The sequence below is a fragment of the Chelon labrosus genome (assembly GCF_963514085.1).
Source record: "Chelon labrosus genome assembly, chromosome: 11".
Taxonomy (NCBI): Eukaryota; Metazoa; Chordata; class Actinopteri; order Mugiliformes; family Mugilidae; genus Chelon; species Chelon labrosus.
The window spans coordinates 25,414,658-25,485,936 of NC_140344.1; the positions used below are offsets into that span (position 1 = coordinate 25,414,658).

General features: G+C 43.9%; 4 protein-coding genes across 4 annotated transcripts; 2 read left to right on the plus strand and 2 right to left on the minus strand.

The window, feature by feature from the left end:
• The first annotated feature begins 8,541 nt into the window (after positions 1-8,541).
• Positions 8,542-13,628, plus strand: psme3ip1 (proteasome activator subunit 3 interacting protein 1). Its single transcript, XM_084554669.1, has 7 exons — positions 8,542-8,738; positions 9,757-9,893; positions 9,993-10,091; positions 10,895-11,030; positions 11,929-12,066; positions 12,236-12,327; positions 12,697-13,628. The coding sequence occupies exons 2-7, from the start codon at positions 9,767-9,769 to the stop codon at positions 12,957-12,959; spliced, it is 855 nt and encodes a 284-aa protein (XP_084410795.1). The 5' UTR covers positions 8,542-8,738; positions 9,757-9,766; the 3' UTR covers positions 12,960-13,628.
• Positions 13,629-14,597: 969 nt separating this feature from the next.
• exosc6 (exosome component 6) lies at positions 14,598-17,097 on the minus strand. The gene is made up of 2 exons (XM_084555470.1): positions 16,749-17,097; positions 14,598-16,254 (listed from the first exon to the last, which is right to left on the minus strand). Exons 1-2 carry the CDS (start codon positions 17,024-17,026, stop codon positions 15,708-15,710), a joined length of 825 nt encoding a protein of 274 aa, XP_084411596.1. The 5' UTR covers positions 17,027-17,097; the 3' UTR covers positions 14,598-15,707.
• A 747-nt stretch (positions 17,098-17,844) lies between these two features.
• Positions 17,845-35,169, plus strand: aars1 (alanyl-tRNA synthetase 1). Its single transcript, XM_084555019.1, has 20 exons — positions 17,845-17,987; positions 20,777-20,934; positions 21,039-21,227; positions 21,322-21,467; positions 21,856-22,047; positions 24,381-24,525; positions 25,448-25,593; positions 25,749-25,857; positions 26,032-26,182; positions 26,775-26,899; positions 28,043-28,187; positions 28,342-28,520; positions 29,072-29,185; positions 29,270-29,476; positions 29,557-29,741; positions 32,387-32,495; positions 32,966-33,079; positions 33,173-33,379; positions 33,813-33,926; positions 34,052-35,169. The coding sequence occupies exons 2-20, from the start codon at positions 20,791-20,793 to the stop codon at positions 34,229-34,231; spliced, it is 2,901 nt and encodes a 966-aa protein (XP_084411145.1). The 5' UTR covers positions 17,845-17,987; positions 20,777-20,790; the 3' UTR covers positions 34,232-35,169.
• An 8,512-nt stretch (positions 35,170-43,681) lies between these two features.
• st3gal2 (ST3 beta-galactoside alpha-2,3-sialyltransferase 2) lies at positions 43,682-58,897 on the minus strand (the record flags this gene model as incomplete). Its single annotated transcript, XM_084554685.1, has 7 exons — positions 43,682-44,269; positions 44,378-44,497; positions 45,056-45,101; positions 45,426-45,605; positions 48,260-48,393; positions 48,866-48,925; positions 58,469-58,897. 7 exons carry the CDS (start codon positions 58,895-58,897, stop codon positions 44,096-44,098), a joined length of 1,143 nt encoding a protein of 380 aa, XP_084410811.1. The 3' UTR covers positions 43,682-44,095.
• Between the last annotated feature and the right edge of the window lie 12,382 nt (positions 58,898-71,279).

The following is a 71,279-nucleotide window of genomic DNA, read 5'->3' on the forward strand; positions in this document are numbered from 1 at the left end:
TTTATAGCTCAAAAATAAACAAATAAAGTAGGGCTGCAGCTATCGATTCTTTTTGTAATCGATTAATCTAGCACTTTATCGATCGATTAATCGATTAATCGGATATTTTTTTTATGTTTTTAAACAACCAAAACAAATGATGCATAACGAAAATTATGTGACTGTAAAATGATCAAGCATTTGCCTTTTATTTCTCAAAAAAACAGAGAACTCCAACTCCAACATTTGGCTCCAAAACTAAGCCCATGTATTGCAATTTACCCATTAAAAGTGTCAGTGCCAACAATTACATAACAATACAGTTAAGCAAACTTACTGTAAAACAAAAAGCAATTTAATTTATTAATATGCACAACAAGTTTCATGTTGTAATCTAGCCCTGACATCAAAGTAAATATCCGTTTTATGTAGATTTCTACACCTGCAGCATTTACCATTAGGCTACTAACAAATAATACATAATTTCTGGGGTGAGCCTATTTGCTATGGTAACCTAGCAACCTGTGTGTTTGTTTGTGAACGCGTGCTGTGCGTGAGGAAGAGTGAGAGAGATGAGGGTGCAGAGAATTTAGTAACGTCAATGATTCTGATAAGCTCAGGCCGGTCGCGTTCGCCTCGCGGCCGCTCAATTTGTGATAATAGGGGAGTATATGGGAGTATTTGGCCACTATTCGCGGAGAATTTAGTAACGTCAATGATTCTGATAAGCTCAGGCCGGTCGCGTTCGCCTCGCGGCCGCTCAATTTGTGATCCGCTGCGTAAATCCTTCGGCCGGCCCGGTCGTCCCGATTGCCACTCCGCCCCTGAAGCTAAACATCATATCTAGTCAAACCGCATCATGACATCGCTACATACAGTATGCGATTAAAATCAGCGAACATTAATGTATAGGTTTAGGTTACGTTACCTTGTTTCAGCGACGCTTGGTGAAACAGCATGTGGATGTTTTCTGTTCAGATGCTGGATCATTGAGCTTGTCCTGCTGTGGTACGCCAGGTCTACTTTGCAGTATCTGCACTTTGTTCTCTTCCTTTTTTAGAATGTAATGATCCCAAACTTTAGACATTTTTTGCCGTTTATGGGCATCTTTACTCTCCGCCATCGCGCCAACTAAATTCAAAATGTATCACGCGCTAGTGGTGTGCTTGCATAGGTGCTTCCAAAACAACGGTCCGCGTGGAACAATCAGATCCCTGCGCGTATAGTGCGCGTCATAGGAATTTAACGAGGCTTCGAGGCAGAGTTTTTGCCTCGACCAATTTTTGTAATCGAGTTAATCGAGTAACTCGACGAATCGTTTCAGCCCTAAAATAAAGGCAAGAAGCCTCAGAACACAAGACTCAGCAGCATTCATCAACAAATGCAATTTCTTCATATTGTAGTTACATTTGAACACATCATGAAGTATATTTACCAATACCTAAACATTTATTGTAACATTCAGTTTTGTAACATTGACGGATAAACAACTTATTGGCTAGTTTACTTATATCATGTATCACAGCCAAAAATGAGCCGGATAACCCACATCAGAGACAGCCGCACATCACTTACGCATGCGCGCACACCCAACCAGAGTCTCTCTCTCTCTCTCTCTCTCTCACACACACACACAACTTAATCATTCAACTGCACTGCAACAGTTGCCATATTTTTAAACCGTTTAAAAATGGCAAGTATGATACTACAAGCTCATACAATTACGTTTAAAATGTTCATCAGCAATTTAACAAACATTAAGCTAGCTAACGTCAGTAGGTACTTTACATACCGCGACGTGCTTTTTCAGGTTGGAAGACTAGTTCTTGTAGGCCGTGATATAATTTGTTCAGGGTAAGCACAACAAACATTTAAACTGAAACGAATCAGTTTTTGTGGCAAAAATCTCAAACATGGGTTTGAGATAAGGCCACGGGTGCTCGGTGGGAGTTTCTCCAGGTGTTTCTCCAGTTTCTTCCTCCATTGTATGGCATGACGTAGTACAGGTACGGCAATACGACTAAGATAAACCATATTTCCTCAGAATTTTGAAAAAAAAATAAATAAATAAAATAATCAGCTGACGTAAGCTCAAAAGTAGCGAGTAACGAGAGCATCAACAGAAATGTAGTGGAGTAAAAAGTACAATATTTGTCCTTCAAATGTAGTGGAGTGAAAGTAAAAGTATCCCCCAAAAATAATACTCATGTAAAGTACAGATACTCAAAAACTGTACTTAAGTACAGTACTCAAGGAAATTTACTTCGTTACTGTCCACCACTGTTAGTAGAGACTGTTGTGGACCAAGTGTGTGTGTGTGAGAGTGCGTGTGGGTCCATTATGTTTTTTTTTTGTTTTTTTTTGCTTCATATTATTTGAGGGTTTTGAACATAAGAGACTGAGTAATACCAAAACCAGGTACCATTTCTGTTAATTATTAATACCCAAGTGGTTTATTTCATTTAATTGTATTCATTTTGGAACTTAAATTTAATTATAACTAAAGAAGAGTTTTTACATTTAAAGTTTTGTTGTGTGGTGATTTGTTCAAATAGTTATATTTTATTCAAAAGCATAAAAAAAAGGGAATATCATAAGAGTAACCCAGGCCCCGCCCCCCAATAGGTACATGAGACGGGTGTTACACAAACAATGAAAAATCAATATGGTGCAAAATGAAATAGATCAAAAAAATAGCCTTAAAAAAAAAAAATGAAATGATCATCAGATATGAAACGCAGATGCAAAACAGCTAGAAAGAGTCACAGACTTAGTGCACATGCAAAATCACTATAGACGTTAACGTTTGACCATGACGAGATTGGAAATGGTTACAAAAAATGTTCAGAGAAATATGCAAAACAACCACAAAGAGACACAAAATAAGACTAAATATGACTAAATAAAGAAACCAAAGGGCCACAAAAAAATGCTAACTCATTACAAACAGATGAAAAACGACTGCATAGAGGTTACAAGTGGTGCAAAGAGGTGCAGAATAACCACAGTGACACCAATTATCAGATAATATAAAACGGCTATAGCGACAAAACAATAAGATAGGAATGGAAAAACAACCGCAAAGTGGGTACAGAGAAATGCAAAATGACAAAAACGAAAAACAGAATGACTTAAAAGACGCAACCTGTAAAACACAGACATGCAAAACAGCTACACAGAGACAAAGAGACCACAAAACAAAGTTTTACAAACATCACTGTTTGTAGAGATGAGCAAGTTCCCAACGCCTCCCTCGTATAAGAGAATAAACTGTTGTATAGAATCGGAGTTGTGGGCGGTGAAAACGACACTCACACCAGATCTGTCTTTAACTCCACATGACTCACCCCCGATGAGTTTTCCTGTTGCTTTTACTCGGACTGAGGAGATAATGAATTACAGCCTGCTGCCGCCAGTTAAACAGACAGAGCTGAGGGATTTCAGCTGCACACACAATGTGCACCTCAACAATCGTACCTACAACTGCTGTCAGCGGAGTTCTCAGTCCCGTGCTTTAGTGCTGCCTCGTCTGCCATAAACCAAACTGGCTGCTGGGGACAGATTTTAAACATAAATACTCTTGTTTTGATGCTCAACCACCCGTTTCTGCCTTAATGATGTTGCTGAGCTGACCTCGGACAAACACGACCACGAGATAGAATTATCTTCGAGTCTCATCTTCACAAAAAAGCTATGAGAAAGCCTCATACCTTGAGCTCCACACACACTTAGAGAATCTGACACTGGGTTTATTCACACCGGGAGACTTTTTATTTCCATGCCGTCTCACCTCGACTGCCACCTTGTTAACAGAGCTCAGCTCCAGATGCACAATTCTCCTGCCAAGGTCTTGATGAGGACTGAGTATACATCACAGAATCCAACTGCCCCAATTAGTTTTGATTTTGTCCAGTTTTTTGCACATTCATTTTGTGGCACATGTTGTTCTGGCTCAGAGATGCAGTATTGTGCAGCGGCGGGCACAAGGAACACTCACTCAGCCAAAGAACAACCACCGGCAGCTGCAAGAAGAACAGGGAGCCTCGATCTCAGCATCATGTTTAAGTTATGAAGACATACTTAAACAGACAGAATCCATAAAAGGAATGTGGAAACTTCTCCAACTCATCTGCATGCAAGTGTCCCACGGACACGGAAAACTAGTGCTGTATTAGAGGTAAAGAGTAGTCTGTCTCAGGGCTAACACAGAGAGACAGACAACCATTCACACTCACACCTGCGGCCAATTTAGAATCACCAATGAACCTAACCAGCATGTCTTTGGACGGTGCAAACTCCACACAGAAAGGCCCCAGTCGGCAGATGGTTTAGAATCCAGAACCTTCTTGCTGTGAGGCATCAGTGCTAACCACCACGCCACAGCGCCGCCCTCTAGAGATGACCAGATACCTGCATAAACAAACCATCAAATCCCCCTCCAACTAACGGCTACTGTAACACCAAACCTAGCCAGAGAACATGGTCAACATTAACTCTGCTAATGCTCAGTATGTTCAAGGTGGACACGGTACCACGATACAGCTATGACTCTGGCTCACTGCCAGCCGGACCTCGCATCCTCACTTGCACCACAGTGAGAGACTGGTCCCCCAAACCTCCTCGTTGTATCCGGACTGATGTTCACCATAAGATAAAAAAGACACTCTCAAAGCTGTGTCTGAAATGGCCAACCACTCACAACCACTAAACTGAAGTACTCTTGACCCTTAGACATTTCACCGCCCTTGATTCAGAAACTTAAGTTACTTCCTGTCCAAGATCCATCCAAGTGATCATAACATGCACGTGCTAAAGATTTCATCAAATGAAACTCACTAAACAGAAACAATTCCTGAGGAAATTACGAGGTATTTGCTGGTGTCTAATGGGCCAGCAGCAGAAAGAGCTTTCAGAATCGCAGGTGGGTCATTTATGTTACGTTTCAGACCCAAACGAGCTGTTTCTTCTGCAAACCTGTGCCAAGTTTCCCAAAATATCAACGTTTTTCTTTAAAGAGGAAAGTACACTAGTGCTTTTTACTTCTGAGGGATTGGCAGACAACCTGAGGTAGCTTCAGCTGACCTGAACCGGGTTGAATCCCTGGGTGAGCGGATAAAGTGTTATGGGATCAAATTATGGAGCCTTTCAGTTCATTGCTTTGGTTTTACTTCTAAATCTTCCAGCGTTGCGGTTCCATCACTAATGGACGCAGTTAGCAGTGAAGGATTTAGCAGCTAATATCACTCAATGGTGGCATGGTGGTTAGCACTGATGCCTCACAGCGAGAAAGTTCTGGTTTGTAATCCGCTGGCAGAGGTTGCATGTTCTCCTTGTGTCTGCGTGTGTTCTCTCCGAGTACTCTAGCTTCCCCCACTGTCTGAAGACATGCTAAACAGATTGAGGAGTCTAAACAGATTGTGTTCAGGATGTGAGGGGTCTGTGGAGATTTTACCAGCCCGCTTCCTGACCCTGGACCGGTACAGGTCCTGGATGGAGGGAAGACCAGTACTAATAATCTTCTCTGCAGACCTGATTGTTGTCTGCAGTCTGTCCCTGTCACGTCTGGTGGCAGACACAAACCAGACCGTGACGGACGTAGTCAGGACAGACTGGATTGTCGCAGGAAGTACAACTTCTGCTAGGCCTTCTTTCGAAAGAGAGTACAATACCAAGGCAACCGTCCGTGGCACCATCTTGGTCTGAATCCAAGAAGAAGATGAGGTGATGACTCAACAGCTAATACCGTAGAAAAATTGAACAATAAAGAAAATTAACATTGTCTTCAGTGCTCTATGGTTTGGTAAGTAACCATCCTGCTCCCAAGTTACTTCAAAAATGAAAGAAAAAAGGCTTTTTAAAGAGAAATAAATTGGCCTGAGACATGTGTTGGTGTTCCCTTGGTGGCTTTCTGTGGATGCTTGCTTCACTGGAGCGCTGTGACAACACAGACCTCAGGTGAGTAAACTGTAATGGAGCCCTGGAGAGAAAAACAAGGAGCGGGGGCTGTTGGGCAGGTAGGACAGCAGCAGTCCGTTCATTACATCTCTCCATCAGTGAGCTGGGAAAAAAAAAAGTGACACAGTTCTGAGGGGCTAAGAAAAGAAAAGCTCTCAGGCTGAGAGGAAGAGAAGAGTGAGGGAAAGAGGGTGACACAGATGAGGAGCCTAAAACAAGAACAGGAGACGGACAGAGCTCAGGAGAGAAGGAATAAGGTCGAGCTGCAGAGATGGAGGCGGAGAGTTTCACAGTAATGCTCACGGTGAGAGACAATGTGGACACAATGACCATAGGAAACACAAGAAGCTGAACATTATGTGCTCTTTACTGAGGCCTGTGTGTTTCGCGTGTGTGCTTTGTGTTCCCGGCACCGAGTGACTGTATTAAATTGTCACCGTAGCTACCAGCCTATGATACAGTTTCCACGACAACACATTCTGTTCTTCATCCACAGAAAAAAAAAAAAAAAAAAAGCTGTCTGTTAGAAACCTGTTTGTCTGCAAAAAGAGTGACAGAGAGGAGCAGATTAGAAGAAAAACGCAGATCGTAACCGGAAAGTATTTCCAAGACGGATCTTTTAATTTGGTTGCAGACCTCTAAATTGTCATTAGCATCTTATATGAATTACTGAGGGAGTGCACGGGCATTGAAAGCTCCACTTGGAGAAACAAGCAGCCAATCAGGGTTTACTAGCCTTGTTCCGAGAGAGTTATTGACTAGAGTTAGACCAATAAATCAAAGATCTCTGCTTATTTTATCTCACTGCTGATTTATCACTGTCAGTGTATGCCAAACTGAATAATAGCTTGATGAAATTATATTGTTTTTACAGCGGAAAAATGTGTATCTTGGTGACAGAAATCATTTATATCATGTTTGAATGGGAAATAAGAAAAGGCACACAGCTGCAAGTTTTAATAAACCAGAAGTAAGCTGTGTTTCGCCTTAATCTATGTGTAAAGACTATTGGCCGCCGTGCTGGACTCAAGAGAGTGAAACCGCTTTGTCCTTCAGAGAAAACTGCAACAACAAAGAGGCACCGTTACCGTTTGTAGACACACACACCAGCTTGTGTGCTTGCGTGGTGTTGGCATCGAGGCATAAGGTGAGCGTTTAATGTATGCATGGTGCAGGCCCAGCAGGGGCTCGGCTGTGCTGGGGACGTGGCTGCTGCTGCTGCTGCTGCATCTGCCAAAAGACACAAAGCTGCTTATCATACATGAACCAAAAGATTAGCAGCGTCTCACAGTTGTACTGTGGTTTAGAGGAGTAAACATGTCGTCCGTTTAAAAGGTAGCTCTGCAGCGGGATTCTCAGATGCACAGCCGAACACATATTCGTTACATATTTATTTAAAGGACATTTGTAGGTTGTAAATCTAATTCACAAAAGTTGATATTGTAATACTGTAAGGGAGAGTTAATTACTAAGTAAAATGCTTGGTTTCAACATGTTTATTTATAGTATCATAAAGCACATTTAACAAACGAGCAGTCCACATATACTTTTGAATCTTAAACTGAGAGATAATGTCTCATAAATGCATTTGATGCAATACATTTAGATGCTTTAAATATATTTCTGCTAAATTCAATCAAATCCAGCTTTATTTTGCCTTGTGTGCAGTATATATGCACCCATACAAGGAAGCTGTCCTCTGCGTTTAATCCATCCAAGTGAGCACATTTGGAAACGCCTGGGGAGAAGTTTGGGGGGTTTTAGGTTTTTTGCTCAAGGCTCCTCGGCCGTGGATTGAACCTCAAAGTCCAGAAGCTGTTTCTCTAAGCGCTAGAGCTGGATTGATCGCCTTTCTCCTCTTGACAAGAAAGTGATACAAGGAATTTTAAGAAAAATGTTGAACTGTTCCTTTAAATGTTTTTTTGTTGTTGTTTTTGCTTTTTTTTGTGGTGGATTGAAAATGGGAAATAGCCTTAACAGCCAAAGGAAAGTAGACGTAAGGCCTAAAAAGACCCTTTGGCCAGTTATATGTGCATAAGACCTATGAATTTTGTCCCCAGTCACTTACTGTTGCACAATAGGCTTTTAATTAAAGTTCAGTATGCACACCACTGTTCACTGTCCGCAACAGATAATAAAATGTTGTTGAATGGAGTTTTTATTTCTTTAATGACTGGAGCTCTCCCAGAATTTCCTAGAATTCGGGCGCCATCTACAGATCAATTAAATGATCATCAGCTTGATTTTTGCGCTTTATTCAAAATACACATTGCACATGCGCAGTTATTCAGTTGTCGTGGCCGAGTGGTTAAGGCGATGGACTAGAAATCCATTGGGGTCTCCCCGCGCAGGTTCGAATCCTGCCGACAACGTGCTTTTTTTTTTTTTTTTTTTTTTTTGTTGGGCCGCTTGAGAAAGCACCCAACGACTGGATGGGTCAAAGAGTAGGAACATAATTTCCCTGTCGGGGATCAGTACAATATCAATTCATTATTATTATTATTAGATTTAATAATAAATACTCAGTGACGATTATTTGCTGCTTTTAGAGCTAGCTTTCTGTTACTTTTCAATCTGATCGGTTGGAATAAAGTTTAAAAAACTATTATTTGCTGCTTTTAGAGCTAGCTTTCTTTTCTATGTTTAACATGTATCGATATTAACTATAACGTGTGTTTTAAAAGGACGCCGTGAAACATGTCGGAACCCTCGGAACTAAAGTTGCAGGTCGAGTATCCTGACGATTCATTTTTACCGTGACACAAAACGTCATTATATATCAATCTCGACTAGCCTTGAGCTTGGTAAGTTTAAGCTGCACTAAAGTCAATTTTTATCTCTTTAAAATAGTCCCAGTCTGAAAGTCTGCTCGTTTGCGCATCTAAGAGTGTTTGTTTTGCGACATGACACGATATTGTGTGGCCGACAGCGGCGATAGTCGTTTTCTTCAAGCTAAAGAAGCTAACGTTAGCCGGAGGCTCTGCTGCAACAACACAAGGCATCTGCGAGTCCACAGCTTTACAGCAAGACTATCTAAACTAAAACTATAGCGAGATAGCGACTTTGATTGTTAGACTTCACATTAATTGCTCTATTTTTGTTTTAACCTTTCGATATGCATGTGAAATTTCTTAGAATGCTAACTTACCTTAGCGGCTAATGTTACTACGGTTGCCCTGGATAACGGCGTTTGTTGAATCAACAGGGCCGATACAGACTAATATCTTAAGCTCTTAAATTGCAAATCATTTCAAAAAGTTTTGGTATTTTTATAAAAAAAAAAAAATTAAATATATTTTTCAGTTTATTTATAACATTGGTTCATCATATATAACACTAATTCTGTTATTAAAACGTGTATTTTACTTAGTGGTGATATGGTCTTGTCTCTTAATTAGTAAAACATAAAAACCTGTTAACCTGCTGCCATAGAAAATATCTTTACATATATATTATCAAAGTGATAAGCTACTACATTTATCCTGTGTCCCTCAAGACACCCTTTTTTTGCATGACATGAGCAAGAGCCATGAATTCATGATGCAAAATTTGCATCGCTTAGCTTGTTTCAATGAACCACATTTCTCTAGCTTTCCAACAGATATTGAATTTAATTCTTACAGAAAACATTGTGTGTCAAACCTTACGCCAGTACTGCTTTCATGTGCTGAAATAAATTTAAATGTATTCATTCACTGCAGGGACCCTGTTATAAAGACTAATTAATGGTAGAAATAGTCTGTGTCCAGCCTTGAGAGAGCCAGTCGCCTTTTTGTTGGAGTGATACTCGGAGGTAAAGCGTCTCCGCTCGTCTCTGTGCAGGGCAGCTGTAATGGCGGGTGAAGGAGAAGCAGGCGTTGACCTCAGCAGGAAGTTTGTGTCGGAATCAGAGCTCGATGAGAGGAGAAAGAAGAGGCAGGAGGAATGGGAGAAAGTCAGGAAACCAGATGATCCAGAGGGTAAGCACGTATACGCCGCTTCAAAACGCACAAACTCTGAAACATGTACGGCCATGCATGCTTGTATCTACTGTAAATGTTTGTTTGTGTACTCCTCAGAGGTTCCAGAGGAAGAGTATGACCCACGTTCCCTTTTTGAGCGACTGAAGGAGCAGAAAGACAAGAAACAAGAAGAATTTGAGGAGCAACTTAAATTCAGTGGGTCTTCTTTTCCTCCATTTGTCATAAAGATTTGGATGAACTCTTTTCCTCTGCTAAGAATGTGTTATCCCTTGTAGCTATCAGTACAAGAGTCGGCCCTGACACTTTTGCTTTATAGCGAAGGTATTTTGTACTCACAGCTTTAAAGAAGAAGAACGGCTAATGCTTGCAAGGAGTGCTCATAATGTCTTATTCAGTAATTATCTTACACATCAAGGTCAGGTTACTCATTACGGTTAGTCCTGCTCAGCCTGTAAAGATCATCTAAAAAGCTCTCTTAAGTCTGCAGAGATAGGTCAGGGTGAGCTTGTAAATCTTTAACAGAAAACTTGGACTTCGAAGTGTTGGCACTGAGTTTCACGAGGCTGTGACAGTCATTCAAAAATAGTGCACGATTCCTTATTGTGAAAACTGCTCAGTGGATATGATGTGATGAAAAGAAGGACTTCCTCCCTGCACAAACAAATTCAATAAGATAAACCATACACTTATTCTGGTCAAGTGAAGGATTTGAATATGTCCTTCACTCGTGAAAGTAGCACTAAAGCAAAATGTAGAAACTGCGTGTGTCTCTTCTCCTGCTCTGATTTTCAACCAATGCTTTTAAAAGTGCCTGTGAGATTTTATTTTATCAGATTTTTGGGACAAACCCGAATTCTTTCAGTTCAAGCGTTCATGATTCAGTGTTCAGCATCATTGATGTGCTGAGGCGCGGTTTGAAAAACTGTCTGTTGTGGTTTGTTTTGTTTTGGATTAAAATGCTGCTGCCATGTGTTGAGAGCATGTTTCCATGGTGACAGGGAACATGGTGAGGGGGTTGGACGAAGACGAGAGCAGTTTCCTGGACGAGGTCTCCCGGCAACAGTGCCTGGTTGAGAAGCAACGCAGGGATGAAGAGAAACTGGAGCTGTTGGAATATAGAATATCCTTTATCAAGTGTTTTTTTCTGGAAAAAAAAAAAGGAACTATTTCTATTTATACACTGATCAGCCGCAACATTAAAACCACTGACAGGAGAAGTGAATAACAATGACCATCTTGTGACAATTCAATGTTCTGCTGAGAAACTTTTGGACCTGGCATTCATTCATGTGGATGTTACTTAGACATGTAGCACCCACCTAGACCAGACCAGGCACCCCCACCCCATAGCAATGACACTCCTTGATTGCAGCAGCCATCCCCAGCAAGATGTAGTTTAGGAAAAAGTCAAAAAAAACATGAAGAACAGCATAAGGTGTTGACCTGGCCTCCAAATTCACTAGATCCCAAACTGATCAAGTATCTGTGGGATGATCCACAGAGGCCCCTCTCCTTAAAAGCTCCCACTAGCTACATTGTGTTGCCAGACACCATAGGACACCCTCAGAAAGCCCATGTCCATAAAGAATGTGATTAGGGTCTGATTTATTTGAGTTAACTGTCTCCTCGTTGGTCTAAAGTTCAGAAGGCAAACATACCAAAATCTCACTGCAACTGATGCACATTGAAAATCCAGGACTTTCATTTATACCTCATGCCCATCTTTGTGTCTGCAGGTCAAATTGTTCCCTTTGAGTCTTTTTTTGTGCATCTCTCTGTCCATGTTCCTCCATCTCTGAATCTCAAACCTATTTAAGTGCCATCCATCTCCTGTGTTTGCTGTGCTCTTGATCCCTGTCATCGTCTTTCCGTTACTCTGCCCCTCTGCCCTGAGAGGATTTCTTAGCCTCTCAGAACTGTCACTTTTTTACCAGAACGCTGACAGAGAGAAGCCATGCCCATCATCGCCGCTCTTTGCGCCCTCTCTAGGGATCCATTACATTCTATTCGCCTTAACTCTGTACTCTCACAGCGCTCTAGTGAAGCAAGCTTCCACAGAGACCCGCCGAGAGCCTGAAAAGAAACCGGCACCGAAACATTCAGGGACGGAGCAAAGGACCAGCCACCTCTCTCAAGCACATTTATTAGCTGGAGCTGTCAAGAGACGCAAGTACGAGCGCAGACACGCGTCCTCTACAGCCGGTTGATGCATTTCTGGATTATCTGCATTCGTGGCCCTCTCAGATTGCCCTCAGTCATTTGACCAGTTGCTCATGTAAAAAAAAAACATATCGATTGGACCAGCTTTGAATTTTCATTGTCCTCGTTCTCTCCCCCAGTTCCTCGCAGTCATCAGACAGCAGTAAGAAACAGAAGGTGGAAATCACGACAGCGGCGGCGGCAACGACGGGAAATGGAGCCAGACACACAGGTGGGCTGCAGTCTGAGGCTCAGCAGACCAGAGAAACACGCACACACGCAGCTCACTCCTAGACTCAATGATGCATAGGTGGGGCGGGTTTACATTCTACCTGCACAGCTTTTATAAATGGAAAGAAAACGGAGGCGATTCAAGTCAGAAAACCTGGGTCTGGATTTAACATTACAGATGCAGTAGTCTGATAACTGCATTTGTCTTGTGCAGGCTCGGATTTTTACCTCCATGTAAATGAGTTAACGGAAATTTGGTAATCATCAGAGCAATCTGAGAAACGTCTGCATAAGAAAAGAGAAGCTTAGACAAAGTAATATTCGCTTCTTGCGTGAATCTCTGAATCTTACACTGTGCGTTGTTGTTCAGAACAGGAGGGCGGCGCAGGAGGAGGGGCGGGGGGAGCTGAAGATCAACAGGCGGTCCCTGGCCTGACGGCAAAGACGCCCTCCGCTCCCCTGAGCTCCGGTGAAGGCGTGCTGCACCTGCCGTCGGCGGCCGTGTGCGTCGGCGTTTTACCGGGACTCTGGGTTTACTCCGGCAGCAGCGACTCCGACAGCAGCTCGGACAGCGAAGGTAGCGTGGACGCAATTATGTCGCCGTACCCTCGGCACAGCAGGGCCTACAGATAGACACACAGCAGCACTGACACACACACACGGAGCCTTCAGCCTTCAGAACGGCTTGTTGCAGTTAGAAACACTAACCTCATAAAGGATAAACACACACATAGGCAGACTAATAACTCGTTTCCACGCATCTTTGTTTGGCGACTGTGCTCCCGAGTTTTAAGGGAGGATGGAAACATTACTGCAGTCCTGTGTCTACATGTGTAGTGACTCAAAACGACAAAAAAAAGAACAGAACTTTAGGAGTTTTTGTCTTTCTTATTCTCTAATTGAATTTAATACTAGTCTGGATGTTCCTATAGGAATGAATGGACTTGCATATGTACACAAAGCTGTGTGGAAATGAGGTTATACATGCAGTGCGTACGTTGATAAAGGGGTACACACATATACGACATAAGTATACTTGCAGTACTCACCCCATATCATGTCACTTTAGTCAAATATTGGCGAACGCACACACACAGACGTAGCAAACATGTTTCAGTATTCCTGTTGTTTTCACAGCTGTGAGTTAAACTGTTGCTCTTTGTCATCAGACAAAGTTCAGCCCAGTAATTTCATTCTAGTAGCTCAAATTTCAACTCTATTCTAAACTAAATCTGTGAATCTTATTTGTGTTTTCTTGCTATTGTGGCGCTCAAACGTGACACCTCCACCCTTCCTTCCCTCAATCGCATCTCACGCAGTTTAAGCCGAGCAACCAATCCCGCACTGCCTACCCCGACGACATCCTGCCCCCCTCCCTACACTCCCCTCCCAACCCAAGCCACAGCGACTGCAAGCTGTGCTATTGGCTGAGGGAACAGTGATTGACAGCTGTGGAGCAAGGAAGAGACTGCTTTAGACTGTCACACGGGTCGCAGCTTTTAGCTATCGGCTGCAGAGGAGTGAGAGCGGGGCCGGGGACATGTTTTGTCTCTCTCTCTCTTCCCCCGTTTTGGGTTAAATGCAGAGTGTGAATGGTTTAAAGAAAAGAGGAAAAAAAAAAAAAAAAAATCCTGTTTTTATTTGTGTGATGTATTGTGTTCATTTCAAAGTCACATCACTCTGGAAAGATGCTGGACTGTTTGCTGCTGACTCAGGCGTTGGAGTACTGCCTGAGAAATAAACAGCTTTCCCGTGTTCTGTGTGTTTACTGTGGGAGTAAACTAGTATATTTACAGGTAGTTTGTAAGTAGGTACCAGTGCCAGCCGTGACAGTGTGAGTGTGATCATACTGTCACGGCTGACTTTGAGCCTTGATGATTTTTTCATCCCTCTGCAGTAAGGCAGAGATACAGCGATCAGCCACAACGTTAAAACCACTGACAGAAAAGTAAATAACATTGACCATTTTTTTGCTGGGAAACTTTTAGATCTGGCATTCATTGGTGTGGATGTTACTTAGACATGTAGCACCCACCTACACCAGACCAGGCACCCCCACCCCATAGCAATGACACTCCTTGATGGCAGCAGCCATCCCCAGCAGGATGCAGCCTGACACAGTCACACACACAAAAACGCTTTAGGAACAACTCAAAAAATAAATCATGAAGAACAGAACAAGGTGTTGACCTGGCCTCCAAATTCACTAGATCCCAAACTGATCAAGTATCTGTGGGATGATCCACAGAGGCCCCTCCCCTCAAAGGCTAACAACATCCCATAGCCAGACACCACAGGACACCCTCAGCAGGCCCATGTCCATTCTCTGATGAGTCCCGGCTGTTTTGGAGGCACAAGGGAGACCCACACAATATTAGGAAGGTGGTCATAATGTTATGCCTGATCTGTGTTTGATCCTATTACCTCATTAAACCTCATATTTTTTTTTTCCAAGAGCAAACAGAAGACACTGATAACACTTGCAAATACCAGTTCAATTAAGACATACCCAGGAGTTACTTAATGTGTCACGGTGCTTGGAATAAATTAATCTCCTGCAAAGTGTCAAGTGCTCATTAAGCACCAGCAAACACCACTTCCTCAGCTCGGCGGTGGGCGTCTTTGTGAACTGTGATAATGGGTACTTCAGACCAGCCTCAGTGGACGTGAGTGGAATAACGAATGAGTAGAAAAGGTTTCAGGTTGTTTTATTTCAAGTGTTTAAGCCTTGCAAGGTAAGAAAAATAAAACCTCAGATGTTATAATCGCTTATTCTGGGGAGTCACTCAGACGGGAACCATTGGACAATACATTTAAAATGGTCAGTGAGTACTACAAACTGGAATTGGTGCAGAATATACTGTGTGGTAGAGCTCGTTGTATTGTAGAAGCTATGAGTGTGAATTAAAACCTTAGCTAGAGTGACCTCTAGTGGTGGTGGAGTTAATGACAGGACATGCGAGTTGAGGCTTTGGAAACCCTGCAGGCTCAAGACACAACAACAGTTGCAAAGGTCATTAGGTCATTATATTCCAGATAACATAGACTTAAACCAGACCGATAAGGACCAGTGTTCAGCAATGAGAGGCCACGGTGTTGGAAATGGTTTTGGATATCAGTATAATGTATCTCATTTCTCACTTTGTATGAGAAAACATTCAAGATTTATTACGAATGGAAAATCTTGCTTATATTCCCTTTCCAATGTCTGGCAAAAAGATTCAAGCCCCAAATGGAGACCATTGTTTCCACCATTTATGTGCATTGTAAAATAGTTTAATAAGAAAACGGTCTGGAATCACAAAAACAACTATTTTCATTTCAGGATTATAACAAACATAGAAAAATAGTCTTCAGAGTCAGGACTGTAACTTGTGTCTCTCAGCTCTCCGATGGTGGGGGAGCAGACCTGCGCACAGACTTGGTCAGGGCTTGTTGGATGACCGGGTACAGTTTATAGCATCCCTCAATGCAGGTCCGAACCCCAGCTGTCAGAGTCTCCTCGGGCATTTCTCCGTCCGACTGCAGCCCGGAAATCTGGTTCAGGCTCGGGAGGAATGCAACGGTCAGGCCGCCCTGGTTCTCGCCGCTGTCAGAGCTGCAGTAGTTTTCCTCGGCGTATGAAGGGTCAACCACATAGGAGGCGCCGTCCTGGCGGATGGAGCAGCCGAGGACCAGGTCGTACATTTCAATCCCTGCATCCGCGAGGGCGAGAGACGCGCACGTGACGGCGTGCGCCAGGACTGAGCCGCTGTTCTCGAGAACCATCACGTTGACCTCGATCTGAGAGCGTGGGTATTTGTGTAGGCACACGGCCGGCTGCAGGCTCTCGTGTAGCATCAGGGAGAAGTCCTTGTCCTGGCTCCCCTGGATCCAGGAGCCCCTCTCCGGGCAGGAGAACGGAGCGTAACGCATGTCTGTGGTCAACCTGGACAATCAGAGGAAGACAGTAAGGTTGTTTTCTTAAACTCTCCAAGCAGAAGATAGCACAAACATCAGAGTTGACTTCCAAGTAATAATGATTGTGAATCTTGAAGTTAAACACAGCTGAGATCAGGTAGGTAATATCCAGCAGTATATGTATACATGTTTTCCCTGGAAGCAACCTCGTAAATACAGTTGCTCATGCAAGACCAAGTAGGTTACAGTTATATTTATTGCTTATAAATTCATATTTAAGATAAAACAACCCTTTATTTATCCCACAGGAGGGAAATTTGCAGAGTTGCACTAGCAGAAATTTTAAAGACAGTGAACACAGGAGATTAAAAAAAGAATAAAAACTTTACGCAAGTACAAAATTCAGTACAATGCAAATTGTAGGTACGTAAAAGTATCAGTCTGACATGAATTTGAAAGTATCATATCCCTTCAAAATACGTTTATAGATTCAATAAATATAATATAAAAGTGAGTGAATACCTTCCACATTTCATATCTGTCTCATCTTTCCGCTCTGTTTCTCTGGGTCCGTAAACGCAGCACATCAACTTTGTGTTTCCAGCCTCTATGTACGCGGACCCCTTAGCTTGGCTCACCAGGCCGCACCGGACAAAAACGGGCCGGACGTCCACCTGATCCCGCTGCCGACCGTCCGCCCTGGGGCCCTGCGAGGGGACAACGGCGGCCGGTTTGCCGAGAAGCAGAGACGGGCTCTGGGACACTTCTGGCCCGCGTACGCGTTTCGTGTCCGTCGGCATGGTGCAGCAGCGATGTCAAGTAAACTCAGCAGCATGCGAACCGGTCCCACACGAAATGTGTTCCCCCGAGAAACAGCAAGCAGAGAAACGTTTCCGGAGGAAGTGACATCAAATGTGGACAGATGCAGTAATATTTCATCATTATTACTTTTCACGTTATTAATACGAAATTGACGATACCGCGCATATTGAATGACCTAAAAAGCTAAACCTTAGCAATTAGATTATTATTATTTTATTATTTACTTATTTTATTTTTATTTTATACATTTGAGACAAGATTATGATGCAAATCAAACTTTATTTTTCCCCTTTGTATTTTCAAATGACTTTAAAAATATATTTTTTACCAAACAATATATATATATATAACAAATAAACAGGGAGCATAATTATTAGCAAAAGAAGGCAAAACATATATGTAATATATAACAAACAAAGCAAACAATAATACAATTGCAGTGATATTTTAATAATAAAAAATGACTGTTATAAATAATGACTTATCTGATTTAACAACCTTTTTTTTAAAAAAAAAAAAACGTAAAAAAACCCCCCACATTTAATAACCAGCATTTGAGGAAAATTAAATAAGTAAAAATACATGTTCTGCTTAATTTTAGATCGACAATGGATTCATTGAATTTGCATTTATGTATATAATTCAGCTTTATTTTAGCAAAAAGGGCAAAAATAAACCGTTGACACCTGTGTCTTTTCCATTGCATCAGCCGAAGAAGGGAAGTTTGTGCCACTGATGTGGCGGGCTCGGCGCAGATTGACAGCACGTTTGTCCAATGAGAATCGACGCTTTCTGACGTAGCGTTGCGACCGGACCAATGGGCGGCTGCCATGGGCGTGTCCTCTTAGCACTGCGCTTTCCTTCTGGTCGAGCAGCGTGGAGTGAAAGGTGTGTGTTTGGGATCAGCGACTGATTCATTCTGCGAGAACAGCGACTACTGTGAGTACTGCCGTTTGCCCGACTATTGTTGAATTAAATAACGTTTACTGTGTCATTCGGCAAAGTAGGTTTTCTGCCAGAGTTGTGTGCCGAAATGTTTAATTGAGAGCAGTAGCCTTGCTCGCTAACATATTAGCTTGCTAACGTCAGCTCAAGCTAGTGCCTCTGGCTGGCACAGCGGTTAACAATCAGCTGACGATGTAATAACGCCAAATACTGGTTAATAGAGGCAGTTTGGTGAGGAATCATGTTCTCTAACACGACTGTCACTATTTTATGACACCGGTTTCCGTGCACTTGTTTACTGCAGAGGTGCAAAGGTGGCTTGGGAGAGCAGATTTAGACACATGAGAAAGGGAAATTAACCCTCTGAGACTATTTGTAAGGCCTGCGGGTATAACTCAAATTAAAGTGTGTATATATTAGTAACAAACAGATCCCCAATGGTGGAAACACCTTGTCAAGTTCTGGCATATAAAACAGGACAGGACTGCTCCACTAATCCTAACTTGAAATTTGACTTGAAGATGTTTGAAGAGTATTTTCTACCCATCCACAACAAATTCTCCTGATACTCATTTTGCGTCCTCAAATTGCACATTTTGTTCTGTAGTCTGTGGTTACAGTTATATGTCCTTTTGTGAGGTTTCATCTGCCTTTATAACAACACTCTGGGCTGAACTTTCCATGCCCATCACCCCCAAAGTGTCTGCCATCTCTGGTTGCCAACTGAGTGGTTTTGTTGTCAGGATGGGGACAGCTTCTGTTTACCGTCCGCTTGGTACCCCCAGAGAGCCGAAGGTACCGGCTGTGCAGTTTCCTTTGACACTTCGTTTGCTTCAGTGTCCACTCGTGGGAGTTCAACTCTGCTGCCTTTTAATTATGTACAGTTTTTTTTGTGTGTCCTTCAGGGACAAGAAAGAAATCGGTGCTATTAGAAACGCTTCCATTTAGTGTATAAATGTAACTAAAGACATTATTCAAAGAGCAGAAAAGTGGAATTGATGGTCCATATTGAGGTCAAAGGAAAAACACCTGCTTTTATAAAAATGTGACAAAATAAATTACACATACACCAAGTTTGTTGGTTTGCTGGGTTTCTATTTGTTGTTAAGATAGCACATTTTTACTGAAGAGAGGCCTGCAGCTAACAATGATCCGTGTCATCTTTTTTTTTATTGATTCCTCAGTGTTTTGGTCAACAGTGAAGATTTAAAAATGCACAGTTACTCAATTGGGAAGGCAATGATCTGGGAAGGCAATAATTAGTGAAGCTGAGACCAGCGTTGTTGTTGTTAATTTTGCCTGGTAAATTGGTCATTGTTAAATTGTTAATTGTTTTTTGTTGTTCAGTTTGGTCTTGTGTGGAAAATGCCTAAATTGCAAGTCATCTTGGCTATTGTCTGTAACCTTGCAAACATGATGTTTGGATACTTCCTGTCTTCAAAAGATGATTCAGAGAACAAATATTTCATAAGTCAAGGAATTCAGCGATGACATACTGCAGTGATATGATTTTGTCCCGCATTCAGACCCAAAACCTCTTTGAGTTTGCTAGCAGTTTACTGGAGTATGAAAAACCTCGCCTGCCTTGCAGGATTCCTGAGCTCCTGTTGGTTTATGAGAAGATCCACTTTGCTGGAGGCAAATTACAGAGTAGACGTAAAAAAAAAACGCATGTCAAGACACACACCTTACAAACGGACCTTGCTACAAGCTTGGGGTGGAGATGAGAAAATATCCCCATGACAAAAAATAATTTTGATTACCTTTTCTGTTTTATGTAATTCTGACATCTTTGGGATTTGAACACATGAAGATTTCTACTCTGGTGTTGGGAGGTTATTATCACGTCACTATAGATTAAACAGATGACTTCATTTTTTTTTATGAAGTGGGTCATCCAGAAAATTAAACACCTGATGTGTCGGTGTTCTTGCTGATGCAACGTTGTTCAAAATGGCCGAATACAAAGAGAAGTATTGAAACTACCACAGTCTGAGTGTGTCATATCACCTCTCAATAAGCTTAGACGGCAGTCATTCCTACCTCATTCACACACTGTGTAAAACCTATAGTGATCATACGAATAAAAAACCAAATGGCGTTCTCTCACCTGGACTTCTCCCTTATTTCATTTCTGTGTGTCCGGTCAGAAGGAATGAGCTGAAAAGGCAACCCTGAAGGCAAATGTCTGACTTGGAGGAAAAGCTAAGCTGGTTTAGCTGGTGTCAATATGGTGGACAAAATACCTTGACACAAGTGAAATTACAGGCTGTACTTAATGTGGAGCTCAACGTAGTTGTTGCCATTATCACGCTGAGAAAGTTCAACCTGGTTTGTCCACATATGATCAGAACAATAACAAATAGGACAAAAGGTTTAGCCTCTCTACTCTTTCCTCTGCAGACACCCTCATAACTGCCACGTTAGCTCTGGTTAAACTCTGGTTAGCCCTCCCTAAAAATGACTACTGCCTTCGGGCCTTTTTTTCTAGTTGTAAATGAGCAGGAAGAGCTTTGCTTTAACTTGCTTTTCCACTCCTTAGCCATAAACGCATTGCTTATGTGTTTATGGCTAAGTAATTATACTATAGCTGGGAGATAAATCATGTCATGTTGCATTGTCATGTCGTGTTATGACCATAATACAGTTTCAACTGGACTAATTTCCTCCCTCTGTGATAAATAAAGCATTATTTTATAAAGGATTATTTTATTTTAACTTAAAAGTGGCTGCTAGTTGATTGATGGTTGATTTCTTCCGTATTTGCGTCTGTTTTTGTTCAGAGAGCTGATTCAGAATGGACTCCTCCTTGAGTGCAGCTCAAATCCGCGAGAAGTTCATCGACTTCTTCCGTCGCTATGAGCACCAGTACGTCCACTCGTCATCCACCATCCCGCTGGACGACCCCACGCTGCTTTTCGCCAATGCTGGCATGAACCAGGTACACACCGTGGTTTTTATATATACATGCTCAGTGATTAACAATGCTTTGAGTCAGTTACACATTACATTTATTTTTTTTCTACCTCTTCTTCTGCTTCTTAGTTCAAGCCCATCTTCCTCAACACCATCGACCCGTCCCACCCTATGGCCAGGCTGCGCCGCGCCGCCAACACCCAGAAGTGTATCCGTGCAGGAGGCAAACACAACGACCTGGACGATGTGGGTAAAGATGTCTACCATCACACCTTCTTCGAGATGCTGGGGTCCTGGTCCTTCGGGGACTACTTCAAGGTATTATATTGTCAAACTTTTCGTCACTTTATAATTAAACTGATATCAATAATTGAGAAAAATAAACAAAAATCTCTCCTTCTTCCCTCTGCAGCAACTGGCCTGTAAGATGGCCCTGGAGCTACTGACTCAGGAGTTTGGTATTTCCATTGACCGTCTGTACGTCACCTACTTTGGAGGTAACGACGACGCTGGTCTGGAGCCTGACCTGGAGTGCAAACAGATCTGGATTGACTTGGGGTTGGTCTTCTTTTGATTTTTTGAGTCCCTTGTTATCCTCCTGGTGTATCTTTTCGTATTTCCTTTACAAATCATTTACTACTCTCTTTACTTACTGAATCTCTGTATAAATGTTGAAAAACATATGTGGTCTAAAGTGATTGCATAATGTTATGGTCAGTTCCTGTTGGCTATTCTTTGGTCAGAGATGTGGAAGTACGCTCGTTTCGCTTTTTGCTTTTTCTACACATTGCTTCTCTTTCGTTTTTTTCCATTACATTTGATTAATCAAGGTTTTACAGTAAAGCACGAAATGTCCCTGCTTAATGTTGGAAAATGACTGGAGCACAGATCATATTTGTTTTCACCTCTTAAAATAAGATGACTGAACATCCTATGTTCTGCTCAGGATGGATGAGGCTCGCATCCTTCCAGGCAGCATGAAGGATAACTTCTGGGAGATGGGGGACACCGGCCCCTGCGGCCCCTGCAGTGAGATCCACTTCGACCGCATCGGAGGCAGAGATGCCTCTCACTTGGTGAACATGGACGATCCCAACGTGCTGGAGATCTGGAACCTGGTGTTCATCCAGTTCAACAGGTGAGAGACGCTGATCACAGTATATGAGGGTCTCATATCATCATAGATCAGTTCATCAGTGCAGATCGTAGACTGTATAAAGATGAACGGCGGAACAGCTCCTTTAAAGTGAAGCCAAAGCAAGTAGAGCTCCCCCTGGTGGCTGACTGCAGTATAGGTCATAGGCTCCACCGCCTCCATGTTAGTGGATGGGACTTTGGCTGAACTAAAGTACATGTCGAATATTTTTTAGATAAGTTTCATTATCATTTTTAACAATAAATATACTAAATTATCCAACGTTTCTTTGTAACTGGTGGAGGTAGAGCAGAGCGTAGTATTAATTAAACGAAAATGCGAGTGAGTCTGGAGGAAGTGTGGGCGGGGTCATCGATATCGTGGCTCAACGTGTGTCTCCACTCTCGGACCGTACTGATCAGACTCTGGCTACAAAGTCGCAAGATGGCGCTGCCTGTATCCCCGGTAAAATAGCGCCGGTTTGGCCAATGCAAGGAAGTGGTGGGACGTGGTGTCCATATTTATATACAGTCTATGTTGCAGACATATTTACTGATGCAATTATTCACACGCCATCACTTTCATTAGTTTTTCTTAAAACTGAAAGAAATTAAATTTCTTGCAATGCCTTATGGGATTAAATGTTTTAAAGTCTTTCTGGTTCACTGCATTTGTTGACACATTCTCGCTAACACCTCAGGGTGTGTCTCAAAATAATTGGCCAGGATTAATGCGGTCGAGCAGCTTTGAAAACAATAATCCTGAGTGGTGCTTTGTCCTTGGCTCCTGCAAGAACTTGGGTCACGTTCACACCTGTAGTTCGATCGATTTGTTCTGGACAAGAAATAAATTGATCTGTTGTTGGGCGTTGGAAACAAACCAGAGGCTCTTAGGATTCAGCTGGATGAGCTTAAAGTGAAGATGTTCGTTAGAGATTGCTTTGAATGTCATCCTGCATCAAATACCACTACTTAAACTCTAAATAACTCATTATGAGCATAGTCACTCATTTTGTAAATGAGGATGATCAAATAGAAGCATAGAGACAGTTTCAGATATCTTTTTTTGATTTAAAGTTTAAAGGGACGTCACTATTGTTACCCTATAATTAACAGCCCAGAGTTTAATTTGCAGCTTTCACTCTGGGCCAAACTCTCCGAATCAGTTGTACCAAGGTTTTTATAAAACGGTTTGAGGTGTTAAGATAAACCACCAGCAACTTTGGACCAGATTTCTTAAATTGTATTGCTGCTGCTGTGCAACAGAGCAGGCCTAGTGTCTCTATAGAGATGATAACTCAGAGGTTACAGGTCATAATTAATAATTTCTTCCAATAGTTATTTGGAAAAAACTCATGCATGCAGCCTTGGGTTTAACTTGATTGAACTATAACCAGTTCCGTGGGTTGTTTGAAGCGCTGTTCATACGTTTTGTGAACACTGATTATTAATCAAACTGTTATTAAGACCAGGTGTTGTAGGAATTTGAACACACCTTTAACAGCGATTGAATTAAATATACACTCACTCTCCTCGACACCTCTTAATATTAAATTCAGTTTTACTGCTTTATGTGTGCCCTGCTGTTTACATGTAATCAGATTTTATAAATTGCAGTCTCGACATTTTTGTTTTAGGCGCTAATTATGATGCTATCCGAACTATTAAAATCTATTTATACAGCATAAATGTGGCACATAGAAAAAGATCAGTAACGCAGATACTGGATTTAGCGACATATAGAAGCAGCCTGTGTAGTTCATCTACAGGAATACTAAACAAAAGGCTGTTGAGACGTGGCATCATATGAGCAAATGTATGTGCTGTCTTACAAATGGTAGTTCACGTTACGTCTGGAGGTTTTTTTTACCAACTCTCTTTAAATAACTGTAAATCTCCATGGTCTTAAAAAATCAAGAGCACAAACATCGGGTTTTAAAAAGTGACGGTGACGAACATTTTTATTAGTGAACAACACAAATGGCTTCACATGCTACGTTAGTGGTCCATGACGTTTTCTCTATCACGTTAAATTAGTACAGAGCAGGTGAGCGACCAGTGTGTGTGGAGAGTCGTCGGGGGGAGGCGACTTTAGGGAGGAGAGGGAGGGAAGGAGAGACGATTTCGGGAGCAACAGGACAAACAAGCAAGCACAACGTTGAGACCATAGCAGAGTAAATCAGATGCAAATCAAATTACAGATGCACATAATTAAAAATGCCTGACACAGCAAGATTGCATCGTGTACAGCTCATACACTCTTTTACTAATGACTGAATCTTTATTTATTTTAATTACATTTATTTTAACTATTGTTTTCTTCTACTCTCTGCTCAGAGAGTCGGAGACGGAGCTGAAGCCGCTGCCTAAGAAGAGCATCGACACAGGGATGGGTCTGGAGCGCCTGGTCTCTGTACTGCAGAACAAGATGTCCAACTACGACACTGACCTCTTCGTCCCGTACTTTGAAGCCATTCAGAAGGTACTGAAATATCCCAAGACTTGTGCTACAGTAGTGTGTGCAAGATGGGGGGAAAAAATCATACATATATCAGATACAGGAATTTTAAATCTCAGATTTGGTAAGGTCACACATTTTTACTTGCTTTAAGAACAAGAGCAAAATCGCAGCAGGGTACATTTCAGCCGCTTGAAATATTGAAAAGCCTGTAAAAGTTTGATCAGACTTTCATGTGGCTGCAGTGAGCTCTCGGTCCTCCCTGAGGTAAGAAATGCAGAGAAGTGATAGAGCAGATGTGCAGCTGTCTGAGTAAAAAGTTTCAATGATGACTTAGTTAAAGTAAGTTCACAACACTGAGCCTGAACAATTCTGGGATCCCTGTGTCATGAAATCTTTTTACAGTCTCATGTGTAAAAACTCCGATCAGCCACAACATTATGACCACTGACAGGAGAAGTAAATAACATTAACCATCTTGTGACAATACAATGTTCTGCTGGGAAACCTTTGGACCTGGCATTCATTCATATGGATGTTACTTAGACATGTAGCACCCACCTAGACCAGACCAGGCACCCCCACCCCACAGCAATGACACTCCTTGATGGCAGCAGCCATCCCCAGCAGGATGCAGCCTGACACAGACACACACACAAAAATGGTTTATGAACAACTTAAAAAAACATGAAGAACAGCACAAGGTGTTGACCTGGCCTCCAGATTCACTAGATCCCAAACTGATCAAGTATCTGTGGGATGATCCACAGATCCCCCTCCTCTCAAAGACCCCCCACTAACAACATTCTGTTGCCGGACACCACAGGACACCATCACAAGGGAGCCCTACACAATATTAGATTAAATGGTCATCTTGAACTGGCCTACTACTACTACTACTACTACTACTACTACTGTCCTTCTAAGCTGCCTTCCTTCGTTTCAGGGCACGGGAGCTCGACCTTACACCGGTAAGGTAGGTGCCGAGGACGCCGACGGCATCGACATGGCCTACCGTGTGCTGGCCGACCACGCTCGCACCATCACCATCGCCTTATCGGACGGCGGTCGCCCTGACAACACGGGAAGAGGGTGAGGCCCAGAATATAGCTTAGAGTTATTATGATGAACACGTACAGGAGGCGTAGAAAGCGGAGCGCATCATGCTTTAATTTGTGTTTAAGCGCCAGTAGTAATATGTAATATGTCACAACAGCTGGTTGATTTGCTGTTTCCGCCATGTTTAGCTACGTGTTGAGGAGGATCCTGCGTCGTGCGGTCCGTTATTCCCACGAGAAGCTGGGGGCTCAGAGGGGCTTCTTTGCCTCTCTGGTGGATGTGGTGGTCAGTTCTCTGGTGAGAGTTTCCTTCTTCTCTTGTCTTGTTTTCTTAGTTTGATATTTAATATCTAAATCACACTTTTAATACACCCAACATTAAGCTCAGCACTGTAGCCTTTTAAATTATGATCTCTCATTGCCTCTCCCTTCCCTCTCTTGTCTCCGATCTCCTCCTCCTCTCGTCCTCCAGGGCGAAGCGTTCCCGGAGTTGAAGAAAGACCCAGAAATGGTGAAGGACATCATCAATGAGGAGGAGGAGCAGTTCCTGAAAACCCTCAGCAGAGGGCGACGCATCCTCGACAGGAAGATAATGAGTCTGGGAGACAGCACGACCATCCCCGGTGAGACACGCTGAACCACGAAGCCGCGTGCTCTGCGCTGTTTTTGTCTCCAATTCTTTTATACCCTGGCTACCCTTTCATCTCTCTCCTCACCACCCACATCACTTATTTCTAGGCTCTTTTATCCGTCGGTTCCCCCCCCCCCCGATTTCTCTTATTTCCTTTATTTTAATCCCATTAGAATTTGGTTGCGCTCACTTTCTTTATCCATCTGTCTGACTATCTATCATGCAGGATGCTTCAAATCTTTCTTGTTCAGTGTTTAAAATTGTTCCGACTGGCTAAACAAAAAAGCCAAAAGCTGAAATCCCACTAAGAAAAACATTCAGCTGTCCTGTTTACTTCAGGCTTTTATTTCTTCTTTAGCCCCAAACTGTGACGGCATCATGGGGTGTTGGCAACGTAACATTGCTCCTGCAAGATGCATTTCCATTAAAATACAGAAAGAGCACAAACTCAGACTTATCGAAATCGTGACTGGATCTTTTTGTTTCAATAACCTGTTATGACTCAAGGCTTCCAGCGTTTCAGACAGACACCCCTCCTGCATATCAATCAGTGTTTTTTTTCCCCTCTCTCTCTGGTTGTGCAGGCGACACAGCATGGCTCCTGTACGACACATACGGTTTCCCTCTGGACCTGACCTCCCTCATCGCCGAGGAGAAAGGCATGCAGGTGGACTTGGCCGCCTTCGAGGAGGAGAAGAAGGCAGCACAGGTGAGCAGTGTTTGTTTAAAGTCTCGGCCTCGGCCCTTTTGTCAGGGAGACTCCGCTGAACAGTGTTTTGTGTCGGCTCCTGTGGGTGCACTATTTTTGCCTTGTGTCAGCGTTCTCTGGTATTTGCACTGTAAGTGAGAATCAGGAGCCGTGCACCTGCTGTTTAAATAAATCCACATTTACTTTATAGCCTTGCGTAAATCCTTAGTTGTTTGATTTAGCAAAAATATTGATATCTTTTCTAAAAAAGACAGCTTCAGACTGCTGCCTAACACATCCCCTTTAGCTGATGTCTGCACATGGTGCTGCTGCAGTTCTACTCCCCACCAGAGGGGGAGTTTGAGACACAATAGATAGATAGATCGATAGATAGATCGATAGATAGATCGATAGATAGATCGATAGATAGATAGATAGCATGGCAACTGGTTGTTGCCATTATGTCACATCCTGTTTCTGTAGCATCAAATAACTAAAACTAAACTTATCCAAAAAGATTGGCACATGCATCAACGTTATATTAACTACCTAAAATGACAGAAACCATCCTTGAAAAAAATATATGTGACTTGTATTTTAGTGTTTTAGTTTGGCCCAATTCCCGCCCGCTAACATGGAGGAGGTGGAGCTTATGACATATACTGCAGCCAGACACCAGGGGGAGCTCTACTTGCTTTAGCTTCAGGGGAAGTTGCATCGATTTAGAGAGACATTGATTCAAGACATGACATAAAAATGGAAAATTGTGAACTAACGACAAGTTGAAGTTAGATTTCACATGTGCACATAATAAAAATAAACCTTACATCTAAAAATGTGCCATTGACTGAGTTAGAGAAAACATTTCTGCGAAAGTATGCACAATTTTTGTTATGCAAGTATGCTGTAGTGCTCTTAGCTTCTTGACACTTTATAAAATCAAGATTTATGTTGCATTCAGTCGGTTTAGACTTGAAATTTAAACTGCATTATTTAATAACGACACGCAGCAAACTGTGATTTTCTTCAGTTATCTGAAACGCTGAGTTATGTCGGTTTCCAGTGAGTGCTTCGTCCATTTCCCTCTGTGAGTTTAAGTGTAGAGCTCATCATGATGAGAGTGCATGCCTTAGTAACTGAACACCCGTGTGTTTGCGTGTTCAGCTGAAGTCTCAGGGTAAAGGCGCAGGAGACGCGGACCACATCATGCTCGACATCTACGCCATCGAGGAGCTGAGGAACAAGCAGGTACCCGCCACAGATGACTCCCCCAAGTACAAGTACACCTCGGATGAAAGCGGCAGCTACGGTTAGTGATGATTACATTATCCAAAGCGATTACAGAGTCGCATCGCCACCTGTTGGATTTTGTTTCAGCATAAAATTAACTTTACAACAGTCATGAATGGCGATTTAGTTTAAGGCCGATCGTGCACTAACCCTCTTCTTCTTTCTGCATGTAGAGTTTCTGCAGCCTACAGCCACGGTGCTCGCTCTGCGTCGCGACCGCGCCTTCTGTGAAGAAGTGACCACGGGTCAGGAGTGCGGCGTGCTGCTGGACCAGACGACCTTCTACGCGGAGCAGGGCGGACAGACGTTCGACGAGGGCTACATGCTCCGAGAGGACGACAGCACTGAGGATGTAAGCGGTGAAAAATAAAACCATAATGAAAACGGATTTTTGTAGAAAAAGGCGTGAGGAATTAAAAAGCCCTCATTAGGGTAATTTTCAGAGTTATTGCGTTTCTTTTTTTGTCCCCCCCCTCAGGCTGGATAACGGTCAGAGAAAAATCCAGGTTTAGCTTTTGTTGACTTTTAATTGGCGAGATAAGACAATTACACTATCCGTCTTCCATGCGTTTGCAATTGTTTAAATTAGTCTGTCGGGTCTGATAGCTGGTAGAAATTACAGCTGCAGGCAAATAGACCGTCTGCATGGTGACAAAAGGCTGCCAAATGAAATATTACAGTTTTAACAGAAGAATGGATGAAAGATAATAAACTATAATCGGCTCCGTTCCATAACTGAGAACCTGAATGGTATGAAAACATTTATATCACAGTATGCATAAGATCATCTGTGGAAAAAATAAATAATTGAATCATTTTCTTATATATTGTATTGTATTGTGAAGCGTTTGTGTCTCTATTCTATATTCAACCTTTGTGTAACCATGTCATCTCTCTGTGCAGCGGACGGAGTTCACAGTGAAGAACACGCAGGTTAGAGGAGGCTACGTTCTCCATGTGGGTACCGTCTACGGAACCCTGAAAGTCGGAGACCGCGTCAGCCTACACGTAGATGAGGTATGCGTCATATTCTATACGAGACCTTTTCAGCGTCCGTTACACTCCGGGTGTAGATCTGACAGAAGCGTCCGTTCTCTCCAGGCTCGCCGTCGACCCATCATGAGCAACCACACCGCCACTCACATCCTAAACTTCGCCCTGCGGGGAGTTTTGGGGGAAGCGGACCAGAGGGGCTCCCTGGTTGCAGCCGATCGCCTGCGCTTCGACTTCACCGCCAAAGGTGCCCTGAGCACCGGTGAGATCCGCCGGACCGAGGAGATCGCGTGTGCCATGATAAGAGATGCTAAGGTCAGTGGTGGACCACGGCTCAGGTTTTGCTTGACACGTTGTCATCCGTTTGGTAATAATGAATATCTTCACCTATCCAGCCCGTGTACGCTATGGAAGCACCCCTCGCAGCAGCCAAGGCCATCCAGGGTCTGCGCGCCGTATTCGATGAGACCTACCCCGACCCCGTCCGTGTCGTGTCTGTTGGTATCCCCGTCCAGGACCTGCTGGACGACCCCACCAGCGCTGCAGGCTCCCTCACCTCCATCGAGTTTTGTGGTGGAACGTGAGTACGATGCTTCATGTCTTTCCTGCTTCCTCGTGACCGAGAATGCAAACCGGCTCGCGCTGCTACTGGTGAACTGAAATGAACTGTTGTAATGTGAATGATTAGACTGTCTGAACTGGGCAGCAGCTAGAAAAGAGGCTTTTGTCTTGCAGTGTGTTGTTTGTAGTGATACTGCTGCACATGCACTCAGTACAGTGGTGTGTTGACTGGTTTCCTGTCAGCGTGGTTGTTGCTGTTCAGTAGCAGACTGCACAAAATCAAAAGGCAGAAACTAAAAAAAACTCTTCATTAAAATAGTATTGAGAATGAAATATGACAAACACATTATCGTGAAAGAATTAAAAAGAAAAATGGGACTCATTTTTAAAAGATTATTATTATTTAAAAGTGGAAAAGGGTGGTTTTAAATTTCTTATTATATAAAGCAAATGCTGGATGTGACATATTCATAACTTTGGCTAAACTTGCATACTTATTTCTTTTTCTTTTTTTTTTTTTACCTCAGACTCATTTTTAACTGTCAAACGGTGCAATAGGCCGAATTAATTTAGCTCAGAACAGTAGCAGATTCTGTCTCGGATACAGACGCCGGTGAAATGAAGGCACTCAGTTGTGAAGCTCGGTGTGGTGGCTCCGGCCAACGCCGTTTTAGTTGCGCGACCCTAATTCGCAGCTTAGAGGTGTAGTGAGAGTGGAGCGGAGGCAGGGAGGTGAGACTTAGATAACTAAATCATGCATATCTTTAAGCCTTCATAAGATTGAAACTAAATTATTAAAAATCGACCCTCCATTCAGTTTGTTTGCTTCAGTAAAGGTTAATTTAAAGTGCTGCAGGACTAGACACCATAACCTTTGCACGTATCCTACGCCGGTGCTAACCATTTATACTTGTGCGTTTGTCAGTCTGGCTCGCTCTGTAACAACACCACGCAAACACTAGTCGGCGCTGTGTCTTCTTGGCCAGTTGGGTCATAGACATATATACATAGACGCCTCACTGAGCGCTGCCGTCTACTGGAGCGGCGTGCCTACAGGGCGGCCATCTTGAAACAGGGCCACTCGCGACTACAGTGCATTACATCTATGGAGGAATGGTGTTTCTACACAATAAAAGTGATCATAAATCGCTCAGTTGAAGTCCGGCATCTTTTCTTTACAATCCTCTGTCAGAAGCTAGTCTGCTGATAACATTAAGTAGAATTTGTATTTGGGTAGTAAAACCATATTTTTATCATAGCTACATGTGTGACGTTTTTAACACATCAATACGTTTGGAAATCGGTCCAAAATTCAGCGAATAATTCTACTTTGAGATTGAGGAGTACCTCTTTCCTTCGTAAGTTCATGCACCGCTGCCTCTGCGAGCCCTGTACCAAGATGGCCGCGCTTTAGGCACGTCCCTCCACAGTCGATGCGGCGTCTACGTATATATGTCTATGAGTCGGGTTAATTTTTGTTTCCACTTCCTGTTTCCCTTTTAACAATGGTGACTGAAAATTTTGCTGAAATTTCGCCGAAGACGAGTCGTACAGATTTGTTTTTCTGAACCTCCTCAGTTAACCTTTACTTGATGTGGTCCATCTTTTTTGATCCAAAACAATCAATTCAAAAATTTTGGGGATTGAGAAGCAGCCGGAAATACTAAAGCGGAAACACGCTACTACCAAGCGGACCAATCACAGCTCTTGCGGTCTGTGTAGTTACATTTCTGGGGAGGTGCATATCAGGCTACATCATTAGGGTCTGTGTAGGGTCTGGGCAAAACCGCCTATAAATTCAGACATTTTAACATGGAGGTCTGTGAGGATTAACTCATTTTTGGAGCCACCCTCAAGTGGCCATTCAAGGAATTGCAGTTTTCAGGAGACAATGAGACTTTGCCCAGAAATCTCAGACAGTTTGAAAGCGTCTATTGATTTGGTTTTGGTCATTTAAGAACGTGTTACTGGTGTTTTACAAGATGAATAAAGTAGCAGGAATGTGACACAAGGCAGGATGGAAAACTTTCTCCGTCCTGAGCTGGTGTTGCTGCCCGACACACTCCCAACTTGAAGAAGGTAACGTCGTTTGCATGCAGCGATAGATTTCCGATGCGTCAGACCCGCCCAGCGGTGCTGTGATAAGTGGAAACTCTTAATTGGATTTGTGCATCTTCACGGCGAGACGACCGTGTCCCCGCGCAGACGAGGCCCGGGACATTTCGCAGAGCTCGATGCGCCGATTAGACCTGCTCCGTTGACTCGTTCAGTGTCTCGCTTGTAAAAGATTGGCCTCGAATGCCGAGACGTCTCCGCTCCGTCATAAATGATACGAGACTTTTCGATCATTTTAGGAGCCGAAACGCCAAGCTGTGTTTCCCCACACACGTCTACGCGTTCTGATTTTAAGCAGCATTTCACATTAAGCTTGTTTTCCTCTTTAGTTAACTGTTGCTGTGCTTCCTGGTGCCGTCTTTGATGTTGTGTTAATCTGCAGCCTCTTCAAAGAACCCCCGTCTCCCTCTGCTGCTGTTGTTTTCTCCTCGTCCCCCCCCCCTGCTCATATGCCCCGTCCTCTGCTCCCTCTTCCACTCTCCCTCTCATCTGCCTCCCGCGGTTGTGTACGCTGTCGGTGATGTGCCGTTTGTGCTCTCTTATCTGCAGCCATCTGCAGAACTCCGGTCACGCCGCGCCGTTTGTCATCGTCTCAGAGGAGGCCATCGCTAAGGGCATCCGCCGCATCGTTGCTGTGACAGGAACAGAGGCCCAGAAGGTCAGGACGCACACACAACTAAACAAAACTCACACATACCGGTGCTTCCAGAATCATGTGCACACACACTCACCTGCACTTGCATATAGGAAGACTGAACCAATGTTTTAAAGTAAAGATTAAATAAAAACTAAAGCTTTTTTTGTAGTTGTGGTGTGTTGATGGCCAAACGTACACAACCTGACTAATTAAGCGTGTCCCAGACAGAGGGACAGCATGTCTTATTTGGGGCTTGGTCATGAAACTTTAATGAAGCTCGAGGTGAAGTTGGAACTGGAAAAGAGAATTTAGCATTTGTCCCCTTCGCTCCGGGCTCAGGGGACAAATGAATCTTTCCTATTTTTAGGCAACAATTGCCGTTTGATCCTCCTCCGTTTTCCTGTTCCTTCTCGCTTCCGACGCTCGGCTTCTTTTTCTTCTTTTTTTGCCCTTGTCTCACTCCCACCCCACCGCCGTCTCACATTCATCAGGCCCAGAGGAAAGCCGATTCCCTGCACCTGGCTCTGTCAGCTCTGGGAGACAAGGTGAAGCAGCAGACCGCCCCGAACAAGGACGTCCAGAAAGAGATCGCCGACATGACTGAGGTACGTTATTTATATTTTTATTTTTTTTGCTGCTGGAATAACTTGGAGCAGAAGAACTCTGTGCTGAGGTATAAACATTTCTTCTTTGTGCAGTCTATAGGCACCGCGGTGATCTCTCAGTGGCAGAAGGACGAGATGAGGGAAACCCTGAAGGGCCTGAAGAAGACCATGGACGACCTGGACCGCAACTACAAGGCGGACATCCAGAAGAGAGTCCTGGAGAAGACGAAAGAGACGATCGAGAGCAGCCCCAACCAGCCGCTGCTCGTCATGGAGATGGAGACCGGAGCCTCGGCAAAGGTGAGAGTCGGGATTTTAATTATTTAAAAAATAAATAAAAATAGTCTGATGATGAGAGTTGGAAGCCATTTCTATTTTTCTTTTTTTTTTTAATCTGAATTGACATTCTATCCCCGAAGGAGATCCTACAAAGAGCCATGACATAATCCAGACCCCAAGACTTTTAATCAGAATCCAGCGCAAAACAAATTACAAGTGCAAACAGTATTACAGTTCTCCTTATCTCTGCAGTAATGCACATTTTCTCTGGCAGTCTCAGTCAGCTTATCTTGTGCTGTTATTGCCATGGGACCAAATCAGCACTGTGGCCCATTAGTTCTGACCTTGAGACATCTATAGTGCTGATTAGGAGACTTTTTTCTCTCTCTCTCTACTTGTTAATACTTCTTCTTCTTCTTCTCACTTCCTCTCTGCATCCCTTTGTCTTTCTCAGGCTCTGAATGAATCTCTCAAGCTGCTGAAGTCACAGTCTCCTCAGACCGCCGCCATGCTCTTCACCGTAGACCCCGACGCCGGCAAGATCACCTGCCTCTGTCAAGTCCCACAGGTCCCACCCATTCATTCATTCATTCATTCATTCATTCACACATACTATATGTCCTGGGAGCCTCTCCCTTGAGCGTCTTCCACCCACAGATCTAACCGTTCTTCCCGCCCTCTTCCTCTCTACAGGAAGTGGCCAACCGCGGCCTGAAGGCCAGCGAGTGGGTTCACGAGCTGTGCCCCCTGCTGGACGGCAAAGGAGGCGGCAAAGACATGTCGGCCCAGGCCACGGGCAGGAACACGCAGTGCCTGCAGGAGGCGCTACAGATGGCCAACGAGTTTGCACGCCTCAAACTGGGGGAGAACTAAGAGGAGAGAGGGTTATGTGTGGGAGGTGGAGAGACGAGGAGAAGGAGGAGGAGGAGGAGGTGGTGGTGCGGTTGCAAATACTACTTTCCTCCCTTCTTCTCCCTTTAGGTCAGAAATATTAGAAAACTAACAGAGTTTCTCGCTCCCGCCGTGTTGACAGACGACCACTGACGCTCAGCCAGCAGCAAAACGAGCCTCTCACGTTTATTGGGACTTTTTGTGCTCCCAATAAAATCCACCTCTCTGGAAATCGCTTGAATACATACATATATATATATATATATATATATAAGATCATCTCATGCAGCAGGAATTTGTTTTATCATGTCCACTTCATTATTGCATGCTAGTATCCAGAGGGAAAGATGAAGGGATGATTGATTTACTCCTGCAAGTACAGGAGTAAATCAGCTCAGATACAAAGCGACAAACACCGTAGCTCCCGCCTCCCGAGCACAAAGCCGTCTCTTAATGAACTCAGCCTCTCGTTTAGAAACAACCCCGACGCACTTTGTCTTTCTCTTGGCTTCTTTGTACCACTTGAGCTCGGCCTCAGAAAGAAAAGTGGAAAGCCTGCCTGGGCTCTTAACGCGACTTAGGAAACAAAATCCGGAGCTTGTTGGCTGAAGGATTCATCTGATCTGTGAACAGTGGCGCCGTCCCATCTGTGTCTGCGTTGTTTTTTTTTTCCTCTGGTGGCACATTCACTAGCTGTATCAAAGTCGTGCTTTTCAAATAAGCCATCATCTGGAGGTTTAATTTAGCGAATGAATAACTGACTAACTGTATAAAATGAACGTGTCCAGGTATCTGTCCGTGTAACTTCATGTGGCTGACATTTAATGTTGATTGAATGCAGGATGTTTTTATCGCTGTAGCAGGTCCATGTCAGAGAAATGTTATGTTAATGGGGATGGAATAAATGAGACTGGTAAATGTCACGTGTCTGTCTCTCTCCTTTTCGATTGTCTGATAAAATGTTTGCTTGTTTTTTATGCACCACAAAGGATAGACAAAGATTATTACATATGGTCGCTTCAGATCAGCTGATCTGTTGCTGACACATCCAGAAAACATTATTATTTCACTACAGGTGTGAAATAAATACAGTGATTTTATTATTCTCCTCTGGATCTTGATTTGGGTTTAAAACAAGGCTTGTTGGAAGTTTTCTTCGCCACTCATCTGGCCCTGTTCAGACCTTGTGTTAACATCTGTCCTGGGAAATTGGATCGCAAGTGAGGTGTAACATTATGACCACCTTCCTAATATTGTGTAGGTCTCCCTTGTGCGTCCAAAACAGTTGAGGCTCATCAGAGAATGGACATGCACGTTCTGAGGGTGTCCTGTGGTGTCTGGCAACAGACTGTTGTTAGTGGGGGGGCTTTGAGAGGAGGGGCCTCGGTGGATCATCCCACAGATACTTGATCAGTTTGGGATCTAGTGAATTTGGAGGCCGGGTCAACACCTTGGGTCCTCTTCCTGCTGCCATCAAGGAGTGTCATTGCTATGGGGTGGGGGGTGCCTGGTCTGGTCTAGGTGGGTGCTACATGTCTAAGTAACATCCACACCAATGAATGCCAGGTCCAAAAGTTTCCCAGCAGAACACTGAATTGTCACAAGATGGTCAATGTTATTTACTTCTCCTGTCAGTGGTTTTAATGTTGTGGCTGATCCGTGTATGTTCATACTACCAAAGGAATGCGGACAAATGCGACCCAGACCAAACATGAAAAATAGCCCAAGGTGTTGATCCACAGGTCCCCACTAACCACGTCCAACACCCTCAGAAGGCCTGTGTCCAGCAGCTCATAGTCTTACTCATTTCAAACACAACACCGGGCCTCTGGCTCATGTATCATGAAGCTTTTATTTTGTACAATAGCAGAAGATACAAAGGTCACGTATCGTACAGATGTTTCAGAGTAGTAAATACACGAGCGCCGCCTCGGTCGCAAGGAAGTTGCACAGAACAGAGACACTGAAGCCGAGACGAGACGACAAATCCAGACAGCAGGAAACCACATGGAACAGTTTCACCCGTCGTTAAATCCCTTCACATTTTCCCCCTGTAAAGACACGGTCGCTGCAAATGTATTCAGCGAGCTGGCTTTCATTTATTCTTAGGTCACCGCAGCACGCGGACGCCGTCTGATGTGATTGAAACTAAAGACGTGTTTCTGTTCAGTTGGAAAACGGCCAGCAGCTGAGACTGGCAGTGTTTTGATCATGATGTATTTGCTCGTCTCCATTACCTCACACCACAGCAACAGAAAAAGGAACAGGGTGAGCGTTGGGGAGCGTGTGTTAAATTGTTTTTTCAGGCCTTTTCCTTTTTTTTTTTTAATTTATTGTTATGTGAGGAAGAGAGAGAAACGTTTTTTCGATTTTTCTGTATGTTGCAAACGTATTGAGAAATTGACAATAAAGAAATCTCGAATCTTGAATCTTCCTCTGGCACAGACGGGTTGGATTGTTGGTCCTAGACGACCACAGAAGTAAAGCCGGAAGTGCTGCAAGAAGAAACAAAATAAAACTAACAATTGTTCCTTTAAAACTGCGATTTGGGGCGGCACAGTGGTTGTGGTGGTTAGCATTGGTGCCTCACAGCAAGAAGGTTCTGGGTTCTAATCCATCGGCCTACTGGCTCCTTTCTGTGTGGAGTTTGCATGTTCTCCCTGTGTCTGCGTGGGTTCTCTCCGGGTACTCCGGCTTCCTCCCACCAGCCAAAGACATGCTCGTTAGGTTCATTGGTGATTCTAAATTGGCCGTAGGTGTGAGTGTGACCCTCTAGAGGACGAGCAGCTCCAGAAAATGAATGAATGAATGTTGACATTTGTGTCTGTGATCCAGGATTTAAAAATAGCTCACCTGACTCACTGATTAACACATTATACCGAATTAAAGCATAACAGTTATGTTAGAGCCATCATATACACTGCCTGGCCAAAAAACAAAGTCGCCACCTGGGTTAAACTAATCAAATAGGTACGAGCCTCCTATTGGATAATTACTGCATGGGTGATTATCTTTCAGCTGGCAACAAGTTATTTAACCCCAACTGATGCAATGAGTAGCCTCTCATTTCTTAAACAACCATGTCTGAAGACACATCCTGTGGTCGTGGAAAAGATGTTAGTCTGGTTGAGAAGGGTCAAATCATTGGCATGCATCAAGCAGAGAAAACATCTAAGGAGATTGTAGAAACTACTAAAACTGGGTTAAGAACTGTCCAACGCATTATTAAAAACTGGAAGGACAGTAAAGAACCAACATATCAGAGTACGAAGAGAGGCAGATGAAGTGATGCACCCATCATGCCTAGTGTCTACTGTACAAGCCTGTGGGGGCAGTGCTATGATCTGGGGTTGCTGCAGTTGCTCAGGTCTAGGTTCAGCAACATTATGTGCCCAAAGAATGAGGTCAGCTGACTACCTGAATATACTGAATGACCAGGTTATTCCATCAATGGATTTTTTGGGATTTTTTGGGATTCATGGGGCTCAGATTGTGAAAGAGTGGTTCAGGGAGCATGAGACATCATTTCCACACATGGATTGGCCACCACAGAGTCCAGACCTTAACCCCATTGAGAATCTTTGGGATGTCCTGGAGAAGGCTTTGTGCAGTGGTCAGACTCTCCCATCATCAATACAAGAACTTGGTGAAAAATGAATGCAACACTGGATGGAAATAAATCCGGAGACATTGCAGAAGTTTATCAAAACAATGCCACAGCAATGCCCCGTGCTGTGATCAAAGCACTCAAAATATTTGCGTGTGCCCTTTCTTTTGTTTTGGTGGCAACTTTTTTTTGGCCGGCAGTGTATTTTGCGGCTATCTTCAATTTAATTTAAATCACTGTGTTCATGTATTTACATGCAGTTCCGGGGTTTTACCTAGGGGGCGCACCAGTTTGGAAGTGTGTATAGCTGAGCTTCAGGTGGGGAAAATCAGGTGTGTGTTTGTGAGGAACAGCTTTTTGACCGTGTCAACCGGGAGCTCGTCAGAATGGCTGGCATGTTGAGTATACGTATTTGGGACAGTGCTGTAATATCCTCAATGTGCTGAGTGTCCTCTGTGCCTGAAGGTAAATGGATTTCAAGAATCCGAATTTATGGAACGCACTGGACATTGTTTATTGTTTATCCCAGAACACGACTTGACTTTAAGTCACTACAAATTAGTTGTTTTATCAGAGGGTTGGTTGTACTTTACTACTTTTGTCCAGGCTGGGTGTTTCCATATTTTTCCAGCCTTTGTGCTAACTTGTTGTGCTAACTTGTTGTGCTAACTTGTCTCCTGGCTGTGGACTAAATATCAGTGTCAGGTGTGGACAGGTGCTTTTCAAATTCATTTCTACACTTATTCTGTTTAGTTATCTTATACATTTTCACATCAAATTACTCGTAAATTGCGCTAAACGACTGTGCCGCTCCACAAAAAAACACTTCCAGGCGATTGATAATTGGGTGACGTTTGAGGCTTTGCTCAAATGAGCCTCAGCAGATAATGTGAGACTCAACAGAGTGTAAATATAGTCCTGGATGTTTGCAGTAATCTGGCCTCAAATTAGAGAATGAACGACACGAACTCATCGCTCACCGTCAGTCAGCTACGTCAGAGGATTTCACCTGAGAAAATCCCCCTCATACCCGTCAACCTGCTATTTCCTGACAACACACAACTGAAAACTAGGGCTTCACAATCTTCTGTGGGAGGAAAAAAAGAAAAAGAAGAGCGGGTCAGCGACGTGAGAAAAGACCTACTTTATGTTATAAATGCTACAGGGAACACTCAGATCTGTGTCAATGGAAAAAAAAAAATCTCTAATTTAGGCTCACAGAGCAGAAAGGGATCACCCTGCTACACCCCCGCACCCCCCACCCCACATCCCTCACCCCCCACCCCACATCCCTCACCCATCCACTACTTGATCTCAATGTTCCGGTCGACAGCTGGGAGAAAGTGAGGAAACTGATAACAGTTTCCAGGGGCTTGCCCGTTCTCATTAAAACCATGTCATCTCCAAAACCATCCTACACATTCATCATAACACGCTGACAACTCCCGAAAAAAATCCACTCGATATGTTTAAACATTTTAAGACGCTTTGTCACCACTGTGTAGATCAAAACACATCCAGACACGTTGGACCATAGACTGTATAAATATGGACGGCGGAAAAAGCTCCTCAAAAGTGAAGCCAAAGCAAGTAGAGCTCCCCCTGGTGACTGGCTGCAGTATAGGTCATAAGCTCCGCCCCCTCCACGTTAGTGGATGGGACTTGCGCCGAACTAAAACACTAAAATACACGTCAAACAATTATTTTTTTGTCATTTTAGGTAGTTAATATAATGCATGTTCAAGTGTCAATTGTTTGGATAAGTTTTAGTTAGTTATCTGACGCCACAGAAACAGGATGTGACATAATAGCGACCACCTGTTGCCATGCCAACCGCTCCGTAAAGCGGTTCCGAGTTGTAATATAGAAATAAAAAAAAAATAGTGTATAATCCAACATTTTCTTGTAACTGATGGAGGTAGAGCAGAGCGTAGTATTAATTAAACGAAAACGCGAAATGTGGGCGGGGTCATCGATATCGTGGCTTCACGTGGCTCCACTCTCGTACCGTACTGCCCAGACTCTGGCTCCAAACTCGCATGATGGCGCCGCCCATATCCCCGAGAAAATGGCGTCTGTTTGGCCAATGCAAGGAACTGGGGACGCGTAGTCCATATTTATATACAGTCTATGCATACAGTAGGACAGGTACCTGCAGTGTCGTGGGCTTGACTCCCGCCTTTCCTCACACGTCTACAAAAGCACAAGTGCCCTCAAAAGTTTTTCTACTGTATGTTTAAAAATGAAAATATGAATTCACTCCGCATCACGACTTTTGCATCCCCTCCTTCAGCCCGCGGCGATCCTTTACAAAAATAAAAACGACGTACAAAGCGGTAAGAAGTGGGAAGAGCGGGAGGCGCCTGCCACCCCGAGCAGAAGGCAGAGTGTGTGGTTTTCCATGTCTGCGTGCGCGCGCCTATGTGTGTGTGTTGGTTCAGCTCAGAAGGCACAGCTCTCAGCCAGTATATATATGCGTGCGTGTGTGTGTGTGTGTGTTTGACTAAAAAAATGCAAAGGTAGCAGGTGTGCGTTGCCAAAGGAGCAGCTGTAGGCGAGAGATGTCCAGCAACAGGACAAGGCACAAAAGCATGAGTGTGTGTGCATGTGTGTGTGTGTGTGTGTGAGAGAAAACACAAACAATATGTTGAGATTCAGCTGCACTGACTCGTAACATGAGCTCAAGCAGCTCAGCACTGAAGCGTCCTAGAAAACCTGTTATGTGCAAAGTAGAATGAAGACATTGAAAGCAGATAAAGCACAATGATAATAATAATAATTAATAATAATATTACATGTAGTTACAACACAATACGATCCGGAGATAGTACACCAAGAGGCACAGTTCTTCTCATCACCTGCTGGAGGCGGTTTGAAACAAGCCTGGTGACGTCCCGTGGGTTCAAACCCTTAACTCTGAACGGTGTGCTCTGTTCTCATACATCCACAGGTCTCTTTTCATATGTGCTTCAGCGGCTGGTACTCACAGTTCCTACTCGGCTTCTATTCACTCACTTATTCTCCATTTTTAAAGGGGAAAGATTTGCTCTTTCATTCCATTATGACTAAAAAGTAAAAAAAAGAAAATCCACCGACTCTAAGCTGTAACTTCTCTCCTAGATTTTAAAGCAGCATTAAAAGCCTTGTTTTGTATTTTTGAATGGAGAGACTTTTTCTTTTTCTTTCTCTGTTTCTATCCGTGTTGTTTGCACTAGTCTGCAGCGGGCTCATCCTGTTTGGGAAAAGGGCGAGGTCAGATATCTCTGTGCACCAGTCGGCTTCGTAAAAAAAAAATGAAATCAAAAACAGATTTTTTTCGGTCAGCGGTGCAGAAACGCAGACGCACACGGTCTCCATAACTTCGAGACGCCCTGTGGAGTTTGTGTTTTTTGCCACTCATCACAACTCGGCAGCGATGTTTTTACATGAATTCAGAGGCAAATTGGAAGCAAACTATTGCAAAATATTGCAAAGAAAATGAATGTGCAACTCAGATTTTCGTCAGCTGATAATGTAATGAGCAGAACGGAAGACGCAGAGGCTGCAAAATGACGACAAAACCTCAAAGAAGAAAGAAAACCGGTGTTAACTCGTGATTACAAGGACTGTGCGATAATTACAGTCGCCGTTCATTAAAGTCAAAATACATTATGGAGACTCGGCTCATGTGTGCTCATGTGTGTCTCCTTGAGACCAGATGAATACATTTCCTTGCTCATAAATCATTAACTAATTCTAAAAGTAAATAATTAATATCCTGCATCGTTTGCGTCTATGTTTACCTCTTAGCAGTGGTCTCCTCCTGTGTCTGCATTTACTTACTGCATTGATTATATAGAATATTATTATTTATTTTTTTATTTAAGTGTATTAGATAAAGATTAGAGAAGATTAGACGATCAGACATTTAAAGGCACTGATCCATAAATGTCCTAGTGGTCAGAAACTCCACGGGGTATCTTTAATTTAAAGTCTTGTTTCATTCAGCCATACACCGCTTTGAGAGACTTGAATTTTAAAAGTGTTCGTGGTCTTTCCACAATCGATGACTCGTGACAGTTACCGACGTATGATATGGTAAATAAATTCAACTTTTAAAAGCCAGATCTCTTAAAGCGCAACATAAAACTGACGGCTGAGACATTATCACCGATCATTCAGACCAATACGTACATGAGTTTGTTCTGTGTGAAAGGGGCAGTTAAACGTTTGGACTTCGAAAGAAGAGCAACTCGCTTCCGCGTTTTCTAGACGTGCACAGGAACCCTGAGTACTTTTCCTTTCAGCCACCAGCTGCTTCTTGACAAACACGTCCTGCCATGTGTGGATGGATTTACAGCCTTGGCTCAGATTAAATACTTGTACGGATCTGACCATCTTTCCGTTTTTTGTTTTGTTTGCGCCTTCTCGTCAAAGATGTCAAGAACTGGGGACGTGAACGTGTAACTGGCCAAATGGCGACAGGCTCCGTCGATGTGCCACCTGGGTGGGAGAAGGGGATCTAATCTGAGCCGAAAGCGTAAATCCAGCCGAGGTATGAACTCAGAGCTAAACAATGATATCTGCACTCTGTGGGGGGAAGGGTGGGGGGATATGTCATCGTCATCATCATCATCATCATCATGAAAGGAACAGGTCAGGAAGTGCAGCTTTACGGTTTCGGAGGTGAAGTCTAAGGCGTCCGATGGCTCCACCTCCCTCCAGACACAGCTGAAGTTTTAATTGGCCGAGCAGGGACTAGCAGGGCTAGTGGTTAATGATCCCGTGGGTTTTTTTTTCTTTCACCCCAGGGCCTTAATCTGGGGGCGTGATGCTCCTGACAGCCTCGAACTCCGCTGGGATGCGGGCGTCCGGGCGCGGCGTTAGGTTTGTGGAAGGTTTGTGGCTCCTTTTGTAGTCCATTTTCATCCTTCCCAAACCAGAGTGGTGGACCCGGACTGTGTCGACATGTGCGAGTTCCTGCACACGAACTCCTTTTTCCTCCTCATAAACATCGGCGCAAACGACGTGTTTCTCATGCTGGCTTTGTCGGAGCGGCTCCACAGCTCTCTGCGTGCTGCCCTCCTCTCCCAAATTAGACCCTGACAGACCACACGGGGATTAGAGTCTGGTCCAGAAACCAGCATGCCTCCATCCAAACATGAAATCCCAGGAGGTGGACTTTTGGCCTCATTAGAGTCCCACACAGTCGAATCAAACGCTCGCCCAGAACATTCCTCTTCGCATCTGGTGGTGAATAAAGAGCCTGGGTGCGGCGGTTGCTGTGGCATTTAAAAGCAGGCTGCAGAAGCTGGAGCTCATGCTTGGTGCTGCTAGTGTTTGGCTGAAAGGCGTTTTTGCATGGTGCTAAAGCCGTGCTGAGACTGGCGAGGGCCTGGGGGGGGGGCTTTAAAGAACAGCAGTCAGCTACAGTCTTATAAGCATTTTAACAACCAAGACAATGTCCTCGCGTCACTGCCTCGCATAAAGTAAGAGTTATGAGTGTGAAAAATGTCAAGAAGTGTGTAGTACAGGATTTCCTCGCGTAGTTCAACAGTAAAATCACTTGAATCTGGTCTGAAGGCCAGCACCTCCACAGCTCAGAAGGTGAGAATCAGTCCACTAGATCCACTCCGTCAGCGAGGAGCGTAAATGAAGATCAAATGTCCATCCAGGAGGAGAATTTCCACTGGATTCAGTCCAAACTGGGGCGTTTGTTCTTGAGATATTTCCTTCTCCGGCTGCCTCGGCACCGCACACAGTCAAAGTCGTTTTTTACGGCCGTTGGCTGAGTTTTCCTTCTGTCCACCCACCCCCTCCTCCCCACTTGTTGTTTTTCAGTCCCGAGTTCGTGCTGCCCTTGGAAAGAGAAGAGCAGCCTTGTCTTTCAGTCCTAATTCTGGGGATTAGAGGTGAAATCTTCAGCCTTTAATTAGACTGCGAAGTAAAACTCTTTCTGATTAGGCCTAAGTGAGATTGGGCTCTACGAGTTCGCATCAAGCTCTCCAACTTTGATAACTTCCCAGATGTTAGGGGAAGTGAGTGGAATGGCATATTTTGGTTTGAGTTTACCTCATGATCACTTCTGCGACCGGTCTCTCTCACCTTCATTTGGTTTTACTTCAACTGGGAACCGAAACTGGTGAGAAAGAATATCTAACAGCCTGTATGGAGTCTTTTTGCCGACCAGCTTTCTAACATGAAACCTTAGATATACGCGTATGTATATATATATAAATATTTATATATGTATGTGCTGGTTATTTCCCAGGGAATACTGTGATCTTTCCGGCCTTGGCCAGCCGCTGGATGATCTGGGCTTCGTAGTCTGCGTCGTGGACGCCGGTCTTCCTGAACTCTCCGGAGTAGCGGTTCTGCTCCCAGTAGTGGTGCCAGTTTCCTCGACTGTCTGCCCCGAAACCGAACACGTTGACCTGGAGGAGAGCGGGACGGAGGGGGAGTTAGGAAAGCGAACGGCACGATGAGACAGAGTTGTGGTATGTGTTGGCGTGGAAGCAGAGAGAGAAACAGGAAGAACTGACCTCATCGCAGACGTGCAGAGCGAAGAAAAGCACTAGCATGCCAGTGGAGGGGTAGCGTCCGTGATGTCTGGTCCAGTGGTCGTGGATGTATTTGAAGAACGCGGGGTTGAAGATCTGAACCTGTGCGGCGGAGGGAGATGTAGGGAGAGATGTTTCACGGTTTGAGAAAACCTTAACTAGATGCAGATGTTTACACGCCGAAAGATAACTTCATGCAAATCAGAGCCGCAGCACATTCAAAAGCTCCAACTGAACAAGACAAGACTTTGCATTAGGTTAAATTTTAATAACCCACGCTGGTTTAGATCCCTGCGAAAGACTAAAAGCGCTCCTAACCGCCCGAATAGTAATTATAAATTTATCAAACGCCTCCAGGTGAGACCGAGTCCTTACAAACTTGTCTTCAGGCCGATCAGAGCTCCGCCGTGGAGTCTTATAAATCTATTTTTAGGTCGGCCTCGTCTCCGGCCGGGGCGAAGATTTTCACAAAGTCTTCACATGACGGGGATTAGTGTGAGTTTATTCATTTTCGCGGATTAAGGGGACGAGCGGAAGATTATTGAAAACAAAGGGAAAAGGTTTATAATCTAACTGTAATCCTTCATCAACAATAGAGAAGGAGGGGGGAGGGGGGAGGGGGAAAAAATAGTTAAAATTAATTGCATTGAAAATACACACCTTGTCTTTATCGACACGAAGGAACTGCTTCACTGGAGCGTAAGTACTGAGAGAGAGAGAGAGAGAGAGAGAGAGGGAGGGAAATATATTAAACACATTCAATCAGCTCTTTAAGTGATTGCTGCAGCTATGAATTCTGGATGATTGACGGCTGACAGATTGTTCCAACCCAGCAACCCTCTGGCATCTACCCCGTGTGTGTGTGTAAAATGCACTTAAGCACTCAAACTATACTTATGTCCGTGCATGTGCCCTGAAGTTAAATCATCTTCGCGTTTCTCAGCTATATGCAGCGAACTCATTTTACGCTTTCGTGCAGATGGACGTGCATTCCCATATATGTTAATCCATGCTTATGCGCGCGTCTTACAATCGAATCTGGCCGGTGGAGAGGGCGCTGGTGATCCAAACCAGATCCAGCGTTTTGAAGGGCACCAGGACGAAGCTGACGTTGGCCGCCAGGTTCTTGGCGCTCTCCGGGTACATGAAGTGGTGAGTGGTGCGGCTGCCTGCGTCTTCCTCGTAGCCCACCGTCGGGGCCAGGTTTATCCTAGCGAGAGAGAGAGAGAGAGAGAGTGGGAGGAACAGCGTGAGAGATGGACGTCTTTAAGTGACAGGTGGCGAGCTACCGGTGCGAGGCCAGTGGTTGCAGCTCCAGCTGGAGTCTAATAGGTGCCAGAATAGTTTCACGGGGAGCTCATTTCATGCTGACTTGTCGGCACCATGCCGTTCAAGTAATGTTTGTGGAATAAACTTCAGGGTGCATGACTCCCCTTCCTGCCTTTTTGAGTGTTTCAACATTTTGGTGCATCATGTTGACAATAGTGTAGAGAGTAGCCGACTAAGAACACAACTGATCTTGGTCACCTTTTAAAGCTGGCATAGCAAAAAGTGTGTGTACATCTAGACAACGTTAACCTAAAACTTGGAAATTTAAAAAAAATCAAAAAAAAATACAAAAAATGGAAAAACTAAAAAAACAAAAATGAAAAAGAAATAAAAAAATGAAAATAATAGAAAAACTAAAAAAAGAAATTAAAAATAAATTAAAAAAAATTAAAAAATTAAAAAATAGAAAAACTAAAAAGGAAATTAAAAATAAATTAAAAATTAAAAAAATAAAAAATAATAGAAAAACTAAATAAAAATAAATTAAAAAGAAATAAAAAATAAAAAAATAAAAATAATAGAAAAGCTAAATAAAAATAAATTAAAAAGAAATAAAAAATAAAAAAATAAAAATAATAGAAAAACTAAAAAAATAAATTAAAAAGAAATAAAACAATAAAAATAATAGTAATAGTATAAGCAAAATAATTACAAGACCTGCATTTGTACAAATGTGCAAGAAATAGAAATACAAGTAAAACCTTCATTTGGATATGTATTCTAACCTCCTGCTGATAAATTTCCTACACCCTTTTAGCTCTCTTTTGGTCGCCACCAACTCCTGAGATCACTATCTGATCTGATCAACGCTACCGCATTATCACCTTCTAAGCAGGTTATGGGAAAACTTGTCAGCCGACACCTCTCGTGCGTCCCGTGCAGACGGAGCCTCATTAGCTTTAATTTGCCGACTCCTAAGAGACACAGACGGCGCATTAGCTGCTAAATGCTCCGCCGCTCGGTTACTGGTGCAGGCTCCGGCGTTCCCCTCTGCTGGTCGATTGCGGCAAAGGCCGTTTAAATCTTGTGTCCTCTCCCTCAGGTGAAGCCAATCTGGGGCAATCAGAAGGATCCAATAAATGGGGGAGGAACGCTCGCGCTCTCTTTCACGTTGTCTTCTCCCAGCCACTGCAGCAGGAGCTGTTGTTTATGTAGCGTCTGTTTTACTTATTTATTATGTTGGATGGGTTCGGTAGTCTCGCCTTTTTGGTCTTGTTTCTGATTAGGGTCTACTGCTACTACTACTGTCTTCTATGTGGTGCTGGGCGGGCAGGCAGACTTTACTGGATTTATCCGAGCTTTTTCACTACAAGCATCATCTGCTTCAGTGCTAATGAGACAAGAAAAAAGTCATGTGGGAAGTCCAAGTGCCTCAAACACATTTTTCTACAAGTTATGAAAGTATAGTTTGCCACACATTTAGCTTTGCTGACCAAGTTTCCTCCTAAGTTTCTGCTGCAAGGTTGGACAAGCCATTGTTCTGAATCGCTGTTTGCTTTACTCGTGGTTCACCTCAGCCTCGGCCTTTCCCACAGCACATCTTTATGGTGCAAATACAGTACGACGCAGTCAAGTATAATGCTCGGGACGTTCTCTGCATTTACTCCACAGTAGATGTGACTCACTGTCTGGAGGAGTGATCTGTTTATGTAAACAGGAAGGTGCATTATGAAGAGAGGGGGGAAGAAAAAAAAACAAGGGCCACTGAGTGCACCTAACCGTATGCTGGCGAACAAAACAGATGTTTGTTCAGATAGCTGGAGTGAAAAGGCGCGCAGACAGACGACGGGGAGGTGGAGGCAGATTTTAGAAAACGAATGAATCAAACCGCAGCGATGAGAAACAAGAGGTGGAAGTTGGAGACGGCCCACGCCAGTCTATCGAGACTGCAATGCTTTCTCGGGGCGCTATCAGAAAAAACGCAAACCACCGCTCGCCGAGTGTTTCACTGCACCGGCACGTGTCGTCGGCGAAACAGCGCATAGCTGTGTTCGTGCCCACCGACAACAATCGGGCTCTGTGATCCATCACTGCTGCGTTGGAAACAAACCGGGGAGTTGACGGAGACAAAAGGATTTATGTGCCTCCGTGCATGTGTGTGTGTTTGTGCGAGAGAGAGAGAGAGAGGCGCAATCTATATTTTTTCAGCCTCTTAAGACGTAAAGCGCTCTGCGGTGACCACACGAGTCAAGTGACCTCTCCATCAACCCGGAGGAGAACTGAACAGAACAAAGAATTAAACTGAGAGATTAAATTTAGTATCAGACACTCACATCTGCTTCTTTGTGAGTACATCTCTGCCTTGCACACACACACACACACACACACACACACACTAGATGACGAAGATGATGGAACTTTAATAGCACACAGTCTGATTGTATAGCAATTGCAGCTGTCTCCTTCCTCCTCCTCATCTTCCACTTTCAGGCGTCATTTTGGCTTCTAATTTTATCTTTCGGGGTCTGGCTCTTTTCTCTCTGCCGCTCCACTCATCTCTCGGCGTCTCTCTCTCGGGTCGACGGCCCCCCTCACCTCATGATGTAGTTGTGCCCGTCGATGGTCACCCCGTACCCGGCGCCGCGGAGGTTTCCGGAGTTCCCCACCACCGCACAGCGCAGGCAGCGCCCCGGGTCCCACGAGCCGTACGGCGACCTCCCCGGAATCACCTGCGACAGACAGACAGACAGACAGACAGACATTATCAAATGTCTGGATTTCAGCTCTAGAGGAAATTAAAAAAGGGCGCTAGGGCTGGAATAGCAAGACTCATGGAATCGCCTAACCTGCAGCTCAGAACCTGACAGCGAAAACACATCCTGCTCTCAGCACTGGGAAGAATTCTTTATGAGAGCCTCCATGAAAAATACATAAACCACTTCTGCCCTCGGGGAGCCTGACAAAGATATTTAAACACACAGCCGCATGTGTCAGCGCTGTGCTGCATTCAGAGTCAGAAATATGGAAAAACGACACACTGACACATTAGAAACGACTGCGCCGGGTCACAGATTAAGCTGGAGTCTAATAAAGACGGTCTGTTCCCAATCTCAGCTGCTTTTGCCCAAGAGTGTGAAGTAATGACTTGGCTGATTTGAAAGTACAGTGGTAATGGAAAGATGAATTAATAATATGAAATACCTGGAACAGCCTCAGCAGCACCTGCTGGATGCTGTGGGGTTTAAACTGGGGCTGCAGCATCTAGAGACAGAAACAGAAAGAAGTGAGGTTAGGATGCGTAACTTCTCCTCTGCAGACAAATCGGATCTGACAACAGACTTTAAATATAGTTCCCTTTCCGTCTGTCCGAGAACGTGCGTGTGCGTACTCTCGCGCTGCGTTCATGCGCAAATAAGCAGGTTGCTTGTACGTCTGTGAATGTGAATGTGTGTGTTCAGGTAACAGCCATGTGTCAGGCTGACGGGATGCAGACAGACTGGGTGAGCTGTGGTCAGACGAGAGTGGAGGCACTGCTGTCCACATGTCAAAAACAAGCTGAGCAAATAAGAGAAAGTGGACGAAGGGATGAAAAATGTGTGGAAGGGTCCGAACACCTCGCAAACTACTCACTGCCACTGCTCCGAATCAAGGACTACCAGAATAAATGGAAGGTGGATGAGAAGAGTTAAAATGATACGCCGGATGTAAATGAGAGAAAAAGAACAGAGGAGATAAATGTAGATGGAAACAAGACAAAGCAGGAAGGAGGATGATAGTGTAAGTCGTTTTGTCCTTTAGGTATCTGTCTGTCAGATGATTAATGGATAAAAAAACACCACGAGTGTAAAGCTATTTGTGTTCTGCACAAAAAAAAAAAGTCTTTCTTTTTAGGGTGAAAATGGTTTCAATGCACTGCTGCACTGCTTGCTTGCAAAATATGGATTTAAGAGTTTCAGCTCGAACGCGATCCACTATAACGTTATTAAGCAAGGTCACTTAATTAAAGCCAAAGCAGAGCCGTAAAAATCCATAAATAAACCACACGGCGGAAAACTGTGAATAGGATTCAGACCCGACGATGTGAAAGTACCGGTGGAGGGACTTTAGTTGCAAAAGGAAGGTCTTGAAAACTTTATGTTTAGAGGGCTGCACGTTCTCCGAAAGCAAGAGCTCGTTCTGAGTTTTGAAGCTCAGTGTGACGCTTCTAAATGGTACTATCTAGGCGGTGCCTGACTCCCTCTAACACCCAACCGATCCAAAAATAGTGAAGAAAAAGGTGAAGCAGGCAGACAGGCTGGGCACTTGTAAAAAGGCAGCCACACCTTTAACTATGCATTACTTTAAGGCTTGGTGTAAATTAAATAGAGGAATTACACCGATCAGGCATAACATTATGACCACCTTCCTAATATTGTGTAGGTCTCGCTTGTGTCTCCAAAACAGTTGGGACTCGTCAGAGAATGGACATGGGCCTTCTGAGGGTGTCCTGTGGTGTCTGGTAACAGGATGTTGTTAGTGGGGGGCCTTTGAGGGGAGGGGCCTCTGTGGATCATCCCACAGATACTTGATCAGTTTGGGATCTAGTGAATTTGGAGGCCAGGTCAACACCTTGTGCTGTTCTTCATGTTTTTTTGAGTTGTTCCTAAAGTGTTTTTGTGTGCGTGCCTGTGCATCTAGGAGTGTCATTGCTATGGGGTGGGGGTGCCTGGTCTGGTCTAGGTGGGTGCTACATGTCTAAGTAACATCCACACCAATGAATGCCAGGTCCAAAAGTTTCTCAGCAGAACACTGAATTGTCACAAGATGGTCAGTGTTATTTACTTCTCCTGTCAGTGGTCATAATGTTGTGGCTGATGGGTGTACCTTGTCATTAGCTATAGAGACTAGAGTGTCAACGTGATTCTACCTATTAAACTACAAAATAAAATCCTTGGGGAAAAATACATTACTCAATCAAACTTAAGGTATGGACACACTACTGTAAACCGAAACCAAAGAACTTCAGGAAAATGTCGTTGCCTCACGTTTTCTGCGTCTAGACCAAAAAGGTTGTCCTTGAACACAAAGCAAAGACTACAGCCAATGGCAAGTTGGAAAGAAAGACCTATTCCTGTGTGAAATTAAAACCCTTTATACGTGGCAGTAGTCTGTATTCATCATTCAAAAGGGGAAACAGGAAGAGCTGCTATTAGCTAGGAGGCTAGGAAGGTCTGCAGGTTTTTCATTCTAGCCTTGTTTGTGTGCCCTTTAAACTTCCGTCACTTCCGTTTTTTCCTTTTCCGTGACAGGTTGTCTAAGCTGAACAGCCAATCAGAGTTGTCTTTATCTCCGACTCATTCCGGTACTGTTTCAACATGCTGCATTGTCCGAAAAACCTCCTACAGGGGTCCAACTGGTGTCAACGGCCCAATACTGACCAACGGTCACCCATCGGCCATCACCCCTTTATGTACGTGGAACACTATAGGTCATAAATTTGGAGCATCATCTTTTAACAACCAGCTAAGTCTGTTTCAGTGCTCTTATGTGCACTTGACTAATTTGAAAAAAGACGTACTTTAACACCTGACTTTTCTCAGGCAGTCAATTAAATCTGACAGAAGGCTTGTCTTCTCCAGCTCACAGGCAACAGCAAAAAATATATATATATATTTCTGCCTTTGTCTTTTCATTTCACCGAGACTGTCGTCATGCTTTTGAGCTGCCTCATTGTGGGATGATGACACATGCAGGACTAGCACCAGCTGACAAAGAGAAGCGGTCCAATTAAAAGAAGAAGAAAAAATAAAAAAAAAGGTAAATCTTGTTCTTATCTGAATATCTGCCAAACTGGCAAACATGCATTCAAGCGTGTAAAGATAAAGAGAGAGAACCTGCGCGCATAAAAATAAAGAGAAAGACTCCCCCCTGCCCCCCGTCTTCAGAAAGTTCCATCAGGATGTTGGCAGCCACTGCACGAGCCTTTCTCCCTCTCTCCCACACAGAAATCTTCATTTTCACACTCCTTTGTCGCCGCTTCCTTTGCACCCACCATCGGCCTTAATTCGCTTCTCCCAACGCACAGATCTCGTTTGCTTAGATTTTTCGTCCACGCATCCTCTCCCAACAGTCCCCTTGCCCTCACGTCTAATTCCTTGTCTTTAATTTCCCTCGCTCCCCCTTCGTTTCTCCTCCTCCTCCTCCTCCTCCTCCTCTTGTCTTTCTTCATCTCTTTGTCTCTCTGGGATTCCTGAGCACCACACCACACGGCTCATCAGCACCGATCAGACACCACTAATCTTTCTTTTACTCGCTCTGACTGCGTTTCTCATGCTTGCACTTCTCTGTTTTATGCATCCTCCTTGACCCCTCCATCCTCTGCCATCTTCCGTCTCTTCCTGCGGCGCTGTTGTTCAGGGCCTGCCCATTGTTGGCAGCTATGCCAAATGCCATCCCGCTTCCTTCATCATAACTGTCTTCTGATTCCTGACGTATAAGCTTTTCTGGCACCTACGTTAAAACGAATAATAGTTTTTCCTTTTTCACTTAAAACAAGATGAAGAAGTGAATAACATTGATCATCTTGTGACGATTCAATGTTCTGCTGGGAAACGTTTGGACCTGGCATTCATTCATGTGGATGTTGCTTAGACATGTACCACCCACCTAGACCAGACCAGACACCCCTAACCCTAACCCTAACCCTAGCCTCCATATTCACTAGATCCCAAACTGATCAAGTATCTGTGGGATGATCCACAGAGGCCCCTCCCCTCAACCCATAGGACTCAAAGGCCCCCACTTACAACATCCTGTTGCCAGACACCACAGGACACCCTCAGAAGTCCCATGTCCATTCTCTGATGAGTCCCAACTACTTTGGAGGCACAAGGGAGACCTACACAATATTAGGAAGGTGGTCATAATGTTATACCCCATCCTGCTGGGGATGGCTGCTGCCATCAAGGAGTGTCATTGCTATGGGGTGGGAGTGCCTGGTCTGGTCTAGGTGCATGGTACATGTCTAAGTAACATCCACACTTCTCCTGGCAGTGATTTTAATGTTGTGGCTGATCAGAAGGATGCCAAGTCTCATGTCTTTTAGCGACCTTCAACAAACACCACTATAAGCCATATACATTAGCAGGCTAAACGTCATAGGTTGAGAGAAGAGGCGAGCTCATGAGCCAGTTGAGGCGTTGCAGCTAACCAAAACAAGTCGGTCTACGACTTTTTAGACAGCAGTCGTTACAGCGTTAAGGCGTCTTCAGGAAACTGAGTCAGTCACAGGGTTCAGATTTCTCAGATTCCTCCTCCAACTGCTGGTTTTCTTTTCCCCAAGATGAGTGATTTTGGTAATTAATGGGCTCAAAACTTCTGTCGCCTGAGCGTAGCAGCAGATATCCCAGAGGTATAAAAAGGCACAATCTGATTTTGTAAGTTAATAGCTGTTAAGACTTTCCTTGGAAGGACTTTGGTGGCTGCTAATCCTGCACTCTAACAGCAGTCGCCTTTGAAAGTCAATATTCAAGCTTCAGCTCATTTTTTCTGTCTCAGACTGACGTCTAATATCACACACGGTTCTCTAAAATCATCCAGAGTGATTTCTCAGAGTGAATCAACACCGGGGCCCTTTAATCAACCAAAAGTGGTGTTTATAATCCTCAGTGTGAGAATGTTTCAGAAAAGCTGAAAACATCGCTTAAGCGTAGACCATCAAATTATCCTTTAAAATGTGTCTTTCAACTGAATGCATGATTCCTTCCTCTCACGCCGGGGGGAGTGCACGCTAACACATTACGTTTGATTGAAGAGCACATACTCCAATCACGCGTGCACACAATCGTTTGTTTTCATTCCCTCACAGCCTTGCTTGATAGGACGAGGGAATGGAAAATTTAAAAAAAAGTCAAGTGATGAAATAGAAATAAGAGAACGAGGATCACATCAACATTTGGTTTGGTTCCATCGACTTTCCATATTAAACCACTTTGCACCGAATGAATTCTCTCAAGAAGAGAGAAAAGAGAGAAACTAATCACTTACACGGCCACTTCATGGGACGTCTGTCTCCAAAACTCTTTAACAGAGAACAACGTTTTATTCCGCCGCAAAGCAAAATCAGTGGCTCCTCTTTGTCTTCGTTTTGTGGTGCCACAAAGACAACTACCGGACAGAAACCCAATGCAGAGGCCAGTTTTTTATTCCCCTTGAGGCCTTGGGCCACTCGTCTCCATGCTCTTTTCTTCATCTCCAACCATCCATTAACTCGTGTTGAGTTAAAATTGATTTATTGATTCAAGTGGAGGAGATCTGCTGACCGTAACATCGACAAATGCAATATTCTGTCGTTTGGCCAGGCATATACACTGCCTGGCCAAAAACAAAGTCGCCACCAAACAAAAAAGGTCACAAACTCTAATATTTCGTTGGACCGTTCACTGTGGCTTTGTTTCAATGAGCTTCTCCAATGTCACCAGATTTACTTCCATCCAGTGTTGCATTCATTTTCCACCAAGATCTTGTATTGATGATGGGAGAGTCTGACCACTGCACAAAGCCTTCTCCAGCACATCCCAAAGATTCTCAATGGGGTTAAGGTCTGGACTCTGTGGTGGCCAATCCATGTGTGAAAATGATCTCATGCTCCCTGAACCCATGAATCCTGGCATTGTCATCTTGGAATATGATCCATTGATGGAATAACCTGGTCATTCAGTATATTCAGGTAGTCAGCTGACCTCATTCTTTGAACACATAAGAAATGAGAAGCTACTCATTCCATCAGTTGGGCTTAAATAACTTGTTGCTGTCAGGACCACGTAGTGTTGATTTTTTTTTAGTTCAGTTTTCTGACCTTTTTGTCACATCCTGTTTTATTTTGTAGTGTGAGTCTTCTGAAGTCTGTCTTCCTGTCTGTGATTGCTTTCCCCGCACTCATGTGTTTCACCTGTGTCTCGTTGTCTCCCTCTCCCTCTCCCTCGTGTATTTAAGCTGTGTTCCTCACTCCTTCTGTGTCAGATCGTCTAGTAGGATTACCCAAGCGTTCTAGCTAGTTTCTTCTTGAGTGTTTTCTTGTTGTGACTTTGCTATTCTGTATTACCTGAGTTTTTTGCCTGTCAGACTTCTGAACCTTTACCTGATTCCTGGTTTTGACCTTGCACTGATTAAACAACCTCTGAGCCTGCCTGATCCCTGACTCCTCCATTTTGTGTCCACCTGACTTGTACCTGATAGTTGCCAGTTGAAAGATAATCACCCATGTAGTAATTATCCAATAGGAGGCTCGTACCTACAGTATTTGCTTAGTTAAATCCAGGTGGTGATTTTATCTTCCTTTGTGATCTACCGGTCGAACCAGTCGTCTTTTGAATATCTTAGTGCCACACAGGCTCATAGAATAACTGCCACTCAAACAGCCTGCATGAACCAATCGAAACCACAAAATAAAATAAAGTGCAGGGTCATTATTTGAATTCAAATCTGAATTGTGGCTTTGGAGGAAGAGTGCAGGCTGTACTCTCTTTGTAGATATTTAGTATAATGTCCACTCTCTACAAATAGGTAATTAATTATTCATGCAGTTTTTTAAATACTCCTGAGTGGTTGCAAAGATGCTGTTACTATTAATAAAACTACTTTAAGATGTTTGTTATTTTTTCTTTTGGCACATTACAACCTTGCGTGCAACAAAAATGGAGATTATACTACATTTATCAAAACTGCAGGTAAACAGTTTCAAGTACTGAGTTTGGATTAAACGGGAACAACTTGAAAACAGAGCATGACTGTTTTTAATCAAATAGAGACGGCATTCGGCTAAATTCACTGATACTGAGTCAGGTCAAGAGAGTGAAAGATGCTCGTTTTAGCTGATGACGCTACCGTGAACCACACCTGCCTGCTTTGGTGCGTGAGGCAGGTTTTTATAAAATTTTTGGAAAAGGACAGATCAAAATATGACTTTCATCCTCCTCTTTTCTTCTAGTTAGACATCTTATCCTATCCTATCTTCTATCTGTGGCTCAAGGATGTTATGTCCTCCCTGAACGTAGAAAATATAATAAATTATTTTAATTCCTTGTCAACCCTGCCTGCTAACTAATTGGGTATTATATTTGGAGGATAAGATTTTTATTTTATTTTATTTTTTTAAGTACATATTTATATATTAAATAGTTTTTATTTGTATTATTCATTTATTTTCCACTTTTTAAGTTTTTTTATTATTTTAATCCACCATGTGCCATTGGCTGTATAAATGTACATAAAGATTAATAATAATTAAATTTTGTTTGTACTGCAATTCTCCTCAATAAAAATAGCATTCAAAAAAAATAAAGAAATTAATTAAATGAAATAAATCAGTTCAGGGTCATATTGGGGTGCGCGTTCATGTGATTAATAATTACAGAGTAATTACAGACGGTAACAGCTGCAGCGCCACACGTTAAACGCGCACGTCTCCCTTTTCGGAGTGCGGCGGCTGCAGGGATTTGTGAAACTCCATAAACTACGCAGAAACAGATGTAAGAGAGAGACGGCAGACGTGTTTGACAGATCAGAGAAACATGGCAACGGTAGCCAAGTGAATCTGTTCTTGTGACTATGACCGATGTACTACGGTGTACGGGCTGATGTTTGAGTCAGAGTACGGGATCGTAAACACTCATCAAAGTCAAAAATATACAGAAATAAAACCTGTTGGTTACTGTTACTGCTGCAAGTTTTTCCATCATAATTTTAGCCTTAAGATAAACCTTTCTCCTCTTGTTCACTTTGTTTTTCCATTCTTGACCTCTGCATTCCTCTCCTTTAATTATACATCTGTAAATCATCCCTCACTCCCTTCTTTTTCACCCATCCCATTTTTCTATTATCCACCTTACCCCCATCTCTACTCCCTCTCTATCCTCTCCTCAACTTTATCCTCCTCTCATTTCTTTCTCCTTCCTTCTCCCCTCTCCTCTCCCTCTTCGTCCCCTTCCTGTTGCAGTGTGACCTAATGACTTGGCAGCTGTTGGCCTGTGTTTGCAGTTTTCTGCCATTTCAGAGGTGGACTGAGAACACGGCTTTGAAACAGGAGTCCAACCACCCCAGAACCGGCGAAGGACAACACGACACTTGCTGGAAACGCATTTAAACGTTGTGTTTACAGCCACGGGAACAGGGCTATCGAAGGCGTGCAAGGGAGACAGATTCATTTCAGCTTCTTTTTTTTTTTTGCCGTTACTTAGGCGGCCAACTCAGTTTGTTTCACTTCTCCACTAACGCCACGCAGCGCGGCTGGCAGAGATAAATGACGAGCGTGTAGCACTTGTAAGAAGGGATTGGTCGGTTTAGAGATGAGGGAGGATGAGGATGAGGAGGAGGAGGATGCGATTATGATGTATTACTCCCCACTATGTTGGTGTCCTAATAAACTTATATCTTCCATGTAGCTGACTGCCCTCCCACCGCCCAACAGGCACAAATAGAAAAACCTTTCTGGTGCTCCAGATGCTATCAAGTTAAGTAGAATCTTAACGTGCAGTATACAGTTGTAAAGAGGCGTGTGTTTACTCCTGGTTCGAGTGTTCACACTGAGCACTCAGGGCCGTCTGTTTCTTAGACAAGAAGTTGCTCGCTGCAAGAGACATCCAATTGGTTAAAATTTGGAATCTCTTATTCCAAAGATTTAGTCATTGAGAAAAATCTATCTGCAGCTTAAATAACTTGAAGTGCTGGGTCAATTTTGGATTAATTTAGTAACTCTTGACACAGCGTTTTGTTTCACGGCACCAAAAGAGTAAAGTTCACTGATTCGTACCCCTGACAGGTTAAAGGGGAATTACCGTTTTTTACAACCTGGACCTTATTTCTGGCATAAAATACGATCGTTTACTCACCCATATAACTTTGGTGTATATCGCGTATATCCATATAGTGGGAGTGAATGGGGCACCGAAACGCAGCCTCTAAATAACACGTTATCTGCTGCGAAACTCGTTCATTTCACCAATATTTTGTTATGATACGCTAGTACTATTCCCCATTGAGTCCAGAGTTACCTGTTATCATCATCCGGGGTCTGTAGATTGACCTACTAACCTCTGACCTGGATGATGTCATCTCTGAGCGCCGCGAGCAGCAGCGACGGTCGGCTTGTTTACCTGTAATTTGCTACTGCCAGTTTTTTGCAAAATGGTTGAATATTTTTCCGATTCTGAGATTGTGGACGACGACTTTGTTTATAATGGACGTCCTTATTGTTTTGAGCCAGAGTATACGGATGAGGAGCTTGCTGAAAGGAGGATGCGGAGGCAGGGAGAGGAACAGCTGGCCAAAGAACAACAAACCGCTGCACGTCCACGAATAGATAACGGGTAACTCTGGACTCAGCGGGGAATAGCACTAGCGTATCATAATAAAATATTCGTGAAATTTTGCATCAAATGATGCGTTATTTAGAGGCTGCGTTTCGGTGCCCCAATCACTCCCACTATATGGATATACGCCGGATCTAAATATCGTCCGAACAACTCCAAATGACACTTAAGTTATATGGGTGAGTAATTGATCGTATTTTATGCCAGAAATAAGGTCCAGGTTGTGTTTTGGCAACGAGTGAACCTCGAGCTGGTGAAATATGACGTTTGCCGTTTTCATCTAGAAGACAAAACCGAACTTACTGAAGTAACTGAAAAAGAGACTGGGCCCGTTATCGGATGAGCTGGGTGGTTTTGTGATAAGTAACGTTAAGAAAATCATTCAGAACCAGCATCTCCTCCCACTTTGGGACTCTACTAGTACAGATCTGTAGGGGTAAAGTTGAAGCATACTTACCACCCACCAGTAGTAGACATCAGAGGGCAGCTGGATGTTGTCTCTGGTCCAGACAGGTGAGATGTCCGGGTCGTAGTTCTCGTCGAACCAATCAGAGACGCCGGGGTCTCCGACGCAGCGAGGGCAGGCACACGTCTTCTGCTGCGGGGCGTCGGCGGGCGACAGCCGGTGCGCGCCCACGTAGCTGGGCACCAGCTTCACCCGCCTCGACTCCTCCCACCCGGGCGGCTCCAGGTAGTTGAAGCTGACCCCGCCGCGCAGCGAGACGGACAAGAAGAGCGAGGTGAGGAAGACGAGCGCCAGGGAGCCCAGGAGGACCCAGATCCTGCGGGAACATCTCACCCTGCCTCCTTTCTCCCCTCCTCCTCCTCCTCCACTGCCTCCCCCTCCCCCGTTACTACCTCCACCTACTACCAAGCCTCCGCTCATCCAGGGCCTGAGCTCGGAGAGTCTGGGAGCTCCCCTGGATGGACCCCCGCCCCAGGACCCCCAGCCCCAGCGCCTGTCCCGGTGCAGGGTGGAGGACGGGATGCGGCCCCCCCACGGCCATGCCCCCACCCCTGGGCCTGCCACTGTCCCCAGCCCACCACCACCTGCTCCTCCTCCTCCTCCTCCTCCTCTTCTACCTCCACGGACCACGGACACACACTCTATATCACACCAGCAAATAAACAAATAAAAACACACACTCTGATGGAAGACAGTGTGTCACAGTCAATTTGTCTCACAGTCAAGCTGTGCACTCAGCGATGCTCTCTCTCTCTCTATCTCTCTTTCCTCCCGCTGGATTTCCTCTTCCCTCTGCTGACACACAGAAACAAAACACACACACACTCTCTCTCTCTCTTTCTCTCACACACACCCACCCACACACACACACACACACAGAGGAGTCGCAGCTGAATAACACACAGCTGTAGCCTGACCGCTTCGGAAGTCCCCTGCTTTCGATATGTGGATGAGGAGATCTCTCCTTCAGCCTGGAGCCACAGTCTCAGCTCTCTATCCTTTGTTCATCCTTTTTTTTTTTTTTTTTTTTACTTTCTAACTTTCCCTCCCTTCTAATCCCGCTGTCTGCACGCATACACGTCCACCTCTCACTTCTTCTCTCCCTCTGTTTATTTGACCAGCTGCAGCGTCCAACTCCGGCGGAATCCAGCGGACGGATGCAGCAGGTCTTTCTCGCTCCTCTCTGCCATCTGTGTGAATGCTCAGCTCGCCTCGGCTTCCTCTCTCTCTCTCTTTCTCTCTCTCTCTCTTCGCGCTGAAGCGACGTAGCCGAAGAAAGCTGGCAGACTAGTGGAGAGCAGCAGAGAGAGGGAGGGAAGACGGGAGGAGGAGCAGGAGGAGGAGGGAGGAGGTCTGGCCAGAAGTGTGTTCCATCGTGGCTCAAACAAAAAAACAAAACAAAAAAAAAGCTGTCTTGTTCTTTTCCTTTTCTCCTTCTCTGCCCAGTTCCTGTCTGTAATCTGCAGTCCTTTCACCTCCTTTGTCAATCGAGATTCACCTCACCCAGTCTCTCTCCGTCTCAAGGTCTCCCTTTTCGCTCCATTGTCTGCCTCTGCTGACTATTTCGCTGAGGCGCCGAGAGCTGCTCGGAGGAAAGCAGCCATGCTGAGTTTGAGGTGCTGGTACTCTCCGTGCTTTACTCAAACACAAAGTTTTAAGCATAAAAAGCTTAAAGTCTGTATAGAGAATTCTTAAGAAGTAAAACAAAACTCTAAAACTGTAGCGGAAGACTGCACGCCAGGGGGGTTTTGACAAGCCGGACTCAAATAGCATCCATAATTAACAAGTCCTTTCATTGTTCATCTCTGTCCCCGTAGAGAAAAACATAAACAGCAGCCACAGAGTGAAATAAGTTTAGAGCATCACGAGCAGATTGGGCTGAAGTTTGTCCGAGGGTAGACTTTCACACCGGCGGTTTATCCGGATAATGGACGGAGTGAGGCGCGCGGGGTGACGCGCAAAAAACCAAAAAAAACAATCAGCCCCAAATCTCATCTTCTCTCCAGCTGCCTTTGAGAGGGCGAAGGCAGGAAGGGCGGGTGTAGCATCTGTCCCGCGGCCCGGGGAGTATCCGAGTATGTGCGATTTAATATCTGTATGGTGTTAAGCTAGGTTTGCACACCGTCTGCCAGATGCACTAATTTAATTGTGTTCTGCAGCTGTGCCAGGCTGTGTGGTTTTTTTTTTTGTGCGCCCTACCGGCCGGCAGACTATGCTTCGTGGGGCTGGTGAGCTTAAGGTGACTGCTGCTTAGCTGTAATCCGAGGGTAGGACCCCTGCAGGGCCCACTTTATGCCATCTGTCTGCTTCTGCCTGTGTTCATTTGACGGCCCGTAAACACCTGCTCAACTCACCTGCACAAGTTTTGTATTTTTGCCGGAGTGGCAACTAGTTTTTGATGTGTCTCTGCATCCCTAAGGCACAAACCACAGCTTCAAGTAAAGTTTTTTTCTGATCAAATGTCCGTGTGCGTGAGGAGGAGGATCAATCCAGGATTTGAGGCGGCCACATCTGGCGAGGAGTCTGGCTTCCTCGTCCTCTGCGGAAAACCTGCGGAGACAGCGAGAGAAAGGGAGAGCCATTTACTACCATTAGCCTAACTGACCACGCGGATGTCTTTAATCTTCTTCTTTGACAATATTCGTTTGATTTCCTCCTCGCTCCTCTCAGTCTAACCCAGCACAACTTGAAGCTTTTTCTTGTTTTCCCTGCTTTCTGCAGTTTATATTTCCGCACACATTTCTCATTCTCCTTTATTTATTTCTCGCTCTATTTGTGTCCCGAACCGGCCGTCGCCAGCGACAAGGTGGGATACAGTTCCAAGCGTCTGTGTCGTTTGCGACTGAATACATTTCAAAATGTCACTACGCCGAAATGGAAACGCCGAAGTCGACTGACAAGCACGCAGGCTGAAAGAGCCGGGGCGGAATACCAAGCAGAGAGGCAGACGTCCTGCACAAACGCAAGTCACTTCTGGTTTTTCGACTCCGCTTATTGCCCCTCGTACTCCACGATCATGCACGTGTGGGAGACATTCACCCGAAAGGAGCAGTGAGGTTGCAAAAGTTTGCGTCACAGCAATGTTTTCAGAACAGACAGAAGAGAGGCGCGCTCAATAATTAAGCCCCGCTCATCAAGATTTAACACCGGCCTGTTTTGACACGTGTCTGGAAAATTTTAAATAAATAAATAAAAATACTGGTAGAAAGTTTTATATTGCTTCTGAATTCGGAGTATTACTTGAAGAAATAACAGCGTTACGCTTTATTTATCAAGCAGGCTGCGCGAGTAAAGCTCCCTAATGTCATCGGCTCAACAAAAAAGATTAGCGGCTAAATAATCACTGTGGGGGATATTTGGCGAGTGTTTTAAACTCTCGGCTGGATTCTTGCTGTAAGCAGACAAAAATAATAATTACACGCTGGACTGGACTTTCAAATGAGCCATTTAAAAGAAGGAAAGAATACAAATTTAGAGGAGGAGGAGGCCCTTGGGGGTAAAAAAAAACATAAAGGAAAGCCAGAATAATGCTGTTCCCTCTTCTCTGGTGCGCTGCTCTTACTTATTCTATAATAGGATTAATTTCTTTTTATTTCTGGGGTATTGATCGGACAAAAACGGCGCGCCTCTTTGGGAAATAATGAGAAACGTAGCAGATGAATGGACTCGAGCCCTGATTGAATACCCCACTATTGATGTGCTGCGTGTCCCGCTTATTGTCACCCCCCCATTTAGGTTGTGATTACTAATTCAAAGAAAGAACAAAGGACAGTCTAGCTCCCCAGTCTGTCTCGCTACCGACCTAACAACACACCCACCCAGCAATGAACGATCATTTTCCACTACTCTATTTCTGATGCATTGCCATGGCAGCCAGCATACGATGCAGGGTTGTTACAGCAACACAAACCACAGAGTCCCCAACCTTGACCCATCTAATCAATGCTGGAGGAACTAAGACACTCTAGGACAGACTTCGGTTGATATATTTCTTTCTTTTCGTGTTTGATTTGCTACAAAAACCGTGTCGTTTTTAAAAGCTTGATCAGAAATGCATTAACAACCACAAAGGACAAGTAACTGCAAAGACATAGTAGTCTGCTCCTTTATTTCCTCTTGATACCTTTGCATTTTTCCTTCATTTTTCAAATTCGGCATAATTGCTTCCTAGCATTCCTTCCATTTATCACTTAAGTCGAGGGACGCAATTAATTCGAGCATGAACCTCGCCTCTGCCCCTTAATAGGAAACGCTCCCAATGCAACTGAGCGCTTTCTTCATGTATTCACTCCCCATTCACGAGGAAGGGAAGGGCAAACGCACCTGACTGTTGACAATGGCAGCTGCCGGTGGAACAGCTGTCGGCATTTTCCACTGTATTTGCCACTGTTACCCCGTAACAGTCCTCCTCCACTCCACAGCTGTCAATGAAATCGTCTGCTAAATGATTCATGGCATCGAGATTTCACGGCACACATGCACACATCTGACGCGCCGATCGCGGCTCATTGCTATGCAAGACAACACGGCTGATCTATAATGCAACGATGCTTCAGGGGTGGGGGGGCGACCTGCACATACTGAAGGCTGAAGTGGCGTAGCAATGTTTTCCATCAGGCCAGGCCAGGACCAGACCCACCACCTGTCGCTAGAGCATTAATACTTTTATATACAGTTCCGGTGTGACTTCTGTGTTTTGTATTCAGTACGTTTTTTTTTGTGCACGGCTCTGCCTTCGGAATGGTAACATTTCAGCTGCATTGATTTCAGTCCAACTTTAACAGGAGCTCACCGCTTTAAACTGTCAATCACATACCCCCTTCGCCACGTCCCCCTACCTTTAGGCGTACTTATTGTCCTGTCAAACTCCTGCAAGTCCAATGCCATCATCTTTTTTTTTTTTTTTTTTGCAGCTAGCAATTATCACCTTTCTGTAACAAATGCCTCTTAGCAGGTGTTGGAAAAATTCAATCTCTTCTCGCACTCCTGCCTCCCATCGAGTGCTTTGCTCTACGGCGCCTGCAGTCCGTGCAGCCTCACCTCATTCACTCTGTAGGAGAGTCTGTCTAATGACTGAACAAAACAATGACAAACTCAAGTGCAAATCTATTCACATGCAAACGGCCGTTCAGGCGCTCATTGTGCAAATCTCAGGCCGGACGCTCCACAGTGCGCGTACTGTACGTGGCAGACCCAGCAGCACTTTCACTGCACATTTAAATGAACTGCAGGAACAGTCAATCCCAGCGTGACTGTTATTATTATTTACACAGAAAACCTGCCAGTGGAAACCAACAGCTCCAGCTCTAGGAAATCGGGCTGTGCTGTCCTAATTGCTGTCATACACTCCCTGACAAAGAAATCCTTTCAGAGAAGCATCCGCGGGCTGTGTGAATATATTAATGCCGATTCTGTTCAATAACGTCTAAAGGGCAAGATATTCCATATTTTACTCCGGCAGACGAATCCCTTGAAACTCCTAAAAGGTGCTGCCTGTGTTGTCAAAGCACGATATAGATCATTTGCCATGGAGTGTTATTGTTATTCAAGGAGACGAAGACTACATTCACATCAACCTAAGCCCTGTGTGGGAAAAAAAATAAATAAAAATGCAGCCATCTCATTCATTTTTATGAGGCCAGTCTGACGGTGCTGAGGGGATGCTGATGCAAACTGCTTCCGGAATAACTGTCGAACTGAACATGCTAATGTTAGCTCATTAGCCCAACTGTGTTTCAAGGGATTATTGGCCGGAATGCCAATAATTATGCCTGTATATGGACAAGCAGCAAATTCAAAGAACAGAATACGAACTGCATTAATCTGCAAAAGCTTCATTATTCACTTCTTTCTCCTCGCCCGAGCATCCAGTCTCGAGCCAGGAGAGGACTCCACGGATATGGGGTTAAATTTGGGTAGGGTGACAGTTCCTTCCTCAGCAAACCGTGCGCTGGGAGTATGACCAATCTGCTGTTCGCCTGATTCGGATGGGAATTCATCAAGAACTCCTTTCTCCACCAGGGCCTCCACCACCGCGGCCTTCAACTCCGTCTTAAGAGTCGCATTAATGGAGTTAATGGGTCACAGACAGCACCCACGCCATTATTTAAAAATGCTTTGTTCTGAAAACTCTTCCTCTGATATACAACAATCGGGCACAACATTATGACCACCTTCCTAATATTGTGTAGGTCTCCCATGTGCCTCCAAAACAGTTGGGACTCCTCAGAGAATGGACATGGGTCTTCTGAGGTTGTCCTATGGTGTCTGGCAACAGAATGTTGTTAAAGGGGACCTTTGGCTCCCACGGGTAGAAGGCAGGGGCCTCTGTGGATCATCCCACAGATATTTGATTAGTCTGGGATCTAGTGAATTTGGAGGCCAGGTCAACACCTTGTGCTGTTCTTCATGTTTTATTTTTTTTTTTTGAGTTGTTCCTAAACCGTTTTTGTGTGTGCGTCTGTGCATCAAGGAGTGTCATTGCTATGGGGTGGGGGTGCCTGGTCCGGTATAGGTGGGTGCTACATGTCTACAAATGTCAGGTCCAAAAGTTTCCCAGCAGAACACTGCATTGTCACAAGATGGTCAGTGTTATTTACTTCTCCGGTTAATGTTGTGGCTGATAGGTGTATCTCAGCAACTATAGGGTCAGATTGTGTCATTTTTGTCTCATGATGAAGGAAAGACTTTTAAATTAACTGCAGAGGTGTAGAGCATCCGTGTATTTATGTTACTAACTTAGAGTAGATGAAGATGGATTGCAGCATAAATTGTTGTGCAAATTGAGTTCATTTGCTGTTAATCAAAGTTGCAAAGTGCTTTTAGAGAGATGCAATGGCGGCCCAAAACATCTTACCATTACCTGTGAAACATCCTCACATTGAATGATATATGGATATGTTGCTATATGGTTAGAATTCCTTCACACAGCGTTTGTGCAGGTATATATCAATAGGAAGGTGGAATTTGAAGATTCAAACCTTCAAATTATCATCAGCAAAGCGGTGCGTAGCATTAGCTGAGCCAAACCGCAGCCAACAAAGGCTCCGGGCAACAAAATGTGAACTGTTGACTCTTAAGGAATGAAACTGGGCTTGTCTGTTTATCTACAGCAGAGATATCCCCCTGGCGAGCTCTCCCATTTGAAACTGCAGCGAAGCGTTGTATAAGCTGTAGCAGAAAGGTGTACTGATGCCATCTATTCTGTGTATTCTTGGATCAGCTTCAAGCTTGAGGTAAAGGAGTGGGTAAAAACAGGTGCATTATATTATATGGTGCTGGATTTGCCAACAAAACTTATTAACGGCCCCTGGATGCCTTGACAAACGGTCAAAGGAGCGACCAGCTTCTTCTGCTTCAGCCTGCAGATCTTCATGCATACTGTATACCACTGAATCAGCATTTAATCGCCATCGTTAATTACTTTCCTTAACTCTTGCTGTCACTAAGCACGTTGTTGCCATTAATCTATCTGGAAATCATGTTCCCAGTTGATCTGCGTCATCCTTTCACACCCATCTCCTGGTTCTTATTCTCTCTCATCGCCTCACTTTAAAACTGAGCATCGGCAACATCGCGCAGCAGAAACATCTGCTATTAGCATCTGTTATTGCCGTGTCGAACATTTCCAGTTCCTCTTCCCAATCGCCCACTCATAATCCGCTCCCCAAACACCCACTTCTTTCCTCTTACCATTTGTTACTTATTATTTCCCAGTCCCGCCCCCCCCCCCCCCCCCATCCGTCCCCATCTCATCCAATTATGACGGTAGTTAAGAGTGCGTTTGTGACTGAAAAAGATTGATGCCTTCATTACAGGTGCGGCTTTCATCAAGTGTGTCGCGTCCCTCGCCGGACCACGCCGTCTTCATCTCTCCCGTCTCGCTCCTTTTCTAATTTTCCTCCTCAGACTAGAGGCAGGCGTCATTAGCAGATCATCTTATCGAGGTTAAAACAGTTTCCAATCATTTTTCGGCCCCTTTTTTTTTTCTTTTCGTCTCATTTGTCATTGTTTATCTCCGTTCCGCTCCATCACTCTCCCTCGCTCATTGTTTCAATCTCAGCTGCAAATGGCGGGAGTCAGACACAATAAAATGCGACCATTTTGGTTGTTACAGGTGTCTAATTACCCCTGGTGCAACTCGCAACTCCACTCCTGCTTTGCCTCTCAGCTACATCCTGCATCCTCCTGATTGTGTTGGTAATAGCAATGCAATTCCATACAAGAGAGGCAACCATTACCATGAAATGAAAATGAAGGTTTCAGTGGACAATCTTACTCCCGATTCCTCTCTTCTTCACTAGTATTCTGCATTTATACGCATTTTACTGTATGTGTTCAATCTGTTTGAATTTCCAGTAGAAGCCCAGTCTCAGTCTGTCACCATCTTGGCAAAGCCTGACTCCAGCTCCCAACTAATTTAAAAATGGTCAGAGGCGTGTGAGTGGAGCTGATAGGTGATGCCTAAGCAGACAGATAGCAACCTGGGAGGACACCAACCGGTCGCTCAAAGCCACCACACTCTTAATTAGACACAACTTTGTCTCTTGATACAATTTAAACAGGTGAGTTATATAAAAAATTACCCTTGTGACACTTGTCATCAATGGAGAAACTAGCTATGGAGACCAAAACTGGTTTTCCACCTTGAAAACATTTTGACATGAAGATTTTGGCGTGGAGGTCTGTGTGAAAAGAGACTGTATAAAACATGGACGTCGGGACAGCTCCTCAAAACTGAAGCCAAAGCAAGTAGAGCTCCCCCTGGTGGTGGGTGGCAGTATAGGTCATATAAGCTCCACCCCCTCCATGTTAGTGGATGGGACTTGCACCAAACTAAAACACTAAAATACATGTCAAATATATTTTTTTAAGGATGGTTTATGTCATTTTAGTCAGTTAATATAATGCAGATGCACGTTCAAGTGTTAATTTTTCTGAGAAGTTTTGTTTTAGTTAGTTATTTGATGCTACAGGAACAGGATGTGACATCACGATGACTGACAGTTGCCACTCCGTGAAACGGTCCAGTAGGAACGTGAGAGTAGTAAAAAAAATACACAAATAAATAAGTGCAGAGTATGATCCAACATTTCTTTGTGACTGGGGAAGGCAAAGCAGAGTGCAGTATTAATCAAACGAAAACGCAAGTGAGTCTAAATGAAGTGTGGGCGAGTCAGCGATAAGTGATTCATCTTTTCATTGATTCATCATCGTGTCTCGTTACTAATAAGGATCAGTGTTAGGCTGGTAAGACAACTGTAGCTGCCCAAAGCTTTTCCGATTAGACATACTATGAATAAGCAAACTAGTCTGGGGTCACTAATGCACAATGTATGTTCACATAGTTTCTTCAAAAGATGTATTTGTACCATCGATTACTGTCTAATACAGTACTATTTTACCTTTTCAACCTCCCACTACTTGCATGTAAGAAAAGCTTAGGCTTGTATGTAAAGACATTTGGTTGTCTTTACATCTTCTACAATCTTATTTTGACAACTTCACAACCTCAGAGACGACAGACACCCTGGTTGGAAACCACTGGTCTACAACACGACTACATTTGTCCAGAAGACCTTTCTGGAATTGTCCTAAACACTGACAGTCCTTGCCATCTGGAAAAATAGAAAAACACTGTGACCAGCCTTGAACAACATAGTAACAGGAGAAAATGAAAACATAGAAAAGCAAGATGAGAAAATAATCTCAGACCCAGTCAAAGAGCAGCGAATTTGAAAAGAAGATAATGGGTTATTTATCACCAAATTCAACTGTCTCCATTTTTATAAACTGAAAGCTGAAAGCCTCACTCCACAACTGGGCTGTAGCCATGGAAACCCACTATCTATATACCCTTTGGAGAGAGATTATTCCTTCTCTCCTTGCCTTCAGTTAATTGTGCCATACGAAAAATTACTGTAAAAAATCTAGTCCATAAAATGTAATTGGGGCATTATACGGCTTCACAAATCCTGTTGCAACTTGATAAGTCAATCCACATGCCCTTATGAAATATTTTGCAAATATGAAATTGCAAATTAACTTGAACCTCGGGATATAATTTTCACAATGATGCATGGAACACAGTATGCACACAAGTATTCTGGATCCCGAGACTTCACTATCACCTTTCACATAGAAAACACTTTCCAGACGGATTTCTCAGCACCTATCAATAAACACGACACGATCCCCAGGTAGAGCGATTCTCACTTTCTTTTGTGCTTTGATGCTGAAAAGAGTGCATGTTTTAAATTCGGCATGTTTTACAATCATTAAAGGGGAGCCGAGAAGTAAAAAAAAAAAAAGTAAAATCACATGTGCTACGTGGTCTCTCATTTCTATCTCTGCCGAGACCATCGCAGCCGCATTCTGAATAATTTGCAGGTCTGAGTGCAGTCTCCTGCTTTAGTCCTGTCAGCATGACTATAATTAGATGAGTCTGGCTCCTGTGGCAAAGGATCACTTCAGAATAATATTTCCTGACCTGAAAAAAAAATAAAAACGTGTACACTGTAAAACCAGATTCCCAATCCGTAATCAATAACGAGAGCTTTTATTTTTGTCCAGTGTCCAGTTTAGTTGAACGATATTCAATCCAGCTGAGTACAAGGGATACAGATACCGCCAAAATATATGTGCCTTCACTTTATCTTCTCAAATGTAATTTTGCAGATTTATTTCGAAATCAGATGATGTCAGCTTAGGAATACAACTTCAACTGATCCTGATTGAACAGCAACCACTAAAATCATTGTCTTTTAGCCCTCTTTTGGGAAAGAAGGGGGAAAAAAAGGGCAGCAACTACAACTATCCCATCAATGCATGCTTTAAATGGTGCTTCATTTAATTGTGGGCTAAGTTGTATTCTCAAGTAGGCAGACCACAGCAATACATTAACACAAATCATCTCAGACAACCATAATGCATTCCAATCATGCAACAGGTTAATTTGTCCAATTTCCCAGCCTTAGTGTTGATTAAATTGCGTTTTTTGCTTTTTGATCAGTTTGAGAAGTGTTTCTAAAATTCTTATTTGCCATCATACCATAATATAACAGCCCTGCACTACATCCTAGCTTCACGGAAGGTTGTGGTATTCAGTGTTGGTTTAAAGTAACTGAGAGCTGTTGATTGAACGGTGTCTTAATTTTGGAGGCTGTGATTTGTAGCAAGATTTAATTGCGTTGCGTTGTACCGACACATGTTCCTATTAATTTTAGTCAGTTGGCTGGGCTAAACAACATGAACACTTATGTGTTTGCACCGCAAACTGCATCCCGAACTACCACCTGTATTATGACTTTGCTAAAAACATAATTAAGTCTTGTTCCTTGCCAGTTTCAGGCTTCGGGTTCTGCAGAGCATCCAGAGACAGCTTTGATTGGCACAGGCTCTATATAAATAAAACGTATTTAATTTCTCATATGCAGTAGGCAACATATCTAGAAGATTTTTGCAGGTTCTGTAATAATATCACAGACAGTACATCCATATGTCCTGCACACGTGGCTTGTATTACTGAAACGCGAGTCTTTTCCATTATTTTATCCATTTTATACTTAAAATTTATAATTAAGTTTGGCTACACAAAGTGCCTTTCCACTCGGCTTAACATGGTCGGCAGGAACAGATTTAGCTTTGGAGATGAAAGCGCCAGTTTCCCCCAGAGGTCTTAGAAACTGACAAAGAGTCACAGAGATAATCAGGCCAGATGGGAATTTGCATTCTGAGGAACAACAAAAAAAAAAAAAGGTCCACAGACTCAGCAAGTTAGAAGCAAACTAAAAAAGATGCTGAGGACACACAGCAGAGACACTGTCAATGACATTTCTGTATATAATGGGGGGGTCAAGGGAGCAGGATTCTACTATCCTTGGCATCACCAACAGGGCATGTCGCCGTCCCAGGCTGTTAGGTGGTTGGTTTTACACGAGACATTGTTGAGCTAAGCAGTTCACCCCCTTAATAAATCATAAGAAGCATCTGCATATATGCCGGTATCTGCATTTGCAAGACGTGTTATGAGACAAAATTAATTATATGAAAACAATAGTGCCATTATCAGCGTACACCGATCAGGCATAACATTATGACCACCTTCCTGATATTGTGTAGGTCTCCTTTTGACCTCCAAAACAGTTGGGACTTATCAGAGAATGGACATGGTCCTTCTGAGGGTGTCCTGTGGTGTCTGGAAACAGAATGTTATTAGTCAGGCTGCATCCTGCTGGGGATGGTTGCTGCTATCAAGGAGTGTCATTGCTACGGGGTGGGGGTGTCTGGTCTGGTCTAGGTGGGTGCCTTATGTCTAAGTAACATCCACACCAATGAATGCCACGTCCAAAAGTTTTCCAGCAGAACATTGTATTGTCACAAGATGGTCAGTGTTATTCACTTCTTCTGTCATCTTCTGACATTTAAGCAGGGAAGCCAAAGGAAATCAATGTGACAGACCAACTTATTTTGGATTAAATTCATTGTGTCCTGTCCAGCTCTACGAGTGTGTGGTGAGCCCGAAATCAACAATTATAGTTTACAGTGGTTTTGAACGGCAGACAGACAGAGACGCTGGATGCGTGAGGACCTGAGAAGCTCAGAGAGAGAGAAAGAGAGAGAGGAAGACGTTGACAGAAAGACAGAGATGGAAAAGACGAAGAAGAAAGACTCCCCAGAGGCCAATTAAACACATCAGACATCTTTCTGCTGGAGGAATTCAAATGAGTTTCGTGTCACTGTTTATGTGAATGAGTAACTAATATTGTGTGATTGCATTTGCATGAAAACGAGGAGCAAGTAG

Excerpts from the sequence above, each read along its gene's own strand:
- exosc6 (XM_084555470.1), bottom strand. The coding sequence starts at position 17,026 with ATGCCGACGGACACGAAACGCGTACGCGGGCCAGAAGTGTCCCAGAGC. Across the intron at positions 16,255-16,748 it reads ACAGATATGAAATGTGGAAG|GTTGACCACAGACATGCGTT; the intron begins GTATTCACTCAC and ends CTGATTGTCCAG.
- psme3ip1 (XM_084554669.1), top strand. The coding sequence starts at position 9,767 with ATGGCGGGTGAAGGAGAAGCAGGCGTTGACCTCAGCAGGAAGTTTGTG. Across the intron at positions 10,092-10,894 it reads TGAGGAGCAACTTAAATTCA|GGAACATGGTGAGGGGGTTG; the intron begins GTGGGTCTTCTT and ends CCATGGTGACAG. Across the intron at positions 12,067-12,235 it reads GGAGCTGTCAAGAGACGCAA|TTCCTCGCAGTCATCAGACA; the intron begins GTACGAGCGCAG and ends TCTCTCCCCCAG.
- aars1 (XM_084555019.1), top strand. The coding sequence starts at position 20,791 with ATGGACTCCTCCTTGAGTGCAGCTCAAATCCGCGAGAAGTTCATCGAC. Across the intron at positions 26,183-26,774 it reads AGACAGCACGACCATCCCCG|GCGACACAGCATGGCTCCTG; the intron begins GTGAGACACGCT and ends CTGGTTGTGCAG. Across the intron at positions 29,742-32,386 it reads ATCGAGTTTTGTGGTGGAAC|CCATCTGCAGAACTCCGGTC; the intron begins GTGAGTACGATG and ends TCTTATCTGCAG.